We start from the raw sequence: 72,089 nt of genomic DNA on the forward strand, positions 1-72,089 counted from the left end.
CCATTACTTAAAATGAACCCCCAATACTGGAAGAACACGAAAACAATTTCCAATAGTAACAAATGCGCCTTATTGTGAGGGGATTTAAAAAAAAGGAGAGACCAGGCTTTGACCTGGTCCTTAGAGCATCTTTCCGTTTAACAATTCCTATTCAAGAGTCAAGCACCAAAACTGGACAGCCGCCCGCACCAGACTGCCCAGCACTGGTGCCCCAGACATAAGTGCCACGCCCCCTCAGAGGCTGTACTTCAGTATTACTTTCAGCTCACTCTGTGCTTTGAGGCCCACGGGCACATGGCACCAAGTGGACAGTCTGAGGAGGGCCGAGAGGACTGTGCTGGTTAGCCACCCACACCGTCTAGCGAGATAGAAAATTGCATTATAAGCCTTTCCTGCTTTTCTTCTATGATGATCCCTCTTATCTTGCCAGAGGTGAGGGACAGAGAGTGCTGCAACAGTACATGGCAAGATTTTTTGGGGGGGATGGTCAAAAGTTGGTGCCTTTTAAATTCCCTCCACCCATCCCTCCCTGGAAAAAAGTTACTTCCTTAATTAGGGCTTGTATTTAGTTGCCAACACTGGCTGGATAGAAGAACTGATGTGGCTTGGATTCCAAATAAATGAGCTTCTTTTTAGGTTTTGTACTGTGCAGCTCTTGCTACAATTTTTAAGGAGTCGGGGCTATGTCTAATCAGGAGGCATCTGCAGGATTTTGATCTTCAAGGAGTTTTGGGTGAGTCACAAATAGTTCTTGTTTAGAACCAGAGTCAAAAGAGCAACTTTGAGTAATTGATTTCTTTATCCAGATGAGTTAAGCATGAAAGCATAGGCAGGACTTATACTATTTTAGGGCTTTGAAAAACAATAGAATATGGAAATTAAATTTTTAAATTTTTCTTTTTTTTTTTTAAGCCCTAGATGCCTCCTGATTGACCTAGTACACTGGGTTAAAAGGGAATTAAAAACATTTTTTTAAAAAAGTTCACTGGTTTTGATTCATCTCACTCCTTTTGCCTGGAGATCAGGCCAAACATCAAGCATGTTGGGAGGGGCACAATTTAATGCAACACTATTGACTGTAAAGCATTTGCCAGCAATTTACAATGCAAAAATGACACTTGTCACAAAGCTAAAGGATGGCAAGCAGCTTTCTGCAGCATGAAAGTTAACAGCTCTCAGGGGTTGCCCATTCCTGCAAGTTTGCGTATCAAGGTGGGCAGAGGGCAACACACTGACACAGTACGGGAGGTGATCACAGGAATGAAGCCCAGAACTGCTGACCTCACCTGAGCTGGTACTGGCTACTACTGTGAATGCAAATCCATGCTTTATACATCTACTGCTCAGACACTGCCACTCAACTGAGCTCCCGCTCTGCAAGGCAGATTCATCTTTGTCCCCTTTTGCAGAGCTTAAAAAGTTTCTCAAACTTTTAAAAAGCGGGAAGCAAAATCAGAGAGAGCGTCTCAAAAATAACACCATGAATTATACAGGCTTTTGACGTCTCTGGGCTCCCTCTGGCAGGCCTACTCTAGAGGTACCAGACAGTGTGGCAGCAAACTGCGAAGACTTCAGGGCCCCTTCCCCAACAGTGGGTCGCCACAGAAGTCTGCTCTCTACAGTAAAAGGTCAAAGTACTTTTTTAGAATTTAGTGTTGCGGAAAACTGAGCCCCTCTCATCTTTAGCTGCTCCCATAATCACTCTAATCCCCTTAATCCCAGCAACCTTCATCAAAAAAAAAAAAAAAAAAATACATATATATATACATACACACACACACACACACATATGTGTATGTATATATATGTATATATACATACACATATATATATATGAACCCAGAAAAAAACGTATTTACAAAGTTTATACAAGTATACACACCCAATTTTCTACGGGACAAGCGTCACCACAGAGGAAAGAGGGTCAGGCTGACACGTCTACACCAAGTGCCACAGCTGCTAATGAGGCGCATGTGACCAGTCTTTAGTGTCTGCTGCAGAGCACAAAGGCTTGTCATATGGCTCCTGCAATGACATAGACGGCTCTTTCCGTTGGGAGCGATGATGTTGCTTCTACTCAGCCCAGAAGAAATTTTTACTTGGGATTGTTTTTTTAAATACATGTATTTACAGTGTAGATGAACTGCAGTTGCATATCAACTCCTCCACTTAAAAGAAAAAAAAATGGTGTTGAACATTACTAATACGTTTCATCTTCCAGCCCTGGGCTTGAGTACTGAGTAGAAAAGGAAGAAAGAGACTTCAATGTGAAACCAAAATGAAAGAAAAAGTTTTAAAAAGAAAAATGAAAGAATTGCTGTTGTTGATTCCTTGGGCTGTGTCTAAAAGATGATGTTCTGAATGGTCTCATAGCATAAGGCACTTCGCACAAATAAGTAATAAGCTCTTCAGGCTTAAAAAACGGATGAGTAATCAGGGAGAAGTTGAAATGCACTTGAGAGTCAGCTGCTGAAGAATTCTGAAATCATAGACAAGCTTGTGTTTTCATCAAGATTCTTCTCTTTTTAGGGTTTCTCCCATTCTCTTCTTTCTCTTCCTTCCTTGTCCCCCACTTCACCAGAAAGCATTTTCTAAAACCAGCAGTTAGTGCAACTAATGTTCAGTCGGCACACAGTGCAAACAAGTGGAACAAAAAAGGTATATTCCTTCTTTTCAGCGTTTTCTCTTCACCAGTTAAAAAAAGAAAAAAATGTCTGCGTTAAGTCTTCATAGTTCCAAAAAAAAAAAAAAAAAAAATGAAAAACCCACAAAGAGAAGAGCACCCCCCCAAAATGATGTGTCACAGATCCAAACAAGCCTTCTTTAGTTTGTCAAAGCCTAAAGAAAGAAGAAACCTAAAATTAACATTTGTAAAAGCAACATACATAGGTTTTTACCATCTCCGCCCCAAATGCCCTGTAACAGCTCCCCCTGGGCTCCGCCTACTGCAGGGCCACGCAGCCGCAGGAGGGTCTGCCAGATGGTTCTGCAACAGGAAGCAGTCATTCACAACTTACCAATTTTTTTTAAACCTTACAAAAGCTTAATAAATAACCTGACAATATACTAGCAAACATTGGCTAGTTTTACATTTGTCTGAGGATTTTGTTTGACATTTAAGTTTTTAAAAAAGTGAAAAGAGCAATTTCAAAAACCTAAAAACAATAGGTAAGATTTTCATTGCAAATTTGAATATCATCTCTCAAATTAAATCAGATTTTCGTGAGAACAAAACTCCACAATAGTTTACTTCCCTTTATGTTGAGCCTTGTTTTGAGCATTTCTACCACACCCCACTAGTCCCCACGAGATTACATGAGAGGATGGCGCAGAAAACCAGAGTGGGCGTTTAAAGACTCATCCTCATAACTTGATCACACACTGGCGATAGGTATTATATGGGTAATTTAACCTGATTTATTAAGGTACCATTTGAAATTAAGAGCGAATTCCGGCCGTCATCAACAAATCATCACACAACAAGGGTCGGCGAGGGTGTGGAGAAAAGGGGACTCTAGCACACTGCTGGTAGGAATGCAGACTGGTGCAGCCACTGTGGAAAACACTACGGTGTTTTCGCAAGTAATTAAAAATAGAGCTGCCATTTGACCCAGTGATCCCACTTCTAGGAATATATCCTAAGAAGCCTGAAACACCAATCAGAAAGAATATATGCACCCTTATGTTCATAGTAGCACGATTTACAATTGCTAAGATCTGGAAACAGCCCAAGTTTCAATCAGTAGATGAGTGGATAAAAAAAAAAAAAAGAATGTGGTACATTGCCCTGGCTGGTTTGGCTCAGTAGTTAGAGCGCTGGCCTGTGGACCAAAGAGTTGTGGGTTCGATTCCAGTCAAGGGCACATGCCTCAGTTGCTGTTCCTCCCTAGCCCTGGTTGGAGTTGTGCGGGAGGTAGCCAGTTAAAAAGAAAAAAAAGGTGTGGTACATTTACACAATGGAATACTATGCAGCTGTAAAAAGAAAGACCTCTTATCCTTTGAGATGACATGGACAGACCTGGAGAGCATTATGCTAAGCGAAATAAGCCAATCAGAGAAAGACAAGTATCACATGATCTCCCTTATTTGTGAAATATAATGAACAAAATAGACCTAGAGACATAGTAGTAGGGTTCAGACTGACAAACTTCAGAGGAGGGGGCGAGGGGAAGGGACGAGATAAACCAAAGAACTTATGCATATAAGCATAACCAATGGACACAGACAACAATGCTGGGGGGAGGGGTTGGGAACAGGAAGAGGTGTCAATGGGGGAAAAAGGAGAAACATCTGTAACAAAAATTAATGAAATAAAAACTAAACAAAATTAAACAAAAGAGTGAATTCCAATAGAGATGACTGAATGATACAGAAAAATATTTTCACATTCAAAATTGCTGAAAAAGATTCTCTTTGCTTTTATTATTTTTGAAACCTGATTTTGTCTTAGCACTGTTCACATACCACATTACTTAGAAGACTGCATTCAAGAGTAACATTTACAGGATTTCTAATGAGAAAGATCACAACTTCACCAAGAGACACTTCCTGTCACTCATTCATGCAGCCAGGGCGCCCTATATGGCTACTGATTACATATGGCGGCACATCAGGTCTCCCCACGAAGGGGCTCTTTGCTTGTCTCTAAACATTATGCTCACTGAGCTGTTCTGTCGAGTACGCACATGCTTGTTATGGTTTGTCATCTTCTACAGGCTCACTGTGGTATTCTGCCACATAGAGGCTCTTGTCAATGTTGCTTGGGATAGGTTTAATTTCTGTTCCCAGCTGCTCCTCAATACTTTTCAGGTTGAAGCGATCATCATATGTGATCAAGTTGATAGCTAAGCCAAGATGACCAAAGCGACCTAACAACAAAAAAAAAGATTTTTTAATTAACAAAAAAATGAGTTGAATATGAGTGTGCATGTTGAGTCTGTAAGCATCAGAACCACACAGGACCCATGTTTTTGTTCAACGCCAGTCTGGGATCTGGACCCTCAGACTCACATGCTTCAGGGTCCCCGGACCACAGCAGTGCTCCACTCTGCCGGTGTCAAGGGACAAATGGATGCTTACTTGTGTCAAAAGTTGCCCAAATACACATACTATACGGTAGTTCCATACTGCACTGCCTGATGAGAAAAGGTTCTCCTTCATGAAATCTATCTCGATTTAAGCATATGGTAGTTAACTTTTCTAATAAAGTGTCCTAGAAGAACTAGAAATTAGTCTTAAATATCCATCAACTAGATTAATTTTAATTCACTGTTCTCATTGCTACCACACTATTTCACATAAAAAAATAAACTTCAGTGATTCAACTTCTCAAAAATAACTTCCAAAGAACAACTCCTTCCTTTCCCTCACCTGATCTTCCAATACGATGGAGATAGGTCTCTGCCAGCTTCGGGAAGTCAAAGTTTATTACCACATTCACAGCTTGTATATCAATACCTCGGGTAAACAAATCTTAAAAAGAAAAAAACAAACAACCCTTCATTATAACTTTCAATACTTCAACATTTAAGCAATTTAAAACATTTAAGCATGTGTCTTGGCACCATAATACTATTTAACAATATTTCTAGAATAACCTAAATTTATTAATTTCATTTAGTAATTCAAATGCATTTTCAAATTTGTGGCATTACCTTTCATGCAAATTATCATAACATCTGCTCACAAGTTACCTAAGCCCAGTTCTCTAAGGAAACTTTAGAAAATGGTCTGAGGTGAGTGCAGATACAGGAACAGAACAGGATAACTGGTCAAATCATAAATGAGCCTCAGAAATAACCAGTCATTTTATTTTCTTTAGTCTGTTTTCTAGTATTTAGATTAAATAGTAAATTACTTATTAAAATAGTTTGTTGTGTCTTAGAATACTTCAAAAAGTGGTAATTCACTAGCAGTAATTATTTATGTTTTGTTTAGAATTCATGCATCCCATTCTGCTAAATTATTTATAGTAGGTCCGAGGTTAAGCTAATATGCAAGGCCATCATCCCTTCTCTACTTCTAGTCCCACAATTACTATGCTAATTTAGGCTCTGAAAACTATAAACAGAAACAACCATAGGCTAATAACTAGGTTTACCTGCTTCTATCAGCTCCACACCCCAACAGAACAATCGATGATGGTCAGAATATATTTCTAAACTACTACTATGAATTTGTAACTCATTGCTTCCAATTGCCTCTGGATAAAATTTAAGATCTTCCTCTTCATATTTTGGTCTTGACATACTTTTCTAACACATCTCCTGAAACTGTCCTCTCTACCAAACTCATCCCCATCTTTCCTTGAGCATAACTTTAACCCTGCACGGATCACTTCTGACACCAGTCCCCTGCCTTAGAATGATCCAGCTTGTAAAGCCAGTTAAAATTCCATCTATTCTCAGATAACTTCAGGCTAGTTATTTCTCTCTCCTATGAAAATTTAGGGTTACTTGCTATAGTTTACCCTTAAACAATGTGAGGGATCAGGGGTGCCTACCACTGCAGTAAAAAATCTGTATATAACTTGACACCCCCAAAACTTAACTATTAATATAGCCTACTACTGATCAGAAGCCTTACCAACATCAATTAACACATATTTCATGTTATGTTTTTATTTTATTTATTTATTTAATCCTCACCCAAGGACATTTTTCCATTTTTGGTTCAGATAGAGTGGGAGGGAGGGAGAGAGAAACATCGATGTGAAAGGGACACAAAGAGTGGTTGCCGCCCTGGCCGGTTTGGCTCAGCGGTTAGAGCGTCGGCCTGCGGTCCAAAGAGACCCGGGTTCGGTTCCCGCTAAGGGCACGTACTTCGGTTGCAGTTTGTCCCTGGCCCTGGTTGGTCGTGCGGTGGCAGCCACTCGATGTGTCCCTTTCACATCGATGTTTCTCTCTCTCTGTCTCTTCCTCTCTCTCCCTCCCACTCTATCTGTACAAAAAATGGAAAAATGTCCTCGGGTGAGGATTAAAAAAAAAAAAAAAAAAAGAGTGGTTGCCACCCACATGACCCAACCAGAGCCAGGGACAAAGTGCAACCAAGGTACGTGCCCTTAGCGGAAACCGAACCCAGGCCTCTCTGGACAGCAGGCCGATGCTCTAACTGCTGAGCCAAAACAGCCAAGGCCATGTTATGTGTTTTATATACTATGTTCATACAATAAAGAATTTTCCTTATTATCTTAAAAACATTTTCTTAAGTTTTGAAAAAAATTTCCATATACATTTACTGTTATTGAAAAATAACCCATGTGTAAGTGGACCCATGAAGTTCAAATCTGTGTTGTTTGAGGGTCAACGGTGTACATACCTCACATTTGCAAATCACCTTTACCCCTTATAGACCAGTCCAAAGCCTGTCTTTGTAAATAAAGTTTCGCTGCCACGTGGCCATGCCCCTGCCCATGTGCTTATTTGCTGTCTAAGGTGCTTTTCTTAGAACGGCAGAGCTGAGTACCTCGTAACAAGACCACATGGTGTGCCATCTAAAATATTTGCTATCTACCATTTTACAGTGAAAGCGTGCAGGCGCTGCCCTTGGACGCTTGATGTTTATGTTTTTACCACTGATTAAACCACTGCTCCTTGAAGAATGGGGTGGTACTTTGCATGTTTTTATACATGTTACTCAGTACTTAACTTAATGACATATTATTGTTCTGAAAAATAAGAAGCACTGGCACTTCAAAAAACTCAGGGCAACACAGCAAGTAATGATGAAAAATAAAACCCATTAGCCACAATAATTGATATCAGTGTATAACTACTCTTAGTATAAAGAACTCCCACCCCACCCCCAACCGGATAGCTCAGTTGGCTCAAGTGTCGTCCTGATACACCAAGTTTTTGGGTTGGATCCCCAGTCAGGGCACATACAAGAAGCAACCAATGACATAAATAAGTGAAACAACAAATCAATGCCCCCACCAATCCATTAATAAAACTATGAAAAAAAATTTCAAACAGGGAAATGCTTAATAGCAAATGACACCTTCCATTTGTCTATACATTCTGAATTTGCTTAACAATTCTAAACGTCTCACTGATAGATTATTGCCTCATCTAGATTACAGGCCCCCAAACACAGGAAGCGTGTGCAGATACACTTAACCTTTAACTGTGGCAAAACACACATCACATAACACTGGGGAGCACGCTATTCTGCAGCACCTAGCCAAGCATCTGGCAAAGAGTAAAGAAATATTTGCTGAATATCAATAAATATTTTTTGAATAAACTACAACAGATATTTGTCCAGAACGCAGTTTAAAGCATCCCTATTTGAGAGATTAAAAAATGGCATAAAAGAAAAAGACAAACTGCCAAAGGCCGTACGACCAGAGGTGAGGCAGAGGCAGGGCTTCAGCTCCAGCCTCACATCCTAGGGCTCTGGTGCTCTTTCCACTCGATCAACATTCTTATTTTGAGTACTTTCACTATATTTAAAGGTCAAAGTGTTGATAAAATATAAACATAAATGTATTCACAGCTATACGAGCTGTCCGAAAAACAAGATAAATGCAGGATATCTGATAGTCCCTTTTTTGATTCTTGTAAATTAACAAATTTAATATTCATCTAGAAAAAGTAGAAGTTTATTTCTACAGCAGCATTTTAAAAAACAGATCTTGAAGTATTCTAAATCTTGATCTGGGTGAACATGTAAATGCAAATAATATATTTACGATTTATTTATCTGTGTGTATACCTCAATATTTTTTTTAAATTCTGGGTTCTTCTCTCTATCCAAAAGATAATCTCACACCAAAACTAAGATTATATTTCTAGTTTAAAGACGGAAGGATACCGAATACATCTGCTTTGCCTAGTCTGTCTACCTGCCACCTGCCTCCCCAGGGTTTTTCTTCATGTATTGAAAACACAACAAAATTCAGACTAATTTCTGGCAAAAAAATTTAAAAGGCCACAATAAACAATTTCTAGACCATGGATGGTTTCATAATATCCATTTTCATATGCTATGTGTAATTCACTCCTGTATGCTAAACTATTCAGAAAACACACAACCCCAAACCGGCCGAGAAGCCGGACAAGGCCGAGTGCCAGAGCCCGTCCTCCGCAGGCTCGGACAGGAGCCTGATTTCAGGGCTCCCTCCCGACTTCAGAACTTCTAGAAGTGGTCGCAGGGTGACCTAGGCTACGTGACCGGCTCCTGTGGCATAGTATGAGACGAAAAAGCAGAGCAGCACTAGTGGAGAAGGCAAGGGGTAAAGGAAATAGAAAACACTTACCAGTGCAAACAAGATTGCGGCATAAGCCATTTCGGAAGTCATGAAAGACACGATTCCGATGTTCCTAGGAACAAAGCAATGCACTTAATTTGATTAAAGCTCCTCCACGTAGCCCCAAACTTCCCACTATTTCTCCTATACAAAATTTGTTTATACAAATGAGGCAAATCAATATACATATATTAAAAAGTTAATAAAACATTATACATTAGTTTCCCATGGGAATTAATAAGGAACTAATACATATCTATATGTAGTATTTATTTTAACTCAAAGGATTTATATTTTTTGCTGGAATGGATTTCAAGTGACAATTTTCACCATGTTTCTGTAATACACTTTAAGAATGTTTCAAACAGAAGATGCCAAAAGTTTGGCTTGACCAAAACATCTACTATTTACCGTTTCAGTAATTATATACAAAAGCTAAAAATAGCTACTTTCCAATTAAAAAACAAAAATAAAAACATACACAATGACTGTAGGAAAAGTGATAAATCTAGCATCTGGCAAACTGGCTTATATTTTCAGCACAACATTCTTCTATTTAAAAATACTGTCATCGCCCTGGCCGGTTTGGCTCAGCGGTTAGAGCGTCGGCCTGTGGTCCGGAGAGACCCGGGTTCGGTTCCCGCTAAGGGCACGTACCTTGGTTGCAGTTTGTCCCCGGCCCTGGTTGGGTCGTGTGGGTGGCAACCACTCGATGTGTCGCTTGCACGTCGATGTTTCTCTCTCTCTCTCTCCCACTCACTCTATCTGAACAAAATATCGAAAAAATGTCCTCGGGTGAGGACAAAAAAAAAAAAAATAAATAAAAATACTGTCATCAACTTAATACCATTCATTTCCTGTGATAATTTCTAATCGCTAGGTGCCTACATGGTGGTATCTGATCCATGACATTAAGCTTTTTTGAAAACCAAATGTGAGTTGACTAATTTAAGTTCTTAACTTGACAAGTCTACAGAAATGTTTTCTTTTCATGAAAGTTCAATTATAGTTAGTACACATACAAAAAATGTCATTAGAGTTTTAAATTCATTTTCTGTTAAATCAAGTTCAGAAATTGAGAGATTCCATCCTTTTCTTTATTCCTCAACCGAGGATATTTTTCTATTTATCATTAGATAAGAGTGGGAGGGAGGGAGGGAGGGAGAGACAGAGAAAACCAGCGACGTGATAGAGACACATTGACTGGTTGCCTCCCGCATGACCCAACCAGGGCCGGGTACTAATCACAACCCAAGTAGGTGCCCTTGACCGGAATCGAACCCGAGACTCATTGGTCCGTGGGCCAACACGCTAACTACTGAGCCAAACCGGCCAGGGCTCCATCCTTTTCTTAAGGCAAATAGTAAAGGAAAAATATCTGGGTTGAGGAGGTACACAGACACATAAGAAACATGGAGTAGTGCTGTCCAGCAGAACCTTCCACAAGAACAGAAACGTTCTGTATCTGTATAGTCCAGTCTAAAGCTGCAGCTGCTGGTGACACATGACGCAGCACTGAAATACGGGCAGTATGACTGAGCAACTATATTTTAAATTTTATTTTATTTTAACTCATATAAACTGCCACATATAGCTTGAGATTATTGTATTACATGGTGCAAATCTAGAGATTACCCGGGGAAGGAAAACAATCAAGTTTCACTTTTGTATCACACTTGACAGCTGACCAACGCTTGTACGTTATCTCCATCTTCTTTGTGAGATAAGAGCATGTATTATTACTCCCTACTACTTCACAGTTAGAGAACTAAACCTCCGAGAGGTTAAAATGAATAATAAGAGGAGCATTAAAACAAAATCCAAGAAATACTTGGAAAGATTTTTTAAAAATTGGTACAAATTCTAGTTTCACACTTACCTGCCTCATTTTAGCATGGATATAGAAGCAAGAATAACCCAGTTGAGAAATCTTCTTGGCTAGCAATTCAACTCGCTGAGAGGAGTTACAGAAAATGATTGACTGGTTTATCTGAAGCTGAGAACAGGAGGAAAAGAAAGACACAGGGGAAAAAAAAAATTTACTTTGCATGTCTTGAAAATATTGACTGGCCAACAAATGTTAAAACCATGGTCTCTGATTTCATCTTACAGCACAAAGATGCAAAACTGTAACAATTGTAAATACTATCCGTTTACTTAATATATGCAGATAATTTGTAAGTTCTATTGTAGAACAGTGTATTTCATAAGGGCACACGACTGGCAGCAGAGTGAATCACAGCCAGTTCTCATCATTCGCGATAGTTACAGTCTATTGAGTTGCTGCAAACGCTGCATTAAGAGAATACAGAACCACTGCTCCTGGTAGAAATGCAGGATGGTTCCTGGGCGCCTCTGGCTTTATATATATATATATATATATATTTTTAATTGACTTTAGAGAGGAAAGGGAAGAGAGAGAAACGATGATCTGAGAGAGAAACATTGATCAGCTGCCTCCTGCGCATGTGCCCTGACTGGGAATCAAACCCGCCACCTTCTGGTGCATGGGCTGGTCTTAAGTTTTTCATCAATGAAATCAACAGACAACTGTGTTTTGTGTGTGTTACCCTCTAAGGACACCTTATTTACTCATGGCCAACAACATCGTAACTCATGCCTGTATAAAGTTTATCTAATATCCATTTTCTCTACAAGGTACCTCAGTTTCTTGTACTTGGGTACACTAGCCAGCACTTAGCACTATGCTCAGGGGACCTTTTAAACAATGAGATAAACAAAAAAAAGCACAAAAATGCAAAAAAAAAATTAAACAGGTCATAAAAAGAACATGGTATATGGTATGAAAGCTGAAACAAGAAGGAAGTATTGCTTTGTTCGACCTCAGCTGGGAATACGCGCAGCAGCTCAAGATGTTTGTGTTGTGCATGTCCAACGACCTCAAAAGCGCACCAGTACTGATTTTGTGGTTACAAATAAATTTTGGCAAGTAGGTGCATTTGCAAATGCAGAATCTGCAGATAATGAGGGCTGACTACAATTACTGCAAATAACGAGGAGCAACTGTAATTGAGGTCAAACTCTTTTAGAATTAAATTGAAAGTGCCTAAGACTTGTCGATTATATCCTATCAACTTCAGATAAACTGAAACTGCCTTTTAGGAAAAGCTAAGGAGTTTTCTTTCAGCATGTGAAGTGGAGGGGAAACCGCTCCGACGGTGTCTCGTTGGGGCTCAGGAATGGCGGTGCTCAGCAGCTGACAGCGTGAACTCACCCTGGAGAACAGCGTGTTGAGGCAGTGTACTTTTTGGCGCTCAGTTACATATGCGTAGTACTGAGTTACTCCCTTCAAAGTCAGTTCCTCCATCAGGTTAATCTCATAAGGTTTCTGCAAATGGGAATTCTAAAAAAAAAAAAAAAGAAGAGTCTTACTCTTAAGTGAAAGCAGAATGTATCTCAAATTCAAAACATATCCTAGACACCTGTCTGATAAACTCTTTAAGTATGGAGCTCTCTTCAAAACAAGTATACATGACCTGTCATGGAAGAAACAAATCACAATAAAACGGGAGATCTAACACTCAGGTATGCAGCTAAGTCACTATCTTGTATTTTGTATGTAGGGTTATGCTGTGATCAGTTTATCTAGCATCAATGGCTATGTCGGCCTGACAACAAAAATTAAGTGAACAACGAAGAATGTAATCAAATTACTATAACAGCTTGTTTTAAAAATCAGTTAATTTACGCACAACAAATGTTAACTGATCATCTGACCAAAAAAAACAAGCCAAAAACTTTAACTAACCAGCCCTAAGTATAGACTGATAATAAGATATAATTATGGATAAAGATACACTCATGGGCAACAGAATGGCACTGCTTCCAAGTGCATCGTTCTATACTCACCATGAACTTCTGTACACTGAGAGGGAAAGTAGCGGAATATAATAAAATCTGTCTGTTTTTAGGTAGCGTGAGAATAATATCTTCCATTATCTGCACAAAATCCTGTGACAGCAACTTATCTGCCTGCAGTACAAAAAGAAGACAACTTTCAAAACAATCAAATAATGTCAAGGTCTCTGGTTAATAAGGCATCAACCAAAAAGAGCATCCATGAATGTCCCACACAATCTGACAGCGCCAGGACTCGTGCCCGTGACACAGAAGGAAAAGGTCTATAGTGCCCGCCTTTGGGGAGCAGGGGAGGAGTCTAGACAAACAGAACCCTTGTTCCCATAACAGAATTTTAATGTGACTTCCGTTAAAGAGGCAGTATGGTTTACTGGTTAAAAATATAGGTCTAGAGTCAAGTTACCTGGATCGAAATCTTGTTTCCTTCACTTATTAACTATTTTGGGCGGCTGCTTAACTAATCAATACTTTAGATCCCACAATGTTAAAATTAGGATGTGCACTCACTGTAGTAACTACTTTATAGGATGCCTATCTTACAGGGTTGTTATAAAAATCAGATTTAAAAACATGTAAAGCACTCAGGGTTCGCACAGAGTGAAATAATAAATGTTCTCTCATTCCTCAAAGGAAAAACCTGATCTGAACCAGACCATGATTGCCCTGATCTAGCTGTCTAAAATGTAGAATAACTAAAATAACTTTATTTCAAAATATTAACAGTAATATAATGTCTGTCTGTCTGTATGTATAAAACACTACTAGAGCCCAAGGATAGAGTTAATGGAAGTTCTTAAAAAGCACTTAATACCTAGTGAGATAATGCATGTAACAGAGACCCCAAAACCCCAAACAATACCAAGTATTATATGCTAAATGAGGAGTTGGAGACATTACATGCCTTTTAAGATGTTATCAGTGAATGGAAAAAGAGTTAGAATGAACTTGGTTTGAGGTTATTCAACAACTTCTCATCCTGAAAATAAAAATAAAACCCAAACTATCTGGCATCCCTAAGAAGGGCTTAAGGCTGAACTATTCTTATCATCTATTGCCTTTAAAGGGCAAAACATGTTTTATAAGCAAATTAGTTTGAACTGACAAAAGTCGTATTATTAGAAGGTCATAAAACACAAAGAACCTTTGCTTTAATCACCGACAGTTATAAACAAAGTTCAGAATAATACGGAATAGCATCTTTCCAAATGAAGAGACATTACCTCATCCAATACTATCATCTGGACATGATCAACCTTTGCTACTCCTTTCTTGATAAGATCCAGGATTCTCCCAGGAGTAGCTATTACCACGTGCACTGCACAAGATTAGAAAACACAGTCTCATTAATTTTAGCTTTGGCAAAAAGGATGCAGTAAAGGTTTGTATACATATATAAACCTTCTAAAAGATACATTTTTTTTTTTTATCAGAAATGTTGAAGAGGAGGAATTCAGTAGTCCCTCCTTATCCAGTTTCACTTTCCATGGTCAAATGAAATCTGAAAATATTAAATGGAAAATTCCAGAAATAAACAGTTCATAAGCTTTAAATGTCGAGCCATTTGTCCATTTGTGCTCAGTCCTGCCAAGAATGTAAATAGCTGCTAACTACCTATTAAGTCACTTAGTAGCTGTCTAGGTCGTCAGATTGTTGTACCCCAGTGCCTGTGTTCAAGTGCATTTATTTACTTAATTAAACGGCCCAGAGTACAAGAGCGGTGATGCTAGCAACTTGCGTGTGCCAAAGAGAAGCTGGAACATACTTCCTTTTAGCAAAAAGGTGAAAGTTCTCGATATAAGAAAAACAAATTGTACGCAAAGTTTGCTAAGATCTACGATGAGAATCGACCTTTTATCTCTGAAATTGAAGAAAAAGAAATGTGTGCTAGTGCTGCTGTCGCATCACAAACTGTGAAGGTTACGGCCACAGTTCATGCAAGTGCTTAGTTAGGACGAAAGGGCATTAAATATATGGGTGGTAGATGTGGGGAGAGGCCAAATTCACATAACTTTAATAGTGTATTGCTGTAATTCTTCCATTTTATTATTACTTACTGTTGTTAATCTCTTACCATGCCCAATTTATAAATTAACCTTTATCCTAGGTACACATACCCACATACACAGGAAAAAACGTAGTATATATAGGGTTTGGTACTATCCTAAGTTTCAGGCATCCAGGGTGGGTGGTGCCTGAAAACAAATCCCTCGAAGGCTAAGGGGGAAACTACAGTGATACAAGACGCAAAGATATATTTTAGGATATGGATTTCCATTTCATCTTGGTTTGGCTAAGAGAATACCTGTTTGCTTCATCTCTACATGGGGTGGGCTACAGGTTCCCAAATCACCTGCTCCAAGTAAGGGACATATTTCCTTGTCTTAAAATAATCCTTAATGAGTAACAAAAGGCACACCAAGCTTCTAATATAGTAGACTGCCTTCTCAACAGAAGATTGTTATAAAGAGCAAATGAGATAATCATTTTAAATAACTGTGCAGTATAAGAATATAGTAATTATCGACTACAATTCTATGTATAATTTTATATATAAGTGGCTCTTACTTTTTTTTTTTTGGTATGTGCCCCTAGCGGGAACCAAACCCAGGACTCTCTGGTCCGCAGGCTGACGTTCCAACCGCTGAGCCAAACCAGCCAGGGTTAAGTGGGTCTTATTCTTGTGGTTTTATCTTTTTTCACATAATAATTTATCACGGAGAACTCTTCATAAAATGAATACAGATCGGCGTCATTCTTCAATGGCTGTGTGGAATTATATTTAGGCTATCTTCCAATGTTTAAGTTGTTTCAATTTTTTCAATACTACGAAACCACACTGTAGTTAACAACCTTGCATTTGCTGAATTATTTCCTCAGGGAAGATTCTTGAAAATATACCAACTTGCCCACCATAGAGACGGCATCAATTTATACTCCTATGTTGCAAAATCGCTTATTTCACCACAAACTCACATAATTGGTTACCAATGCTGTTTGGCCTTGCCAATCAGAAATGTACAATACCAATTTGCGGTTCTATTTACATTTAAAAAACTAAGGTTGAATATCATTTCAATTACTGTCAATTTGTCTTTTTTCCTGGATGAGTGTCATTTCCTTTATTCATTTTTCTTCTGCAATGTTTCTGTTCCTTATTAATTATTTTTTTAAATTGATTTTTAGAGACAGGAAGGAAGGGAGAAACTTACTGGTTTCCTGTACACATCCCCAGTGGGGATCAAACCCACAACCCTTTGGTGCACAGAACAACACTTCAATCAACGGAACACCCCACCCCCACCCCGGCCCTTATTAATTCTTAAAAACAATTTGTACAAAGTTACGGAAAGGAAACATATGTGTGTGAAGTCAGTCAGAGCTAGGTCACCTGTATCAGCTACTTCCTACCTGTATCGTCGAGCCTCATTATGTCATCCCGTAAATTGGTTCCTCCTGTGGTTGCCATCACTTTGGCCCCTCCCATGTGTTTGCTGACCTGGATGCAAATTTGACTGACCTGCAGAGCAAGTTCTCTTGTGGGAACAATCACCATTGCTGGAAAATATCAAGCAACAGAGAAAATACCAAAAAAGTTACATAATGTTTTAAGAATTTGAAGAGCTAAGAAATACTGCCTCTTGCAATCTGGAGACTCAGACATATTAAAAAGTTAAATCCTAATAGGCCTAACCAATTCTGAAAAGTAAAATGAGTAAATTGCCTTTACAAAACAAAAGTACTGTAATTTTGCAGATATAAACATTTCCTCATCAATGTTACTATATAAGTCTTATTCTGTTCTTGGTTACAAACCTTTAAGCAGTGGTTCTCAACCTTCCTAATGCTGCGACCCTTTAATACAGTTCCTCATGTTGTATGTGGGCGTGTCTGCACGTGGGCAAACCCGCCTGGAGACAGTGTCTCAGTTCCTAAGACCATCGGAAATACATGTTTTAGATCATCTTAGGCGACCCCCAAAGGGGTTGCAGCCCACAGGTTGAGAGTGGCTGCTTTAAAGGGCTCTAAGAGCCGGCAACCTGCTCAAACCTTCTTCCTTCATCACTGCAGTGAGAGACTCACGAGTCTGAGACACCCCAACAGGACACCCCCGCTGCCCACTTTCCTCTTATCACATGAAAGTAGGTAAAGGGAAGATGGGAGAAAACGATCATTATAGATCACGAAAGCAGAACGTTTTTTCTTGTTAATCCTCACCAGAGTATAATTTTCCCCCCATTGGATTGGGGGGCGGGGGATAATATCAATGAGAGAGAGAGAGAGAGAGAGACATCAATTGGTTGCCTCCCGCATGACCCAACCAGGCTGGGAACGAATCTGCAACCCAGGTACATGCCCTTCACTGAGAATTGAACTCATGACCCTTCAATACTTCAATACACAGGCCGACTCTCTAACTGAGCTACAACCAGCCAGCCAGGGCCCAAAGCTGAAAATTTACAAAAATGCTTTAAAAGTGAAAACTTAACTATATTTAGCTTACTCTGGGGACAAGTATAAGAATTTGTTTCTTCCCTACTGCCTAAGCTCTTAAGTTCAAAACAACACAGCTTTAAAGAAAAAAGGTTCTCTGAGAAGCTTGCAGACACACAGCCACATAAACAGTTCAGTTCCACGGTTTTGTTTTTCTATTTTTGTCATTAGATTCCACATACAAGTGAAATCACAGTTCTACTTTTTAAGTAGTAATACCAGACAATTTAACTTTTCATGACCTTAGTTTTCCTATCTGTAAGGCAACACCCTTACTTTGCCTATCTCACTAGAACGTTGTCAAAACTGTGTATATATAAAAACATTTTGAAAACTACAAATCTCTTTAAAGACCCGTGAAAACAGTAAATAATTCCAAATTATGTAAATTCTAATTTAAAAAGTATCTTCTACATAGAAGATAATTTTAGATATTTTAAATTCTCATTGATTTTCAGAGAGGAAGGGAAGGAGAAACAGCATCGGTTGGCCGCCTCCTGCACGCTCCCACGGGTGACTGAACTCAGCCCCAACCTGGGCATGCGCCCTGACTGAGAACCAGCCTGAGCCCTTTGACTGCACAAGATGACGCCCAACCAACCGAGCCACAGTAGCCAGGGCTGTAAACCGCCGCTCTCAGTCTAAACAAACTGACCCTGTATGTTGTCCTTCTTCAGGTCGAGCCGTTCAAGTAGGGGGATGAGGTAGGCGCCACTCTTGCCCGTTCCGTTCTTCGCTCTGGCCAGTATGTCCCTGCCAGACAGAGCGATGGGAATGCTCTCCTCCTGAAAGAGACGGGCCATGCAAGTTACTTGTGAATGGAGACAGCGCAGAAGCAAATTCTTTAAAATACGCTGAAGATATACGTGTACCTCTTTGGTACTGCTTTAAAGTGTCTTATGTATTTGCATTTTACAAGAGTAAGTAGAGACCGAGTATATTAGCGAGACCGGTCAACATCATCACCAACCAATATTTACCCAAACTGCTCACAGAATGAATACACATTAAATTGTATCCCAATGTAATAAAAACTGTACATGTAAGTACTGACCAAGGAAGCAGAACATCGACAACAAAGAGAATGACGAAGAAAGGAGGAGATTGGGATGACACATAAATAGAGAAAGCAGAGGGCAGTTCACCAAAACTGGAGGAAAACATGATGCAAGAAAATACAAGGCAAAGGCTATATATGATATTTTAAGACTAATGAGCCAATTTTACAATGAAAAATTGTAGCTTGGACAACTTATCCCTGCACAAAGCAGGAATAGGATGGAAAGGTTTAAACTCAGGTTGTATTTGGTATTTATATATCAAATTATATCCATAACCTATAACATCTGTCTCACAGCCAACTTCTCTGTCCTGAAATGTGCTTAAACTGAGTCAATTCTATTCGAGTTACTGTAACTCATGGTCACATCACCAAGGATTACTCTTTCATATTGAAATTATTGTCATGTGTGTTTTTTGGAAGACAACAATATTTCCTATTAACTTAAAACAAATTTCCCAAATAGCAAACAATTACTGAAAAATTAAATATACAAATATAGAAACTAAAAAGGCAGAACAAGTATATAAACAGAGAGGAAGAACATTCCTGTTCCTCAAATAAAAATTTTAATTTTAATTTCTGAAACTAAAGTTAGAAAAATAAATTAGGAAAGATATTCATAATCATTGTAATAATTAGTTCTTTCTGTACCTAAGCTAACAACCAAAAGAAATCTCTCTAGCACTTTAAAATTTTTATTGTACAGCCCGACCGGTGTGGGTCAGTGGTTGAGAGTCGATCCTGCACCAAGTGGTCACCGGTTCGATTCCCAGCCAGGGCACATGCCCAGGTTGTGGGCCAAATCCTCAGTGGGGGGGGGGCGTGCAGGAGGCGGCCAATCGATGTTCTCTCTCATCAATGTTTCCATGTCTCTCCCCCCACTTTCTCTCTCTATAAATAAAAATAATTTTTTTATTGTAGGAGTATCTTGTCATAAGCATAATGACTTCTATTTCCCACCACAACATTCATTCTACCGAGAACCCCAATCACAGGGGTCAGTTGGGTTCCACATGGTCAGAACAAAACAGCTGCCAGAATTGTAAAAATGGTCCAGTGAAAAGGCTGCTATCTTGTCCTTACAACCAGCATTAAACAGTCTGCTTATGATGGTGAAGCAGGTCAAAGAAGAAAACCTTGGCTTGACCATTACAATCTCCTCCCTCCTACTGTGATTCAGTTCCATCCACCTTCAGGTAGGTGCTCTGGAGACCCACTGCCATCTTGCCCCATTGGATCCTTCTCTTCTATGTCTTCTTTTTATTGACTGATTATTTTAGAGAGAGAAGGGGAGATAGAGAAACACTGATTTGTTGTTCCACTTATTTATGCATTCACTGGTTAATTCTTTTTTTTTTTTAATCCTCATCTGAGGACATTTTTCCATTTTTTGTACAGACAGAGTGGGAGGGAGAGAGGGGAAGAGAGAGAGAGGGAAACATCGATGTGAAAGGGACACATCGAGTGGCTGCCACCCGCACGACCAACCAGGGCTGGGGACAAACTGCAACCGAGGTATATGCCCTTAGCGGGAACCGAACCCGGGTCTCTCCGGACCGCAGGCTGATGCTCTAACCGCTGAGCCAAACCGGCCAGGGCTCACTGGTTAATTCTTGTATGTGCCCCAACCTTGGCGTATTGGGACAATACTCTAACCAATTCAACTGCCCAGCCAGGGCCTCTTTCTATGGTTTTTTTAAATAGGCTACCTGCATGCTACTCAGTTCTATAGAAAAGCAAGAGAGAAAAAAAGGGGGTGGGGGCTAGGTCTCCTAGGATCTTCCAATAATTTTCTGAGCCAGATCCTTTAAAACTATAAAAATTTTCTATGAAGTCAGGTGGGGTAGAATTAAATTGGGGGTATCCTAATTCACATTTTGGGACTGTCTTCTGATTTAGATTGAGGCCACTGACTTCTGAATTCCTCTGCTCTGACAGGGCTGTGCCCTATACAAACTGTTTGAGGATAGGGCTCTAACAAAGTAAGCTAGTCTGTAAGTGAAGATGCACCCATCCTTCACCCTGTGTGACGGCCATGACGACCGGCACCCCCACACTGTCCTGCACCCCTGTCCCTGGGAAGATGAGGTAACACGAAGCAAGAAAAGTCAAGTCAGGCTCAGACAGCGTTGGAATCCGAGAGGAAACAATGGGAAGCTGCCAAGGAGATGAGAAGGAGAAAAGGAAGCTAAATATTCTTGAAACACTGTGTGCTAGGCGGGCACTCTGCTAGGTAGATATGTTATTTATATCGTTTCAAGTTAGGTACTTTTTGTTTTACAACTGACAAAAATGGATCCTCAGAGATTAACTGTTTTGCCCAAGATCACAAAGCAAGAAATGCTAGAACCAGGACTTTAATTTAGGTCTGCAAATAACATGTAAGTGAGGATGTGGAGAAATCAAAACCCTCATACACAGCTGGTGGGAATGTACAGCCACTTTGGAAAACAGTCTGGCAGCTCCTCCAAAGGTTCAACAGCGTTAGCATATGAACTCGCAACTCCACTCCAGATATATCTGCCCCAAAGAGAAAACATCTCCACAAAACACTTCCACATTGATGATGTTCATAGCAACATATTCATAATAGCTCGGCCATACAATTGGGATATTATTCAACAACAGAAAGGAATGAAGTATTGATACTCATACAACATGGATGACCCCTAAAAATATATGCTAAATCAAAAGAGTTAGATGACTTAAGAAACCATACATTGTATAATTCCTTTTATATGAAATGTCCAGAATAGGTAAATCCATAGAAACAGAAAGCAGAATCGTGAATGATTAGGGCGAGGGGAAAATGAGAAGTGACTGAAAGTTTCTCTTTAGGGTGATGAAAATGTTCTCAAATGTATTGTAGTATTGGCTGTACAACTGTGCATATACTACAACAAACCACTGAACGGTATACTGTAAATGTGTGAATTGCATATACACAAGTTGTATCTTCATTTAGCCCACAGCCCCACACCCTCAGGTCCGAGCTGGCAGAAGCACATGCCACCTCAGCTCTCCCAGCCCATGTGCCACTGTAAGGTCCGAGGGACCGATCCCATATGTGTTTGATATATTTTGGTTACTGGAGTATCCATTTCCCTTTCTTAGTAGCACCCCAACTTCCTTCTGAGGAATTAAATCTCCCTCACTCCAATGTATAGCCAACCTCCTTAGCCAAATTGCTATTAGACACTGGTATTATTGTGTTTTCCACAAATTCTCAGGCAAAATAATAGTAAAGAAAAAGGCAATGTGAATGGTAGTCTCAATTTTAAAGTTTAACACAAAGGTAAGAAACAGAAGCCAGCAAGGGTCTGCTAAATTCATCAATAAATAAAACCATTATATGGAATAATAACCCCTAACATTTCTTAAGCATTTATAATGTACTAGGCACTGTATTAAACATACCAACATTAATCACTTCACTTAATCTTCATAACAGCCCTATGGTATATGCTATATCAATTGTATATGCCAGCAAACCAAGGCTTAGAAAGGTATTTCAAATACTCAACTGAGAAAGCAGCGGAGGTGGGACTTAACCTGAGCAGTCTGCATGCAAACCCAGCGTTCTTCAACAGTTCTCTAGACCAAGCTCGCTTGCTGACATCTGCTAACCGTAATTCCATCACAACTTTCTAAATGCAACCGAGTATTTGAGGGCCTGTTTCCTACCATGAACCTTGCTAAGTACCAGAGATACAAGGTTGAATGACAGATTCTACAGGAGATCTCTCATAACACTTTCCATTCCTACGAATAAAATAAATTAACATGAACTACATTACAGAAAAATACTTTCTGAGTATTTTTAATACCTACATTCACATTGCCTACCTGCTCATGTATAACTTCATCTTTTCTTTTTTGTTTCTTTATTGATTTTTTTAGAGACAGAGGGAGGAAGAGGGAGAAATAGAAACATCAATGAGAGAGAACATCGACTGGCTGCCTCCTGCAGGCCCCCCATGGGGGATCAGGCCCACAACCTGGGCATGTGCCCTGACCGGGAATCGAACTGGTGACCTCTTGGTGCAGGGTCGATGCTCACCCACTGAGCCACACCGGCCGGGCTATAACTTCATCTTGATGCTTTCTCCAACTGCAATAAGCTTCTTTCAGTTTGCCCACAAGGCACACCTTCACCCCTAGGCAATCACTATCCTAGTGTTCTGTGCTTACAACATGGATCAATTCTTTTTCCAGGCTGTTCCATCTTTCTTTCTCTGTACCACAGGCCGACGCTCTAACCGCTGAGCCAAACCGGCCAGGGCTGTTCCATCTTTCTTTAATGCTACATATATATGTGCAATGTCAAGTATGAAGTAATATTACGCTGAAATTATCTGTACAAGTAGCTGTCCTTCCTACCAGTCTTCCACCGTCTCTGCCTTGTTCATCACAACATCCCGTGTCCAACACTTTCTAGGTCCCTCAATGCTTGCTCAACGAAAAAGTGCTTTTTCCTTAATTAAGCCTGGATGCAACAGTTTTAACTCACATGACGACAACAGACACCTTTACCAAATCGGTCTATGCGCACTGCGTGTTCATGTGTACATGTATGAACGCATGTGTGTACATACATACTGCACATCCCCTTGCTCTTTCCTCCAAAGGGCCAAGGAGCGAAGAGTGCACCTAGTGCTCAGGGCCTGGCCTCTAACCCACTCCCCACTGATTGGAAGCAGGGGTGCTTAAAGAAATGGCTGATTCCAGGGTTGGGGCAGGGTAGGTACAGGTAAGTGTGGTCTCATGACATGCCAAAAAGGCCAAAAAGGAAGTGCTTAAGAAAAATAAGGGTCCTAGCACGTTTGGCTCAGCGGTTTGAGCGTCGGCTGCGGACCGAAGGGTGGAGGGTTTGATTCCCAGGCAAGGGCCCATACCCAGGTTGCAGGTTCAATCCTGGCCCCAGTGGGGTCATGCAGGAGGCAGCCAATCAATATGTCTCTGTCAGATTGATGTTCCTCTTTTTCTCCCCCCCTTCCCTCTATATTAATAAAAAAAAAAAAGGAAAAATATCCCTGGATGAGGATTAACCAAAAATAAATAAAACCATTAATTGAAAAAAAAAAATCTATCTGAAAGAAAGAGGGACACATTACAAACTATCTTAAAGGACTCACACTGCCCAAGTCTAAGAGTTTGACCACAAACACGTCATTGGAAAAAAGGGATCCATGACTCCACACTGATAACAGACACACAAGGAAATAAGGGAAGGCTCTTCTTTAAAGGCCAAAGGTGGGAGGAGTCCTCAGGTTGGAAATAAATCACAACCCAACAGAAACAGGATCATCAATGGATACTAAGACAAGAAGAAACTTTGATGAAGAGTAGGATCTCTGCATGATCTCAAAGTGATCCCTACAGTCTGCTTATTAGTTTCAAGGGAGGAAGGGGAAAAACTACAATTATACAGTAGAAAAATCAGACACCACCTTGACAGGGCAATCAAAATTAAAATCGCCATGAGAAATAAACAGACACTGTGTATACCTCCAAATGTGATGCCCCGAGAAAGCCATAACATGACTTCTACAGTATTTTGGCTAAGAACATATTAACTTGAATCATGTAGAAACATGAGACAAACCCAAATGAGGACTGTTCTACTTTAAAAAGGAAGGGGGATTTTTTAAAATATGTCAATGACGCCCTGGCCAGTTTAGCTCAGCGGTTGGAGCATCGGCTTGCGGATCAGAGTCCCGGGTTCTGTTCCCGCTAGGAGCACGTATCAAAAAAATAAAATATGTCAATGTCAAAAGACCAAAACAGACCAGGAAATGCTCATTATTAAAGGAGGTTAAAGATGCCCTGGCCAGTTTGGCTCAGCGGTTAGAGCGTCGGCCTGCGGTCCGGAGAGACCCGGGTTCAGTTCCCGCTAAGGGCACGTACTTCGGTTGCAGTTTGTCCCCGGCCCTGGTTGGTCGTGCGGGTGGCAGCCACTCGATGTGTCCCTTCACGTCGATGTTTCTCTCTCTCTCCCTTCCTCTCTCTCTCCCTCCCACTCTATCTGTACAAAAAAGAAAAAATATCCTCGGGTGAGGATAAAAAAAAAAAAAAAAAAAAAAAAAAAAAAAAAAAAAATAAAGGAGGTTAAAGAAACGTAACTACATGCAATACCCGATTCTGTACAAAAGAGGGAAAAAATGCTAAAAAGGGTATTTTAGGGTCAATTAAAAATTGAAATAGTTATTAGTGTTAATTTGACTACAGATAACTATATTATGGTTATATAACAGAAGATCTCTATTCTTAGGAAATACACTGAAATATTTAGAGGCCATGATTTTGTAACACGCTGAAAAGGTTCAGAAAGAGTGTATATATGTGACACATATATGTGAGCGTGTGTACACAAGAGAAACATTGATTCAGTTTATCATCCCACTGATAAAAAAGAAAAGTACATAACACTTCATTCATAATATTATACATGTGATAAAAAGGGGAAATATACCTGAATAGGAGATGGCTTTTCCCAGCCCATTTCAAAAATTCCCATCAGTAACTCCCGCTTTAAACAGTAATCTTCAAACTCATTTCCTTTTGTGGAGGTTACATCCTAGTCAACCAAACAGAACAAACAACAAAAGAATAAAGTACAACTGTGTTCCTTTGTTAGTTAACATGCTCTTTATCTACCCCATTTAAAATATAAACACCCACAGATGAGCTCTATCTTCATCTGCATTTCAGCTCTTCCTGAGAACGACCACTCTCACACATGCCATTACAAATGTGTTTGGAAGAAAGGCCACCCTGTGGCCATCTTCTTCCAAGGAACAGGTGGAATACTGTGAGAATCATGCTGTGATACGAAAATCACGAGATATGAAGTCAAACTCTAGTTCCACCACTTATTGTGTACAAATGTCCTAGTCAAAATCAGGGTTACTCAAGCTCAGCAATATTAACATTTGGGCCAGAAAATTCCCTGTGGTAAGGGGCTGTCTTATAGCATTTCCCCAGCTGTGATAACCAAAAACGTTTCCAGCTATTGCTGAATAACCCTTGGGGACAAAAATCACGTGGCTGAAAACACTGTGCAAGAGAACTAACCCATCAACTTCCATGTTCTCATCCACAAAATGAAGATAACACCTGCCTTCAATCTTACTAAACAAAAGAGAATATACCTGAAAACTATTATTCCATAAATTAGAAACGATATACATGCATATGAACAAAATATCAGAGCGTAGATACATATACTATTAATTCCTTCTAACAGTGAAAAATTTTGGCAATTCATACCATCTACACAATTTCAGCCATTTCAACTTACTTAAAAGTGAACACAGTGCCTATTATTAAGTAACTACTATACTTTTAGCGTTTCCACACCAATTTAAGTTAAATGTTTACCATCAACTTACCGAAGTTTTGATTCTTAGGTCCTTTGGAGGGAGTTTCAAAGCCTTTTTCCAGTCATCACCAGGTCTAGAGAAAACGTAGTAAATTCAAGTATCAGAATTCACAGTATCTCTATTCTAGGTACACAGTAATTCATTTCAACAATTACAGTTATAAAAATCATAGTAAGCTTAACATATTGCCATTTACTTAAGAATATAGTTAACAGCCCTGGCCAGTGTGGCTCAGTTGGTTGGAGAGTCGTCCTATCCATCAAAAGGTGGCAGGTTCAATACCTGATCAGGTGCATATGGGAGGCAACAGATTGATGTTTCTCTCTCCCTCTCTCCCTCCCTCCCTCTCTCTCTCTCTCTCTCTCTCTCTCTCTCTAGGATAAAAAAAAAATCAATTTTTATATACATATAAAGAATATAGCTAACAGAGATAAACAACTTTAGAAAAACTCCCTTCGTTCTGGCTGGTTTGATTCAGTGGTTAGAGCATCAGCCCCACGAGTCGGGCTCAATTCCAGTCAAAGGCACATACCTCGGCTTCAGTTCATCCCCGGCCCTAGTCCGGGAGGCAACCAGTTGATGCGTCTTTCTCACATCAATGTCCCTCCCACTCTATCTGATGATAAATGGAAAAATTTCCTTGTGTGAGGATTAAAAAAAAAGAAAAACTGCCCTTCTTATAAAGAACAACAATCTAAGGAGGATTAAAAAAAAAAAATCAAGAATAGAAGAGAATAAGGGAGTCATCTTAAGAAAAGCAGCATATTGTGACAATAGAGTAACTGTTGTCACAACTGGGAACCCATATGTTTTGTATGACCTACATATCATGTGTGTTTTAATTTAAATTAGTTACCAACATTTAAAAATGAGAAGATTTTGTATAAAAGTTCAGATTCTGGCTTTCCTGAAAAAACTGGAAGCTTTGGCGACACTGGTTCCAAAATTCTGCATAATAGTTTGATAGAGCTTAGGAATTGGAGTTTAAAATCAAGCAGCTGATCCCTTTAAAAATAAGGCAAACACCCCGGCCGATTGGGCTCAGCGGTTAGTGTCAGCCTGCGGTCCAGAGAGACCCGGGTTTGGTTCCTGCTAAGGGCATGTAACACAGTTGCAGTTTGCCCCTGGCCCTGGTTGGGTTGTGTGGGTAGCAGCCACTCCATGTGTCCTTTTCACGTCGATGTTTTTTTCTCTCTCTCCCCCCTACTCTTCTGAACAAAAAATGGAAAAATGTCCTCGGGTGAGGATAAAAATTAAATAAATGACTGAATAAATAAGGCAAGCAGCTCTCGGCTGGCACAGGCATCTGAGTCAGTAACTTCTGGTGACCAGTTAAAACGAAGGGCTCCAAAGTTTCTGACCTGATTTCAAGCCCTGACTATACACCACTTACTAATTTTGTGACCTTGCGGCAATTACTTTTCCAAGTTTCCATTCTCTCACATATAAAATGGGTTAAGAATTACATCAGACAATTTACATAAAGCATAGCACAGTGTCAGGCAAAGTAAGAATTCAATATTAGCTGTTAACGAACATCTCTCTTAACCTTTTTTTCTTTAATTGATTTTAGAGAGAGAGGAAGGGAGAAGGAGAGACAGAAACATCGATGAGAGAGAACATCAACTGGCCGCTTCCTGCATACCCCCCACTGGGGATTGGGCCTACAACCTGGGCATGTGCCCTGACCAGAAAATCGAACCAGGGATGCTTTAAACCATGAAAGAACTGAAAACAAAATGTAATTTTTAAAGTCCTTTTAGATCAGGCAAAAACCTCTACTATAATATCTAAAGCAACTAAGAGCAAAAAAAAAAAAGGACAACAGGGCAAATAATGCTTTTCAATTGTGTTGTCTTTAAAATAAGTACCTTTTGCCCTGGCCGGTTTGGCTCAGCAGTTAGAGCATCAGCCCATGGACCAGAGTCCCAGGTTCAGTTCCCGCTAAGGGAATGTACCTCGGTTGCAGTTTGTCTGTCCCCAGCTCCGGTTGGGGTCATGTGGGTGGCAACTACTTGATGTGTCTCTCTCACATCGATGTTTCTCTCCACCCCCACCCCCCTTCCTGCTCTATCTGAAGATAAATGCAAAAATGTCCTCGGGTGAGGATAAAAAAAAAGTGCTCAAGTGAGGATAAAAAAATAAGTTTTCATTGATTTCATTATAGCCATTCATAATCAGAGCCCCCAAAACAGTTCAAGTCTTGGTTTAGAAAGATGAACACTTATTTTACTTAAAGCTAAATCCCACATAATCCACAACATTAACACAGGTAACTAGTTGCTACCAATTCTAAGGGTATTAAAGCCTTCTACCTCAGCCTATATACCACAGCAAAGGTTCCGAGCAAAAAATGTCAGCTGAATATCCTAGTAGGCCAGTCTACATTGTCAAATTCAACAGTGAATAAAAATAGAGGCTACAATGAGAAAATCTGCCCACAAGGAATTTATAAACTAAACTACGTAAATGAGAAAATAAGAGATAGAGCTAAGTATTAGAAGATTTCTGAACAGTTGATGGGATCTAGAAACCTTCATGGAAGAGATGACACTTGAACTAAGACTGAAAGAAGCCAAAGAATTGAAAAGAGCCCTGGCCGGTTTGGCTCAGCGGTTAGAGCATCCACCTGCGGTCCGGAGAGACCCGGGTTCGGTTCCCGCTAGGGCATGTGTCTCGGTTGCAGTTTGTCCCCGACCCTGATTGGTCGTGCGGGTGCGGGTGGCCACTCGATGTGTCCCTTTCACATCGATGTTTCTCTCTCTCTCTCTCTCTCTCCTTCCCTCCCTCCCACTCTATCTGTGCAAAAAATGGAAAAATGTCCTCGGTTGAGGATAAAAAAAAAAAAAAAAGATTAAAAAAAAAAAAAGAATTGAAAAGAAATCATTAATCCTAAGAAAAGCAAAAAAGTAAAATCCACTGTTGTCTCAAATTAGAATTTAAGTCAAAAACACGCTTATAATGAAATAACACAGCTATTTGTTTCTATTTTTAAGGATTAAAAATAGCCTAAAGTTTGCTAGCCTATTCAGTTTGTCAAGGCAAACTACAATTTAGAAAACATTCTAATTAAAGCATTCACCTTAAAAATAAGAGTATGCATTAATGACAATTATCCCAGCGGTCAAACCAATTCTATTGGAAATTCTCATAGATCACCAGTGAACCACATAGCAGTAACCATCTATATGTCAGCTGGTAGCTTATAAAGGCTATTTTTCTTTACAAAGTGCTTGTTAAACATGGAAAGGATCTAGGTTGTAATACAAAATACTTCAGTTCATTACTTTAGAAAATTTCTAGAGGTTAAATCAGTTACATGGCTAGATTCTTAAAGCCAAACCTCAAATGGCTTGAGTCTTAAATGTTAATTTTCTATTAACTGAATCTTTGGAGTGATATTTACTATTCAAATAATTTATAATCAACACTTAAAAGATGGCAGCCTATAATCTTCCAGATTTAAAAGAAAACATATTCTGTAGTTAGATAAGGCTCTTAAGCTTTTAGTCAACAAGGGGGATTGCAACTATTCAGAGATGTGTTTCCAAGAGTTCAAAATCCTGAAACTCTATGATATTTAACTGCTTGTCATTTTGTGTGTGTGTGTAAGGAGAAAGCTTATTTTTTAAAGTTTATGCAAAGTTGCATACACTAAAACAAAAAAGTTATGGAGTAAAAGTTTATGCGAAGTTGCATAAACAAAAAGAAGTTCAGAAGTCTGGGCAAGTCCTTAAATTTAAAACCTGAAATTGACTTTGTCATTCAAACTAGGATTAGGGGCAGTCGTGGTACGAGGGACAAGCCACACTGACAAAAACAAGATGAACCAGCTAATTATGAAAGCCAGCAATGTTTCAAAAAAAAATCTACACAAATACATATCATCTGTAACCATATTCATTACTTAATAAACATGAATCAACTACGACAGCAATATGTTATTCTATTGCAAATACCTACTGGCCGTAAAACCAAGTCAACTGTCCTCTATTTACAATCAAAATGGTTCAAATATACAGAGTAGTCAGTAACAAAGTAATAAAAAGAAATATCCTCGCCTCCCCCCACTGCCCAGTATGTTATTTATTCTAACACTTACTTAATAGTGGTGGTCATACTCTGTGCTTGCTGCTGAGTGCCATTGTTGATTGTGTTGGTGTTTTTCAGCTGGTTCATCTGTTGCTGTGTCTGTGTGCCCCCTCCTCCGGGGCCACCACTGGGCTTTACAGGGCCCCTCAGCTGACCATTTTGACTGGACAGACCCATTATAACAGGGTTCTCTGTTCTGGCCGTGCTCATGCTGTATTAAATGTACAGATGTCTCTTCCAAACTTTAAAACTTTTGAAAGTCAGTAGAGAAACTGTAATACAGTTTATTAGGCTCTCCAAAACGAAGAGATAAATATGTCTTGCTCAATATTGAGTCCCTTATTGCAATGCAGGCAAGCAAGCGCCTGTAAGTCTCTGACCGGTGAGCAGCAGTAACTTGCTCTCATGCACCGAAGCAACTTTTTATTTTTAAAAGCTCTCTAAGGAGGTTGAGTTATATATATGGATTCTCTCACTTCAATCTGAAACAAAAAAAAAGTTAAGTTAGCAAACAAAGGAAGGTTAGGAAAAAAAACTTTGTTTCCCGTTTTTAAATTAAAGAAGGTGATTTCCTCTTTTAAATTAAAGAATTAAGAATACAGCTGCAGTTAGATTAAATCATGAGCCAGGCTAGGACACACAAAAAGACGAACTGCCCCCAAAACCAAACCCACAAGGAGACCAATTTCAAATGTTTTAAATTGTCAGTTCAAAGCAACCCAGAGATTAGGTAGAAAGATGTGATTAAATTAGCAATAGTTGTCAAATGACAATCTCCCCCTCAGTTTCCTCCCTGCTGAATTCTCTAAAAGTCAATGACTCATTATGCTTAATTGCATTACAACTCAAACAAGCATCTCACTACTACTTAACTAGAGTAAATCTACATATGCACAAGGAAAACCATTTTTTCCTAGTTCTGACAGCAACTGAGAATCTGAGAGTTACATAAGCTTGGCTTAATTTGATGCTTTTAGAAATACAAAGCCCATGTGTACCCTTGTGAATTTCAACGACAGAAGTTAAACTTTACGAAGAAAAACTCATTTTCTTTTTCCCCTGACATGTTCGTCCTTTACAACAACCACTGAGGCTACAGACAGGCCGGCTGTCAACTCTCTGGCCTGGAGACAGCCACGAGCCTCTTCAGCTACCTTCGCAGAATTTGGAAAAGAAAAAACTGTTCGCTGCGTTTCAATGTAACTTTTCGGAAAGGCTAACCTACCTTAAAAGAGTATTTCAAGAAATAATAAAAACAGAAAAGAAACGGCCTTGTCTAACAGAAACAAACCAAACAGCTGTTCAAGGCGGGCTGGACACACCGGTCACCTCATCCAACTCCCCAAGAAGCTCGGCACCGCTGACAGTTGTCTAAGCAGGACGGGCTCCCCCGGCTCTGATCACGCCCCCAGCCGAACCCCCGCGCGATCGCGCAGGAACAGGGCAGTTTGGGGCCGGGAGCACCCCGCGGCCTGCCCGCCCCGCTGCGGGCGGCGCCCCCGCCCAGGCCGGAGCAGCAGCGTCCGGGGCCCGGGTCTGGACGGCCGCGCACAAGAGGCGTTATTCGAAGGCCCCGAATCCGGGGAGCCCGCCGGCAGGGGGGCCCGCGCCCCCCAGGCCGGCCCGCGGGCCCCGGCAGCGACGGGTCGCACTGTGCCCCCAGCAGCAGTTCGCACCAGGAAACGCGCCCCACGTCCCGGGGCGACGCCGGGGCGACCCGAAGGCCGGCGCTGTCCCCGCGCCCCCCGCGCCCCAGGCCGCCCCCCGGGAGGCCGGAAGCTGCAGTGCGGCACCGTCTCGGCCCAGGCGCCTCCCCCGCTCCCGGGCCCGCGGCGGCCGAGCTGGGCCCCTGCACCCCGAGCGGCGGCCGCCCCGCCGCAGCGCCTGCCGGTGGGCCCGGGCCGAGCCCGTCGCTGTCAGGCGGAACCGGCACCTCCCGCCGGCCCCGGCCCCGGCCCCGCGCGCCCGGCCGCACACAAAGGCGGCGGCCTGCGATCCTATCTGCGCCACGCGAGCGCCGCCGGCGGCAGGCCCGGCAGGCCCGGCAGGCCCGGCGCGGAGGGCCCTCCCCGAGACGCCGCCTCCGGCCCGCCTCGCGCCCGGCGCCCCTCGCCGCCCACCGGCCGGCCTGGCCCCCGCCCGCCGCGCCCCGCTCAACCGGCCCCCGCGCCGCCCCGCACGGCGGCCTCGCAGCCGCCGCCCCGCAGCCCTCACGCCCGCCCGCCCAGCCCCGAACCCGGGCCCGCGGCCTCCGGGCCCGCCGCGCACGACACCCCACGGGCGTCCTCGGCCCTCAGGGCCGCGCCGCGGGGCCGCCGCCGGCCTCAGGCTCCTCCTCGGGGCGCCCGCCCGCCCGCCGGCCCCCGGCCCGCGACCCCGGCCGCCGCCGCGCCGCCCCCGCCGCCGAGCCTACCACCGAGGCGGCGCCGCTCGGCTCCTCGCTCCTTTATTGTCGATCCGAGGCGCCCAAGATGGCGGCTCCCTCCTCCGCCCGCCCCGCCCCGCCCGCGCCCCGCCCGCCGGCCCGCGGCCCCGCGGCCCCGCCGCCGGCCGCCCTACCTCCGCCGCCGCCCGCGCTCGTGGCGCCCCGAAGTCGCCGCCGGGCTCCCTCGGCTCCTCGGCCCCGCCCCGCCCGCGCCCCCGCCCCGCTCCCGGCCTCCCGCATGGCGGCGGCCGCGCTCCTCCCCCGCAAGATGGCGGCGCCCCGTCGTGGCCGGGCCGGGCCGGGCGGCGCCGCGGACTCGCCGGAGGCCGCGCTGGGAGCGGCGGGCGCGCGGCCCCCTCGGGCGCAGGACGCCCCTCGCCGCCGCCGGGGAAGGGGCCACGGGGCGCCGCCTTCGCCCCCGAGGAGGGGAGCCCGGGAGGGGCCGCCCCGTCCTGCCCGGGCCGCCCCGGGACGGCCTCGCCGCCAGGGCTCGGGGACGGCTGACCTGGCGGTGCCGCGGCCGGGACCGTGCGGACGCGGAGCTGCGGCGGAGACGCGGCGGGCGGGGGGAGGGGGCCGGAAGGGGGCCGGCGGGCGGGGCGGGGCCGCGACCCTCGGCCGGCGTCCTGGCGGCGGCCGCGGGGGCTGCGCGCGGCGTGGGGCGCCCCGGCCTGGCCCTCGCGGGGACGCCGTGCGCCCCGGCCGCTCGCCCTGCGCGGGCCCGACCGCTGTGGGGTTCGAGGCTCAACGGAAAGCCGAGGCCGGGGAGCCGCCGGGGGAGCGAAGAGGGGACCCCGGCCGCCTGGACCCCGGCCCGGCCCCGGCCCCGGAGGAAGGCAGAGGTGCGCCCCGAGGGGCCACGACGGCGCCCAGGGGCTCTGTCCGCGCCCCGCGGCGGCGGGGCCGGAGGAGGGTGCGGGGCCTCCCGGGACCGGCAGGGTCCGGCGCCCTGGCCGCTTCGCTGGGCGGTCAGGCGGCCCCGGGAGAAGGGTCTGGGGTTGCGCCCCGTCCAGGGCCGCTACCTGCTGGCAGGTCCGGGCGCCGGAGCAGCCAGCAGGGTCCCCGCCGCCTCCCTCCCACCGCGCCGGCCGGGCGGCCAGTGGCCGAGCGTGGCCCCTGCGCCGAGAGGTCACCGGTTCGAGGCCCCGTCCGGGCCCAGGCCGTGGGCCTGATCCGGGGGGATGGGGTGCAGGGGGGGCCGTGCTGTTCTCCCAGCCTTGTTTCTGCCCCTCTCTCTGTAAGCAATTTTTTTTTTTTTTTTTTTAATCATTGGAAAACATCCTGGGGTGAGGATTAACAACAACGGGAAAGGCCGATGATTCTCTTACAGTTTTTTAACTTCTTAGTTGGTAGCGTGTCCTCTCCCGCCCGTGTGCCAAGCGCTGGTGTCAGGGAAGAGCCCTGCGCGGGTGCCCAGCGGTCACTGGGTAAAGTGGGAGCCCGCGTCCGCCTCTGCCTTTCCGTGGAGCACGAACGTTCAGGGAGGGGGGCCCCGTCTGGTGGGGTCTCCCTCTAGACCACTGAAGGAAAGGGGTTTGCATTCACAGATGAACTCACCTTCTGGGGAAAAAAGGAGGCAAGCAGAGTAAAATGTGATGCAGCTGCCCAGCCTCACCTCGGAATCCTGCCAGGGCTAAAACTTGAGTCTGTAGTTTTTATAAGATAGGTATCCTCATGTCTTGTTTGATGTCAGCCTCTCAGTTTTCTGATGAGCATAGACGGGGTAGAATTAAGCTATGAACCCCTTGGGTCATGGGGGTTCAATTCAAGTCATTGATAGAGTAGATAGTAGTAAATACAGTAGATACTACTGTATCTTGATACTTTTTTTTATCTCCCTCGTTCAAACAGATTAAAAAGAATCTTAGAAAATAGGACACTTTGGGAATACAGATGAATGATTTTATAACGCACTCGGTATCCTTGGTACTGTAAAATGTATATTTAAAAAGTACATGAATCCGATGCTTTGGCCTTTTAGTTACTATTGACTGTAATTGGGTGGTCTGTGGTCAACACGGTTTCTGGGTGGTGTGCTGTGCCCAGCGAAGTTACGCGCTTATTGTAATAAAGTGCTTTCCAACAGGCATTGGCCCTTCTCGTTTGGTTTTGAGTCCCTCGCTTCCCTCCTGCCCTAAATCTGGAGCTTTCTCGAAGCTGTTAGCTCAAGCGTTAGGCCTGGATTGTTGGCTGGCTTCTAGACAATCTATCTGTAGAAAAGACGTTTAAAAAAAGAAAGGAATCTAATGAACAAAACAAACCAGTGAATAAAAGAGAACCAGAGGCAGGGAAACGTGGAACAGATTGATGAGTCTCAGAGGGAAGGGGGGGTGGAAGAGATTAACTAAAGAATTTATATGCATCTATGCATTGTCCATGGACACAGACAATAAGGTGGCGAAGGCCTGGGGCAGGGCAGGAACTGGGTGGAGGGGGGAAAATGGGAGGAAAAAAAGGGGGAAACATCTATAATACTCTCAACAATAAAGATTTTTTTAAAAAGAAGGCTGGCCCGTAGCTCTGGGGTTGAGCATCAACCCATACACCGAGAGCTTGCCAGTTCGATTCCCAGTCAGGGCACATGGCCAGGTTGTGGGCCCAATCCCTAGTGGGGGGCATGCAGGAGGCAGCCAATCCATGTTCTCTCTCATGGATGTTTCTATCTCCCTCTCCCTCTAAAATCAATAGAGAAAAAATATTATTTAAAAAAAAATTTTAAGAAAATTTCAACCTTAAAACTGCATCAAAAGCTAGAAAAAAAAAATAGAATTGAGATTTTTCAGTATCTCTAGAACTCAATAGGATTCCCTGTTTTGAAAGAATGAGCTACAACTAAAAAAATGCCAATTGGAATTCAATCACAATGATGGGTCTGCCTAGCAAAGTTGGTTTCACATCCTATTTACCTAAAAATAACCAGAAGGAAAAAAAAAAAATTACAGGTTAATTTACACTTGGTTTCATTTTAACTTCAATTTAGAATGTAGAGTTCCAAGTAATTTGAAGTTGGATACATTTACATCTATGATACTATCGTAAAATCCAAACGTTTTAATGTGCTAAAATGGATTTCACACTTTGAGCTTTCTGTAAGTTTTATTTTTAAGGAAACATAGCTTTTTTTCAAACTCGCTAAATGTGTTCATTGAGATAAAAGGTTTGCCCATACCATAGCCTCAAGAAAATGATTCTATCACACCTGGCTAAGCTTTCTAGTTCAACATTTTCCCTCTTTCATGACGTGCAGTACCATATTCTGACGAAGTTCTTCCCCAAATACGCTTTAGCAACGTGCTTCAGTCACTACCTAAGATTAAGGCTAATGGGCCCAAGGAGCCAAGTGCCATTTTCCTTTGGCCTTCATAGCAGGTAAGAAAAAGGCCTTTTTAATATACACACCTGAAGACAGTGAAGCAGCGTCAGCCTACCGGAGGCGGAGTAAAGCCATCCTCAGAGAGGCACAAATACCACATTTGCGTGCTAAGCAGCTGTTTTTAATCACTGAGAGACCACGTCAGGCACATTTTGTTGGAATAAATGTTCCACTTCCATAGTAAACTGAAGTTGAAGGAAAGCCATGTTACAAACGGAGAGTTAAAACGGGCTCAACACATTTCCCCCAACGACCAGGTTTGCTTCGCAGAATATATTTCTTTTGACAGGTAACATTTCTCTGTCCCCAAGGCGCCCCAGCGAGTTGGCTCAGCTCACCAGGTGTCTTTCGGCCTCATCGGGTCCCGGCATTGTTTAGGCTCTGGTCATCGTCCAGAGAATCCTAGCTATTCATTGTGCCTCTTCAGTTTTGCTAACATTACTGTTCATCAGTGATTTTAACTTGTTTATTGAAGAATATCGTGTGGCCCTGGCCGGTTTGGCTCTGCGGTTAGAGGACCAATGAGTAGCGGGTTGGATTCCGGTCAAGGGCACGGACCTCGGTTGCAGTTCGTCCCGGGCCCTGGTCGGGTCATGCGAGAGGCAACCAGTCGATGTGGCTCTATCGCATCGAAGTTTCTCTCTGTCTCTCTCTCCCTCCTTCTTGCCCACTCTGATTATAGGTGGAAAAAATATCCTCGGATGAGGAATAAAAAAAATGAAATAAAAAGAATAACGTGTGGCTCAGAAGACACTGAAATCTGGGAACTAGTTCTTTAGGTATAGACTTAGTCTATTTAGATCGAAAAAGAACTGCTGGTGTCCCCATCTATGAGGCCTTGGTCCCCTTGCGCACTTTCGGAGCTAGCTCAGGGGCGGTTTCTCACAGGTGACACTGAGGAGACTCCGTGGCACTCCTGTGACGTTGTCATGGTTTGGTCCTTGTACCCAGGACTTGGTACAAAGATTATATTTCTGAGCAACCTTTGCAGGGGTCGCGAGAACTGTGAAGGTGCCCAGCTCCAGTTTCCCGCCACCAGTCAGTTTGCAGAACCTTTTCTTTGTCCTTGAACATAGAACTGCGATTTTAGGCGTGAGCCCTGGGAAGGCAGTTTCTAGCTAAAAAGCAGGCAGTCTCTTCAGTCCTGGTGCCTTGGTCGGATTAAGTGGCATCTGTGGCTCCCGGGACCAGACAGTGAGCAAAGGGGAAAATGTATTGCAGTGCAGAGGTCTCCTGAGTGACCCTCCTAACGCTTCATCTGCTTGATGAGTTTTAAAGATTTCTCTTTATCGCCCTAGCCAGTGCGGCTCAGTGGTTAGAGCGTCAGCCCACATACCAAAGGGTCTCGGGTTCGATTCCTGGTCAAGGGCATGTACCTGGGTTGCAGGTTCGATCCCGGGCCTTGGGGCTCGTGTGAGAGGCAACCGGTCAATGTGTGTGTCTCTCTCGCTCTTCCTCTTACCCTCCCTCCCACTCTCTCTAAAAATCAGTGGGAAAAAATATATCCCCTGGTGAGGATTAACAACAACAAAAAGATTACTCTTTATGTCAACCACCCCTAAACAAACCTTCTGTGTCTTTTCCCCACACGACATTTGCACTTCACGGACAGATTGGGACTGTCAGTGTGCCTACCCATTTGACTTCCCACCTTTCATCCAATGTATTTGTCGCTCTGGTCACTCGCCTCCCAGTGTCTCCCACGGGAACCCTCTCATCTCCTTTCCTCTGAGCCTATCTGAAGTCCATTGGAAACCCAGCAAATTCCCACCAGCTCCTATCCTACCGCTTCCTACTGCTTGCTCTTGCCCAGCTGCCCCGGCGCAAAGCCCTGTGCCTGTCACTTCAAAAGGCCAACATTCAGCCCATCAGAGTCTGAGGTACGGAAAGGTTTATTGACTGAAGATGTGCTTGATTGTGATGAGGGGCTTAGAGCTCAAGCTGTCTTCCTAGAGCCCAGAATTCAGGCTTCTTTTATGTCAAAGTCAGCGGGAACCGGAGGGTCAAACGGTGATTGACAACGGCAGACATCTGGGCACCGACAAGGATCAAAGGAAGCGGGTGAAATCTCTAAATCTCCTTGTTCCTGGTCCGTTGACCCCTGCTGATCTGAGTCCGGTCTTGAAGCTCCTGCAAATTTTTGGTAAACAGTAATTTATTTTGTACATATTTTGCCACCTCTTCTGGAGAGATACCTTCTGGCAAGGAGCTGTTCTTCCCAAAACTCACGCCTCAAGCAGAATTCCTCTAATAACTAGTGTATCTAGAGCAGGAGCTAGGAGCCTGAAGGCCATGGGAAAATGCAAGTTAGAATTAAAGAGTCAGAGAGCCCTGGCCGCCGAGGTGGTTTAGTTGGCTGAGTGCCCTCCCATGCACTGGTTGCTGATTGGATTCCCAGTCAGGGCACATGCCCAGGTTGTGGGCTCAATCCCTGGTCAGGGTGCGTGTGGGAGGTAGCCGATTGATGTTTCTCTATCTCCCTCTCCCTTCCTCTCTCTAAAAACAAACAAACAAACAAAAAATTCTATGAAAACATTAAAAAAAAAAAAAGGTAGAGTCAGGGAGTGAGCATTTCACTCTAGTTATATAACCAGAGCTCAGGACCTGAGTTCAAACCCCAGTTCTGCCGCTCATTAACTCCATACCCGTGGGAAGCTTTCTTAACGTCCGGGCGTCCATGCAGAGAGTGGGACTCACAGCACCTAGAGCTATGGTAAGAGGAAATGAAAATCTGTACGAGTCGCTTATTCTCATGATTGGTAGACAGCACTCAAAATAATTTCACTGGGTGCTGCTGTTATGTTCTTGACATTCTTCTTACTGGATCAGGTTAGGGCCTGTGGTTGGCCGGCTCGGTTCTCTTTCCCAGCCTCTGTCTCTTACTCCCTCAGCTCAGTGGCTCACCAGCCTCAGTAAACAAGGGGCAGGCTCTCCTGTCACAGCTTCTGCTCCAGGAACGTGGTGCTGGAGAGAGCTGGGAAACCCGGCTAATTGGCTGGCAGCAGAGCCCTGCCCCCACACCCCAGCTGAGCCAGGCTGGGCTCCGTGGTTCCCAATCAAGGCCGCTCATGGGCGCCCGTGCGGGCACTTTGGAAAACACTGGTGCCTGGGCACCATCCCAGAGGAATTCAATCACAACCCTTGGGGCTAAGGCTCCAGCATCATTTTTGCTTTGAGGCTCCCAAGACGGCCCTCACGGGGAGCCAGGGAGAGAACCCCTGTTCTTCAGGGACGCTGACTTCCCACAGCAGCCTTCCACATCTTCCTTCCATCCGCAAGGCCACGTTCAAATCAAAGCCAGGCCGCGGAGGTCGGGCTCACTCTCCACCCTCCGCAGACACACTGCTGTTTGCTCCTGCCTTTGAGAACCGCACACCACACTGCAGCTCACATCCCTCCCTTGTTCGGTAACGTATTCCATCAGCGACTCCCTGTCCCTTCCATCTTTCATGTCTTCCTCTCTGCTGTGTCTCCCCCTTCACCTGGGTTCGTGACCACGTTTCTCTCCCTTCCAAACGGCAAACAAAAACAATCTTCTCTTACTCCCCTCACCTGCTGGGGGAGGGCCTTGCGGGGAGAGCACAGTGCTGGGGCCGTCCACTGGGGAAGCCCTGTTTGGTCTTGCTCCAAGTATCACTTCCAGCTGTCCTCCCTGATTACCACCACTGTCGCACCCAGGAGCTCCTTCCCTGGCTCAGACTATTTCAACAGACTCCTGGCTTCTCCTCTCTCCTCTCCCACCCACGATATGCACGAGCACCAGCATAATCTTCCCATCGCTGTCCTGCTCAAGCGTCTGTAACAAGTCTCTGTTACCGACAGAATGCAGTTAAAACCCTCTCATCTCTCTTCAGAAAACGATAGGAGGGCCCTGGAACCTCCTCACTCCGTAACCCATGAGCAGGAGGCTGGGCCTGCGGACCTTCGGATCATTGCTGAGATAAGACTATTTATGTGATTTAAAACACTTTCTTTTACTATTTATTGATCCTAGAGAGAGAGGAAGGGAGGGAGGGAGAGAAACCTCAGTTTCTTGTTCCACTTATTTATGCGTTCATTTGTTGGTTTCTCGTATGTGCCCTGACTGGGAATCGAACCCGCAACTTGATTGTATCAGGAGGATGCTCTAACCAACTGAGCTACCTGGCCAGGGCATGATTTTCTTTTCGTCTTTGAATTCGATCCTTCTCATCATTCAGTGTCAGCTTCAACGTTACCTCCTCTGGGATGCCTTCCCCCAACCATGCTTTTTAAAGTAGGCCCCTTCCGCCCTGGCCGGGTTGGCTCAGCGGTTAGAGCTTCGGCCTGCAGTCCAGAGAGACCCAGGTTCAGTTCCCGCTAAGGGCATGTACCTCGGTGGCAGTTTGTCCCCGGCCCTGGTTAGGTAGTACGGGTGGCAGCCACTCGATGTGTCCCTTTCACGTCGATGTTTCTCTCTCTCTGTCTCTCTCTCTCTTCCTCCTCCTCTATCTGAACAAAAAAATGGAGCCCTGGCCAGTTTGGCTCAGCGGTTAGAGCGTTGGCCTGCGGTCCGGAGAGACCCGGGTTCGGTTCCCGCTAAGGGCACGTACTCCGGTTGCAGTTTGTCCCCGGCCCTGGTTGGTCGTGCGGGTGGCAGCCACTCGATGTGTCCCTTTCACATCGATGTTTCTCTCTCTCTCTCTCCCTCCCACTCTATCTGTACAAAAAATGGAAAAATATCCTCGGGTGAGGATAAAAAAAAAAAAAATGGAGAAGTGTTTTCAGGTGAGGATAAAAAAATAATAATAATAAAATAAAGTAGGCCCCTTCCCCCACTCACTCTTGACCCCATTAAGCCATCTGAAATGATTTTGTCCACATATTTATCACCTCTGTCCTCCCAAACAGCGAGCCCATCCCAAATCCCCTTCTGCCACTGGGTTTCGCTCGGTCACCCCAACTGGTCCTTGGTGCTCCCTACCAGTTCCAGCTCTTTCAGTGATAAAATGATTCAACCTGGTTTGTTCACAAGAGTCTGGGTTTATGCCTGGGGTGTTTGTTTTGTTTTTTTTAGTGTTTTTTTCTTTATTGATTTTAGAGAGAGAGGAAGGGAGAGGGAGAGAGAGAGAGAAACATCAACGAGAAAGAACATCGATCGGCCGCCTCCTGCGTGCCCCCAACTGGGGATCAGGCCCACAACCTGGGCATGTGCCCTGACCGGGAATTGAACTGGTGACTACTTGGTGCACAGGTCGACGCTCAACCACTGAGCCACACCAGCTGGGCGATGCCTGGGTTTTTCCACAGTAATTATCAATAGTGCTCCTATTTATTCTCCCAAGTATCCCACTTTAGACAATAAATTCTATAGTCACTGTATTTACAGCCCTGTATCATAGCCATTTATATACATGTCTTATTTCTAAGCTCATTGAGGACAGGAACAAAGTCATATTCATATTTCTTTCACCAATAACACCTAATAAGATATTTCGTATAAATACAGTAGAAGCATTTGGTGAGTGGGATTGCATGATGCATTAAAATGAAATCATGTGTCTAAAGAGTCTAGCACAATATCTAACACATAGGACTTGCTGAATTTTTTATTAAAAGTTCAGCTCTGGCCGGTTTGGCTCAGTGGTTAGAATGTCGGCCCGTGGACCAAAGAGTCACAGGTTCGATTCTGGCCAAGGGCACGTATCTTGGTTACGGTTTGGCCCCAGCCCTGGTCAGGGTCCTGCAGGAGGCAACCAATCGATGTGTCCCTCTCACATCGATGTTTCTCTCTCCCTCCCACTCTATCTGAATATAAATTTAAAAAAATCCTCGGATAAGGATTGAAGAAAAAGGAAAAGTTCAATAAATGTTATTTTCCTTGCTCCAGATGACTCCAAATGTCATGTCTCCCAGGTTCTTTTTTTTTTTTTTTTTTTAATAGACTGTGCCACACAATTTAGTACCCAAGTACACACTGGCTGGTTTGCTGTTACTGAGTTTTTGTCGTGGTCTTATATGTCTTCTACTAGATCGGAAGCTCTTTGAAGGCAAGTATCATGTCTTTTCTTTCTTTCTTTCTTCTTCTTCTTCTTCTTATTATTAGCCTCACCTGAGGACATTTTTCCATTTTTTGTTCAGATAGAATGGGAGGGAGAGAGAGAGAGAGAAACATCAACGTGAAAGGGACACATCGAATGGCTGCCACCCATACGACCCAACCAGGGCCGGGGACAAACTGCAACCGAGGTACATGCCCTTAGCGGGAACCAAACCTGGGTCTCTCTGGACCGCAGGCCGATGCTCTAACCGCTGAGCCAAACTGGCCAGGGCGCACGTATCACGTCTTATAGGTCTCCATTCCACATAACAGAATTGGTTCACATGTATAAATCGGGTGATATTGAGAGGCTCAGTACTTGTCGTGCGGTTGATTTGTAGGAAACAGTGAAACGATGACAAGGGAAGGGAATGTCAGGCTCGGTGCCCGCGGTCGGTGGCAGGAGGATCAAAGTTCACCTCCCAGCCAGCAAAAACAGGAGCTTCAGATACCTTCACTCCTAACGTTTCGAGTAGCTAAAAGCGTGCAGGTCCAAATGATCAAGTCATGGTTATCCAAATGCATAGTGTCTTTTGGGCTTTTTTGGTTTTTTTTTAATCCTCACCCGAGGACATTTTTCCATTTTTTGCACAGATAGAGTGGGAGGGAGAGAGAGGAAGAGAGAGAGAGAGAGAGAGAGAGAGAGAGAGAGAAACATCGATGTGAAAGGGACACATCGAGTGGCTGCCACACGCACGACCAACCAGGGCTGGGGACAAACTGCAACCAAGGTACATGCCCTTAGCGGGAACCGAACCTGGGTCTCTCCGGACCGCAGGCGGATGCTCTAACCGCTGAGCCAAACCGGCCAGGGCCATAGTGTCTTTTGGAAGTATGGGAAGAATGTGAACTATTCAAGGTTGAGATCTAACTTTTGAATAGTAAGACCTGGGCTTGAAGTCCTCAGCTATTTAACCTCTTTAAACCTGTTTTCTCATTTGTAAAATCAGGATGATACATCTGCCTTTGGGAGATTGTAAGAAGAATAAATGAAAAATATATGTAAAATCCTTGGCGAGGGCCGGAGTCACTGCAAGCCTTAATAAGCCATCGCTATTTGTACGATGGGCAATCTGGGCAGCTTAAGTCTGTTTCCATACCAAAGGTAGGGTAGCTTAACATACGTTATCAAATTTGTAGTTAAATCTTGTTTCTAGTGTCAATGACAAGCTATAATTCTTTCATCTATTCATTCATTCATATATTCTATGTCAAGCACATGATAAATGCTTATTAAATATTGTAAATACAGATATTAGAGTCATAATAAGTAACTTAGGCCCTGGCCAGGTAGCTCAGTTGGTTAGAGCATCATCCTGATATGCCAAGGCTGTGGATCCGATCCCTGGTCAGGGCACATACAAGAAGCAACCAATGCTCTGGCTGGTTTTGCTCAGTGGTTAGAGCGTTGGCCCGTGGATCAGGGAGTCCCGGGTTTGGTTCCTGCTAAGGGCATGTACTTTGGTTGCAGTTTGTCCCTGGCCCCGGTTGGGGTCGTGTGGGTGGCAACCACTCGATGTGTCTCTCTCACATCGATGTTTCTCTCTCTCTTCCCCCCTCTTGCTCTATCTGAAGATAAATGTAAAAATGTCCTTGAATGAGGATTTAAAAAAAAGAAGCCACCAATGACTGTATAAATAAGTGAAATAACAAATCAAATCTCTCTCTCTCTGAAAATCAATCAATTTTTTTAAAAAGTAGCTCAGCCAGTGTGGCTCACTGGTTGAGCATCGACCCATGCACCAAGAGGTTCGATTTCCGGTCAGGGCACATACCCAGGTTATGGGCCAAATCCCCAGTGGGGGGTATGCAAGGGGCGGCCAATTAATGCTCTCTCTCATCGATGTTTCTATCTCTCTCTCCCTTTCCCTTCCTCTCTCTAAAATCAATAAAGAAAAAGAAAAAAAATTTTTAAATCAATAAAGAAAAAATAAATAAAATAATTTTTAAAGTAACTTAGTGGAAACAAAGACTTTTTTCGGAAGCTATGCCCTCAGCCATATCTCTGGATGAGCATAAAATGCCCTGTGACTAGGACCATGACATTATGCTGGGTTCCGAAGGTGCAAATATACCCACCTCACCTATGGAGAATGCAGCCAAGAATATATAGCATTTCTTGAAGCCTTCTAGCCTGTTACCTACTTGCAGCAGGTGATTGCCTCATACTTCATGAAGAAAATCCAGTTCATAAAGCTCAGGGTCCCTCCCTTTCCCTGCTCGGCCTCTGGACTCATCTTCCACAGAGTCCAGCCTTACCTCCCTCCCTGACCTCTCTTCCTCCAGTGCCCCAGGCAGACTGGAGCCCTGCCCCCTCTGTGCCTCCACTGAGCACGTTCCTAGTGCCGGGCAAACCACTCAGTATCAGAGTTAATTTGGCTGTGGGTCTGCCTTCCACAACGACAGGATCTAGCTATGCCTTATTCTCCTCTGGGCGGGCACCACCTGACCCACGGCCTGACATTCGGTGGTGGTGGGGCAGAAATTCGGTCGGCGGGAAGAGACAGACTGCACGCGCTCGGAGGATTAGAAAACAACTGTTTAATGGGCCCCGGTGCTGGCCCAGCGGAGTCACCTCCAAAGGCTGAGCCCGGTGCTCCCTTTCCTACAGGACAAGCTTCTGGGTGCCTGGGGGCTTTCTAGTTCTGCTGTAGTTTAGGGGGTTGGCCGACTCAGGGAATTACAAAAGCCAGGGGCGGGGTCTCTGCACTGCCCAAGGGGGTTGTCTGCACCTGGCTTGGCTTCTCAGTAGGTGCTCAGTAAATGTTTATCAAATGGTCACTTGCACCCTTTGCTCTCCTTTTCAGAAATAACCCTTCCAAAAGACCCACCCACTATCTCCCACATCCAACCCCTCAGCAAGCCCTGTGGGTTCACCTCTGTGAAATATTTCCTGAATCTGTCTACTCGCGGACCCCATCACCTCCACCCTCACCCAGACAGGGTTATCTTTCACTGGCCTGTTTACGGTGCAGCGGGCTCCTTACTCGCCTTATCCTGCTCTGCCACACAGCCTTGGTGACATATACATATATATTCTTTTTAAAAAAATTTTTTAATCCTCACCTGAGGATATTTTTCCACTTATCTTCAGATAGAGTGGGGGAGAGAGGGAGAGGAAGAGAGAGAGAGAAACATCAATGTGAGAGAGACATATTGACTGGTTGCCTCCTGCATGACCCCAACCAGGCCAGAACCAAACCGCAACCGAGTTACATGCCCTTGACCAGAATCGAACTGGTGACTCCTTGGTCCACTGGCTGATGCTCTAACTGCTGAGCCAAACCAGCCAGGGCTATTTTTAATGGAATGTATGGGGGTGACATTGGTTAATAAAATGACACAAGTTTCAGGTGTACAATTCTACAAACATCATCTGTATATTGTACTGTGTGTTCACCACCCCAGGTCAAGTCTCCTCCCATCACCTTCATCCCTCCTTCTCCTTCTTCCATCTCCTCCCACCTCCTGGTGATATATATATATTTTTTTATCCTCACCCGAGGATATTTTTCCATTTTTTGTACAGATAGAGTGGGAGGGAGAGAGAGGAAGGGAGAGAGAGAAACATCGACGTGAAGGGGACACATCGAGTGGCTGCCACCCACACGACCAACCAGGGCCGGGGACAAACTGCAACCGAGGTACATGCCCTTAGCGGGAACCGAACCCGGGCCTCTCCAGACCGCAGGCCGACGCTCTAACCGCTGAGCCAAACTGGCCAGGGCGATATTTTTTAATATAAATGAGAGCATCAGCACCCTACATTTTCATGTAGTTTCCCAATGAGCTAAGAATGTGCTCCAAATTCCCTGTTGTGGTCTCCAAGGACCCGCATGGCCTGTGTCCTGCCTTGTCCTCCTGTTTTAGCTCGTGCCACTCTCCTCCGCGTACTCTGTTACGGCCACAGCGGCCCTCGGACTCCTGGGTCAGCTAAAACCTTCCCATCTCAGGACCGTGTCTCTTCTCTCTGAAGCCCTGAGCCCCTCGTTTCCCACAGCTTCTTGTTCTTCATTTCTCCAAGTGAATGTCGTTCTTCAGAGACCACCACACACACACACACACACACACACTCTCACACACACACACACACACTCACACACTCACACACTCACACTCACGCACACTCACACACACTCACTCACACACATACACACACTCACACACACTCACACACACACTCACACACTCACACACTCACACTCACGCACACTCACGCTCACCCACACACTCACCCACACACACTCACACACACTCACACACATACACACACTCACACACACACTAACACTCACACACACTAACACACACACACTCACACACTCACACACACTCACACACACACACTCTCACACATACACACACTCACACTCACACACACTCACACACACTCACACACTCACACACACATACACACACTCACACACACACTAACTCACACACGCGCACACACTCAAACACACTTACACACTCACACACACACACTAACTCACACACTTACACACACTCTCACACACACTCACACTCACACACCTCACACACACTCGCTCACATACACTCACACACACACACACACTCACACAGACTCACTTGCACACACTCTCACACACTCACTCACACACACATACACACACTGTCCTCTATCACAGGATCTGGTTTATTTTCCTCTTCATTATTTTATTTCTTCATTTGCTGACTTGTCTACTGTTGGTCTTCCCTGTTAGAATATAAGCTTCAGGAGAGTGGGGACCAAGTATATTTTGTTCCCCATTGTATCCCAAAGGCCCAGTACAGTCCCTAGAACAAAGCATATACCAAACAAACGTTGACAAGTGAATATTAAAAAATTTTTTTCCTTTATTGATTTTACAGAGAGAGGAAATGAGAGGGAGAAAGAGGGGGAGAGGGAGAGAGAGAGAGAGAGAAACATGGATGAGAGAGAACATCAATTGGGCACCTCCTGCATGCCCCCCACTGGGGATCGGGCCCATAACCTGGACATGTGTCCTGACCGGGAATTGAACCAGCGACCTTCTGGTGCCTGGGTCAATGCTCAGCCACTGAGCCACACCGGCAGGACTACAAGTGAATACTTTTTGAGGACCCTGTCTTTAACTGCAAACTGTCTAGCTTTCTGATTCCTTCCTTTTAACTTGCAAATAGGGAGAAGACTCCCCAGGTGAAGGACAGCCGTCCCAGACTCTGTCACTCCTGCAGCTGCCGCCCTGGCTCCTCTCCCCTCACACCACCACAGAGAAAGCTGTCTGTCTAGACTTCATCCTCCGCTCTGTGAACAGCTCACCTGGTACCCTCACTGGCCTCGTTGAACCCAAGGGCACGTGCTCCAGATTTCAGCCCGCCTGGCCTTCCCACAGCCACATCTCCTCAGTTTTGGTCTGCAGCACACCAGCCTGTGCTGCCTGGTGAGAAGCTGTGTTCATGTTTCTCTTGCGAGATACTTTCGTAGTGCCCTGTGCTTCAACTCTATAGCACTTAGCACAATTGCACGTAATTAATTGGTTTAAGTAGTTAATGACTGACTTTCCTGAGAAATGTAAACTCTTGAGGGCAGGAACCCTGTCTGTTTTGTGATGAGTAGCCCCATAATTGCAGCATATAAAAGACATTTAGGCCCTGGCTGGTTTTGCTCAGTGGTTAGAGCATTGGCCTGTAGACCAGAGACTCCCAGGTTCAGTTCCCACTAAGGGCATGTACCTCGGTTGCAGTTCGTCCCCGGCCCTGGTTGGGGTCGTGTGGGTGGCAACCAGTCGATGTGTCTCTCTCACATCAATGTTTTTCTCTCTCTCTTCCTCCCACTCTATTTGAAGATAAATGCAAAAAATGTCCTTGGGCCCTGGCCAGTTTGGCTCAGCGGTTAGAGCGTTGGCCTGAGGTCCAGAGAGACCCAAGTTCGGTTCCTGCTAAGGGCATGTACCTTGGTTGCAGTTTGTTCCCAGCCCTGGTTGGTCATGTGGGTGGCAGCCACTCAATGTGTCCCTTTCATGTCGATGTTTCTCTCTCTCTCTCTCTCTCTCTTCCTCTCTCCCTCCCACTCTATCTGAACAAAAAATGGAAAAATGTCCTCAGGTGAGGATAAAAATAACAGACATTTAGCCTGGCCAGTGTGGCTCAGTGGTTGAGCATCGACCCATGAACGAAGAGGTCACCAGTTTGATCCTGGTGAGGGTACGTGCCTAGGTTGTGGGTCAAATCCCCAATGGGGGGAGTGCAGGAGGTGGCCTGTTGATGTTCTCTCTCATCGATCTCTCTCCCTCTCTCTCTAAAAATCAATAAAGAAAAAATTTTTTTTAAAGATTTAATATTTGTTGAACTGAATGAAGAAATGTTTCCCTTTGGGAAATTCACAATGTGAATATATTACATGTACAATCCTACGTGAAAGAAATTCATTCAGATTTGTTTAGTACGGTATGTCTCAACCGATAGTGCTCTCTGCTCTCTCACATTCCCGGAAGTGAGAGGTGTTATGTGCTGAGGCAGCTGCAACGGATAAAAGCTACAGGAACTGTCAAGAAGATGGACTCCCTACTAGACTTAGAGCTTCAAACTTGCAGAGATCAGCTCCACCCAACATGGCAACTAATTTCACCTAAGGGTAACCCCTAACCTCATTGTACACTCATTGCACACATCTGCATGCCAAACGACACACCCCATGCCCCCATGATCGGAAACAGAAAACATATATTAGGAACAAGATGGCCAGTGGAACTCCTCTGAGAAATCGCTACCCCCTTTCCGGGAAGATCCTGACTATTCCTCCCCCTCATTGAACACCCTACCCCCCTGGTAAATGAACCTCAAGAAAGGGAGCTAGTTCTGTTAAAGGGGACTGTTCTGTCTGTGGAGTAGTCCGTTCTCTGTCTCGCTGCTTCTCTAATAAACTCGTTTTCACTTTAAACCCTGTGTTGGCTCGTTATTGAATTCTTTCCTGCATGAAGTCCCACAGTGGGACCCAGAACCCCAGGATGCGTGTCAGTCGAATACCACCAACCACCCCGAGGGATTTTATAAGACAAACATTAGAACATTTACTCTCTAGCACTTGATATTATTCAGTGCCCACTATTTCTCCACATTTTCCCTCCTTGGCTCCCAGGACTCCACCTCTCCTGGTTCTCTTTCTTCCTTTGAAGACTATCTCATAATGATGGGGCCACCAGCCATTCGTGTGTTGACAACCACCAAGTCACATAGCGCCCAGGCCTGTCATCTCTTCTGGGTGTCTCATTAGCTCTCCATTCTGACTGTCCTACACCCCCCGCCCCATCCTCCCTTCCCATACTGGACATGCTGGTCAGTGGTATCTCCAGGCATCTAAACCAAAACCAAAAGGTTTAGCCTTGAGTTCTCTCATTATCCTACCACTCTGAATTAAGTTGATCAACTATTTCAGAAATATCATTTACAACTTAGCTCTTTTGTCTACAACGACTGCCATTTTTCTTGACGTACACATTTTAAAAAATCTATTTTCGGCATTAGTTCAACAGCCCTCAGAATGTTCTTTAGATACCAGTCTTCTCCCCATTCCAATCTACCCTCCACATGTTATTAGAACTGGCTTCTTAAAACAAATTTATTCACATCACGCCCCAGTTTGAAGACCCTGTTGGTTCCAATTTTCCATAGGATAGAATTCAAGCTTTATGGATTGGTGTACAAGGTGCCTTCTCCCAACTTCTCCAACCTTAGCTATCGCCTCCCCTCCCCCCCCTCTTTTTTTTTAATCCTCACTCGAGGACATTTTTCCATTTTTTGTTCAGATAGAGTGGGAAGGAGAGAGAGAAACATCGACATGAAAGGGACACATCGAGTGGCTCCCTCCTGCACGACCCAACCAGGGCTAGGGACAAACTGCACCGAGGTACATGCCCTTAGCGGGAACCAAACCCGGGTCTCTCTGGACCACAGGCCGACGCTCTAACCGCTGAGCCAATCCGGCCAGGGCTCCCTTCTCTCTTAATACCCTTTCTCTCTCCCTCCTTTATGCCTCACCTGTACAGAATGTTAGTCTAGTTTAATAAACATTAACTGGGTACCAAACTCATAGAAAAAGAGATTAGATTTGTTAGTCAGGCTGGTGTGGCTCAGTGGCTGAGCGTCGACCCTGCACCAAGAGGTCGCCAGTTTGATTCCCAGTCAGAGCACATGCCTAGGTTGTGGGCCTGGTCCCCAGTGGGGGGCGTGCTGGAGGCGGCTGATTGATGTTCTCTCTCATTGATGTTTCTATCTCTCTCTTCCTTTCTCTCCAAAATCAATAAAGGAAAAATAAATAAAGAGATTAAATTTGTGGTTAGCAGAGTCGGGGGTGGGGAGGTGCCTATTGGGCATTGTTTCAATCACTTCAGGCTGCTATAACAAAATACCAGAGACAGAGGGCCCATCAGCAACAGAAATTTAGTGCTCATGTTTCAAGATACTAGAAGTTTGAGATCAGGGCGCCAGCATGGTCAGGTTTGGGCGGGGGCCTTTTATGGGGTTTCAGAGGATTGACTTCTCATTGTTTCTTCACTTGGCAGAAAAGAGAGCTATGTAGCTCCCTAAGATCTTCTTTTTAAAAATGTTTTTATAGATTTTTTAGAGAGAGGAAGGGAGAGAGAAATAGAAACATTGATGTGAGAGAGAAACATCAGTAGGCTGCCTCCTGCTCACCCCTACTGGGGATCAAGCCCACAACCCAGGCATGTGCCCTGACCAGGAATCGAACCGGGACCTCTCAGTCTATGGGACGATGTTCCATCCACTGAGCCACACTGGTCGAGCCCTGAGATCTTCTTTATAAGAAAATTAATACCATTTATGAAGACTCTACCCTCAAGATCTAATGACCTCCCAAAAGCCCTACCTCCAAACACCATTAGATTGGCAGTAACGTTTCAATACAAGAATTTGGGGGGAACACGGATATTCGGTCTGTTGTAACCACCCGCCTGGAGATAGGGGCTGGCGGTCAGGGGAGCGGTCAGAAGTGAAGGTGGCAACGACGTCTTCTTCATCGAGGTGACAGTGAAAACGGCAGCAGTAGACGTGATCTCCCAGGAAGGTGGCGGGCCTGAGGCGGGAGGGAAAGGGATGGACCCAAGCACAGCACCGGCGGGGGTCAGGAGGAGGAAGAGCGCACGGCAAGAGATGTCCGGAAGGAAGAGACAGGCCGAGGGTCAGAAGGAGAAAGTGGGGCTCCAGCTGCCACAGGGAGAGGAAACTGCAAGAAAACAATAGGTCAAGTGTCACCGCAGTCCAATAAGGTGGGACTGACTGTCCCGGGACATGTTCAGGCAGCGACAAAGTCCTTTATAACCTTGGCCAGAGCATTTCAGTAGAGTGTAGGCAGACTATCAATGTTAGTGGGATAATACTGACGTTTATTGAATGCTTATGAGGTGCCAGGCATGTTCTAAGGGCCTTATCTAACTTCATCTCACAGCAACCCTCTAAAGTGAGACAGTCACAGATATCTTTGTATTTTTTAATTGTCACTCGAGGATATTTTCACCGATTTTTTGGAGAGAGGGGAGGCGGGGGCTGGGGGAGGGAGAAACATGGATGGGTTGCCTCCAGTTTGCGCCCCGACTGGAACCCACAACCTTTTTGGTGTACAGGACGACATTCAACCAACTGAGCCACCCATCAGGCCCAATTTGTACTTCTTAATCCCTTCCCCTTTTCTCCCAGTCCCCCAACCCCACATCCATCTGGCAACCATCGGTTTGTTCCCGTATCTTTGAGTCTGTTTCTGTTTCGTTTGTTCATTTTGTTCTTTAGATTCTACATGTAAGTGAAATCATGTGGTATTTGTCTTTCTATGCCTGACGTATTTCACTTAACATAAACCCCTCAGGGTCAACTCATGATGTCGCAAATGGAAAGTTTTCATTCTTTTGTATCACTGAGTAATATTTCATTGCATAGATGTACCACATCTTTTTTTATCCACTTGTCTGTGGATGGACGCTGAGATGCTTCCACAGCTTGGCTATTGTAAAACATGCTGCAATGAATGTAGGGATGCATGTATCTTTTCAAACTAGTGTTTTGGGTTTCTTTGATTAAATACCCAGAAATGGAATTGCTGGTTGATAAAGTAGTTCTATTTTTAATTTTTTGAGGAACCGCTATACTGTTTTCCATAGTGGCTGCACCAATCAGCAATTCCCTCCAAGAGTGCGCAACAACTCCTGTTTGTTGTCGTATTGATGGGAGCCATTCTGACAGGTGTGATGACAACTCACTGTGGTTTTCATCTGCATTTCTCTCATGATCAGTGACACTGAGCATCTTTTCATATGTCTATTGGCCATCTGTATGTCCTCTTTGGAGAAGTGGCTATTCAGGTCCTCTGCTCATTTTTGGTTTTTTTATCCTCACTCGAGGACATTTTTTGTATTTGTCTTCAGGCAGAGCAGGAGAGAGAGAAGGAAGAAGAGAGAGAGAGAGAAACATTGAGTGGTTGCCACCCACACAACCCCAACCAGGGTCGGGGACAAACTACAAGCAAGGTACATGCCCTCAGCGGAACCGAACCTGGGACTCTCTGGTCCGCGGGCTGACGCTCTAACCGCTGAGCCAAACTGGCCAGGGTGAATCATTGTTGTTTTTTAATGTTAATTGCATGAGTTTTTTATACATTTTGGATATTAACCTCTCATTGAATGTATCATTGGCAAATATCTTCTCCTATTTAGTAGGTTGTCTTTTTGTTTTGTTAATGGTTTAATTTTTTTGTTCGATATAGTCCCATTTGCTAATTATTTTTCTTTTATTTCCCTTGCCTGAGGAGATATATTTAAAAATATATATTACTAAGAGCAAAGTCAAAGAGTTTGCTGCCTGTTTTTTTTTTTTCTAGTTTTATAGTTTCAGACTGTACATTTAAGTCATTAATCCATTTTGAGTTTACTTTTGTATATGGTGTAAGAAAGTGGTCTAGTTTCATTTTTTGCGTGTGTCTGTTCAGTTTTCCCAACACCATTTACTGAATAGACTGTCTTTACTCCATTGTATGTTCTTGCCTCCTTTGTCACAGATTAATCGACCATGTAGGTGTTGGTTTATTTCTGGGCTCTCTGTTCTGTTCCATTGAACTACGTGTCTGTTGTTATGCCAGTACCATGCTGTTTTGATTACTATAGCCTTGTAGTATAGATATCAGGTAATACAGTACCTCCAACTTCGTCCTCCTTTCTCAAGATTGCTTTGGAGTCTTTTGTGGTTCCATATAAGTTTTAGGGTTATTTGTTCTAGTCCTGTGAAAAATGTCATTGGTATTTTGATAGGGATTATATTGAATCTATAGATTATTTTAGGTAGTATGGACTTTTAATGGTATTAATTCTTTCTATCTATGAACATGGTATATACTTCCACTTATTTGTATCTTCTTCGATTTCTCTCTTCAGTGTCTTATCATTTTCCTAGTAAGGGTCTTTTACCTCCTTGGTTAAATTTATTTCTAGTTATTTTTTGGATGCAATTGTAAATTGGATTGTTTTCTTAATTTCTCTTTCTGATAGTCATTATTCGGTGTATAAAATGCAACTGATTTCTAAATATTAATTTCATATCCTGTTACTTTACTGAATTCTTCTATCAGTTTTAATAGCTTGTGTGTATAATCTTTAGGGTCCTCTCTATATAGTATCATGTCATCTGCAACTAATGACAGTTTTATTTCTTCCTTTCCAATTTGGATGCCTTTTGTTTCTTTTTCTTGTCTGATTCCTGAGGCTAGAATGGATCGGCAATTATTTTCAAGGAAGGCTAGAGCAGGTTTGTGCGCTGCAATAGTATGTATAAAATACAGTAACAAGAGGACTACATACTTACAAAGAAATGATATATCTGTGTACCCTGTAGGGAACGTGTTGTATCACAGCACATTGATTAGTACCTCGCTTTTCAGTACCATACGTGTTGGATGAGTAAACCAGTCAAACGGAATGGTTTGAAAATAGAGGGGCTTTCAGAGAAGGGGGGGTAATGGTGCAGGGTTGCCGACTAAACTACATAGTTAAAATAGAATTTCAGATTAACAAAGACAAAATTTTTGTTTTATTTTATTTCTTTATTGATTTGTTGAGAGAGAGAGAGGAAGGGAGAGGGAGAGAGAACATCGATTGGCTGCCTCCTGCATGCCTCCCACTGGGGATCAGGCCCACAACCTGGGCATGTGCCCTGACCAGGAATTGAACCGGCGACCTCTTGGTGCATGGGTCGATGTTCAACCACTGAGCCACACTGTCCGGGCAAGACAAAATTTTTAGTATAATATGTCTCAAATATTGCACTGGGACACACTTATACAAAAGTAATAATCATTTGTTGTTTACCTAAAATTCACATTTAACTGGGCGTCTTGTATTTTTATTTGCTAATCTGACCACGGTAAGTGGGAGAAGCTGTGGGGATGCTGCCCGGCTCCAGGCCTGGTGCACAGCTGGACGCGAGGGGACGCGTGGTCTTCCTGCGGGGGACTAGAGAGAGCAGGTGTCTAGAGCAGGTTAGTTCTCAGCCCAGGAAGGAAGGAAGGTTGTCTGCTGAGCTAGATTCAAGCAGTACTAACCTAAGTGGTTAGGAGCGACGCTTTCAGGGTCAGACAAACCTGAATTTGCATCCCGGGTCTGTGGCTTCAGCACTGTATCATTTGGGGCAAGTTGCTTTATATGTCTAAGACTTGATTTCATCACATAGAAATGCGTCTTATAAGAATAGCACCTATGTTCAGAATGACTGTGAGGACAAAAGAAAATAATGTCCGTATTATAAAGCTTATCCCAGAGCCTGACCCGTTTCTTTTTTCAATCCTCACCCAAGGATATTTTTCTCTTTAGCTTCAGATAGAGTGGGAGGGAGAGAGAGGGACAGAAAGGGAGAGAGAGAGAAACATCGACGTGAGAGGGACACATCAACTGGTTGCCCCCCGCACGACCCCAACCAGGGCCAGTGATGAACTGCAACCGAGGTACATGCCCTTGGCTGGAATTGAACCTGCGACTCATTCGTCTGTGGGTTGACGCTCTACCACTGAGCCAAACCGGCCAGGGTGAACCTGACCCCTTTTTAAGCTACTTAATAAATGTATTTATTAATTCAGAAATGTTTCTTGAGCACCTCCTCTGTGGCTAATAGTGATGTATGGCATACAACAATAAAGCAGGAAACAGGTCATTAAAATACTGTGTGGTACGTGGTGTTGCAGAGGAAGCAGACCGAGTCCCTAGGAGAGCCCGCAGGAAGGGCACCTAGCTGGCACAGCTTCCTTAGGAAACTGTCTACACTGAGACCTGAAGGATGAGTCCGATTAGCCTGCTGGACGAGAGCGGGGAATGAGGCTCACACAACAAGCCCCGAGGCAAGACAGAGGCTGGCGACTTTAAAGTCAAGGAGAATCGAGTTATGCGGAAAACTGAGGCGGAGGAGGATGAGCAGGACCAGATCGCTGAGCGTCTTGCCGGTCAGTTCACGAGTTTGTCGTTTACCCTGTGGCAACTGGAAACGCATTAAAGCAGGTGGGCAGAGGCTCAAGTGCCTTCAGAGGCGAGGCAGGTGGCCCTGGCCAGGTGGCTCGGCGGGTCGGAGCATCATCCCACACACCACAGGTTGTGGGTTCGACACATGTGGAGGGGGCAGCCGATGGATGTCTCTCTCTCACATCCATGTCTCCCTCTCTCTCTCATCAGTGAACATCATCCTTGAACATATAACAAGGCCGCAGCAGCTGCAAGGCAGGTGACCTGATTGAATGGAACACAAGAGGGAGTGGTAGGGCCTGCAAAGACACCCACCTGAAATCATTCACATTCAAATGTCAAAACCACAGCCCTGGGAAAGGGTTTTGAGCAGTGGAGTGTCGCCATCCTATTTATATTTTAGAAAAAGAAATAGAACGTGGGGAATGGAGCTCAGCCAGATCAGTAAAGCACCCCCGTGGTAAGTAAACCTCCCCCTCTACCCGCCCACAGACACGCAGATAAGCAAGAACCACTAATTAGTTGAGGAAATTCTCTGAGATGAAGGAAAGGCCAAAACAAACAGAGAAAAACGGCTTTAAAGAAAACAGCCTAGGTAAAAACCTACTTCCTGCCCTCCTTCCTCCCTTTCCTTCCTCTTGAGTAATTTAGCTGCAAAGCCAGTACGGGGTATGGGCAAGGTAGGCCTGTATGTGGGGGTGGGGGTGCGAGCAGGGTGAGGACCTCTGTGGGGTCCGGGTAAGGAGGGTCACTCCGGCAGCCAGGGGCGAAGTGTTGAAGCCGGAGCAGGGTGATGAGGAATCCACACAGGTGTGGGGTCAGAGGGTGGGCGGCAGCAGGCGCAGCCTAGCAGGGAATTTGTGCCCAGATGAGCCCACGGGGCCGCTGAGCACAGAGGGGTGGATGGCAATAGCCCAAAGCGTGGTGTCAGAGCCCCGAGCGGGGCGAGGAGGTGTCTGTCCGGAGGACGCAGGGAGGTCGGGGTCTGAGAGTGAGCAGCCCTTCCTGCGGCCAGTGTGGTGCTGGGCGCTCCAGGGGAGGGAAGATGCGTCTGGGTGGGGTGGGGGACCCTATGTGGCCCTGGCCCCAAGCAGGTTGTGGGTGCAAGGAACATGACTTGGCAGAAGAGGCCTGTGTCTGCAAGTGGGGTTCGGAGCCCAGTGAAGGGAGGTGTGGTGTGGGGTAAGTCAAGGCAGGGGGTGATCCAATAAGGATGTACATTGAGGGTCATAAGGGCCAGGTTTCCCACTGAATACGAAGGGATTTGTACGCCCTGGCCGGTTTGGCTCAGCGGTTAGAGCATCGGCCCGTGGTCCAGAGTCCCGGGTTCGGTTCCCGCGAAGGGCATGTACCTCGGTTGCAGTTTGTCCCCGGCCCTGGTTGGTCGTGTGGGTGGCAGCCACTCGATGTGTCCCTTTCACGTCGATCTTTCTCTCTCTCTCTCTTCCTCCCTCTCTCCCTCCTGCTCTATCATCTGAAGATAAATGCAAAAATGTCCTCAGGTGAGGATTAAAAAAAAAAAAGGGATTTGTAAACAGGAAAAAGAGGGGAGACTGGTGTTGGGTAGAGAGAGGTACACATGTGCACACAGCCCCTCGCTTCACCCACTGGGAGCTTGGAAACGGCGATGCTCCCACACAAGGCACACCCCACGCACACATCTTGGTCTCTCAGTGCCAGTGTCCGCGGGAAGAAACCGGGATCCTCGGAGAAGTCCCCACAAAGTTCTCAGTGATGACAGAGGACAAAGGAAAAGTTCACAGTGGAGAAACCCATCGGTACCACTTGAATCGGATGGTCGAAGCTGACGCTCTCAGTAATGGGACACGGTAAAGTCAGTGACCACCCGACAGGAGACCACAGCGAGAACACAGCACCCCTGTACTGTTCCTGTCCCAACACGCGTGACCTGAACTTGATCATGAGGACATTCAAACTGAGAGATGGGCTACAGCATAACTGGCCTGGCCCGGCCGGTGTGGCTCAGTGGTTGAGCGTCGGCCCACGTATCGAGAGGTCGCCAGGCCTATCAAATTAATAAAACAAGAATAGTGCACCATAAAAAGAAACATTCGCCCTGGCCGGTTTGGCTCAGCGGTTAGAGCATCGGCCTGCGGTCCAGAGAGACCCCGGGTTCGGTTCCCGCTAAGGGCACGTACCTCAGTTGCAGTTTGTCCCCAGCCCTGGTTGGTCATGCGGGTGGCAGCCACTCGATGTGTCCCTTCACGTCAATGTTTCTCTCTCTCTCTCTCCCTCCCACTCTATCTGAACAAAAAATGGAAAAATGTCCTCGGGTGAGGATAAAAAAAAGAGGTCGCCAGTTCGATTCCCGGTCAGGGCACATGCCCAGGTTGTGGGCCTGATCCCCAGTGGGGGGCGTGCAGGAAGCAGCCAATCGATGTCTCTCTCATGGCTGTTTCTATCTCTCTTTCCCTCTCCCTTCCTCTCTCTCTAAAAATCAATAAAAAATAATAATAATAATAACTGGCCTGGAAAATTTGTCAATGTCATATAAGTCAGAGAAGCATCAACAAAGAATTGTTCCAGGTTGAAAGAGACTCACGAGGCACAAGGATAAACGCAATGCATGGTTCTAGATCAATGCCTTCTGCTACAAAGGACCATATGGAGACAATTGGAGAAATTTTATTGAAGTCTGTGGATTAGAAATTTTATCAGAGTCTATGGATTAGTCATGTATCAATATGAACTTGTTGATTGTAATGATGGTGTTGCTAGGTAGAAGAATATTCCTGTTGGAGGAAATATGCACTAGCATTGGAGATGACAGGAATCATGTTGGCAATTTACTAACAAATGATTCAGGAAAGATTTTTAAAAAATTATTCCTGCAACTTTTTTTGGAAATTTAAACTTCTTTCATAAGAAAAAAAGTTAAATTAAAAATCTATCATTAGCCCTGGCCAATTTGGCTCAGTGGTTAGAGTGTCTGCCCATGGACCACAGAGTCCCAGGTTCGGTTCCGTCTAAGGGCATGTACCTCGCTTGCAGTTTGTCCCTGGCCTAGGATGGGGTCGTGTGGGTGGCAACCAGTCGATGTGTCTCTCTCACATTGATGTTTCTCTCTCTCTCTTCCCCCCTCTCTCCCTTCTGCTCTAACTGAAGATAAATGCAAAAATGTCCTCGGGTAAGGATAAAAAAAAAATCTATCACTAATATACTAAGAGAAATAAGAAGCTATCAAATTAATAAAACAAGAATAGTGCACCATAAAAAGAAACATTCGCCTTGGCCAGTTTGGCTCAGCGCTTAAAGCATCGGCCCGTGGTCCAGAGAGACCCAGGTTCAGTTCCCACTAAGGACGCGTACTTCGGTTGCAGTTTGTCCCCGGCACCAGTTGAGGTTGTGCAGGAGGCAGCCACTTAACGTGTCCCTTTCACGTCGATGTTTCTCTCTCTCTCTCTCTCTTCCTCTCTTTCCCTCCCACTCTATCTAAACAAAAATGGAAAAAATGTCCTCGGGTGAGGATTAAACAAAATGTAAAAAAAGAAACATTCATCGACAAGACAGAACTCTCGAAAATTAAAAATACGGTAGCAGGGAAAAAAGTAAATATTCAACAGAAAGTTCACAAGATAAAATTAAGGAAATCTTACGGAGAAAAAGCCAAAGTAGAAAATAGAGGAGAGATAATTAGATTAAACCAGGAAATCCAACATCTAAACCAGAGCTGCTCGAGAGACAGAAAACAGAGGAAGCAGTGGGGAGGTAACCACCCAGTGATTAGCCAACATCCCCTAGAACTGAGGGACATGAGTTTCCAGGTGGAAATGTCCCGTCCAGTAACAGCACAGGGAATCAGAACAGACTCGCAACAAGGCACGTCATCGAGGTATGTTCGACAACCAGGGATAAAGACAAGAAGGGTTCCCAGAAAGGAAAAAACAAAACCCATCAAAAATAGGCCACATAAGCCCTGGCCAGTTTGGCTCAGCGGTTAGAGTGTCGGCCTGCGGTCCGGAGAGACCCGGGTTCGGTTCCCGCTAAGGGCACGTACTTCGGTTGCAGTTTGTCCCCGGCCCTGGTTGGTTGTGCGGGTGGCAGCCACTCGATGTGTCCCTTCACATCGATGTTTCTCTCTCTCTCTCTCTCTTCCTCTCTCTCCCTCCCATTCTATCTGTACAAAAAATGGAAAAATATCTATCCTCGGGTGAGGATAAAAAAAAAAAAAAAAAATAGGCCACATAAAAAGGCTTATGAGTCCACATGACTTCAGACCTATTAGCAGCCACATCGGAAGCTAGAAAGCAATGAAGGAACATCTTTAATATTTTGAGGAAAAATTATTTACAACGTAGAATCCCAGATATAGCCAAACCATAGGTGAAATATGAGAGCAAAAAAATTTTTTTTCAAGCATGTGAGGTCTGCAAAAATGTAGTTCCCACCTATGCTTTATTCAGGAAGCTACTGCGGGATCTACTTCACCTAAATGAAGAATTAAACCAGGGAGAAAAATGGGATGAGAAGAAGCAACACAGAGGAAGGTAAAGGGAATCTCAGGATGATGATGAAAGTTGATCCTAAGAAGACAGCTGTGTACCGGGGTCATAGCGACCAGTATAGATTGGAGTGGGTCACATTCCTGGAGAGATGTTTCCAAATGAAAGCAATACAACACCCAAAGCGCTTAATGTACTAAGTGAGGATTTCATAGTTGGGAGGCAGTTTCTGGCTGAAATTAATAAGGACATAGAAAACTAAGCATTTAGACGAACAAAAAAAAAAAATTATTAATTTCCAGTGAGCAAAAGTTTTACAAGAAAGGAAAAGTAAAAATAGTACACTATATGACTCACTTGTGAATGGCAATTACATAGTCTTAATGACTTAATGAGACTAAGTAACCACATTATGATATAATTATATTAGGGAATAGGGGATGGGACAATAAACAAGTGATGGTGGTGTGAAGATGGTAATGGTGATGGGGGGGATGGGAGGTGATGGTAGGTGTGATGGTGGTGGTAGTGATGATGATGGCGATGATGGTAGTGGTCATGGTGGTGGTAGTGATGGTGGTGGTGGTGGTAGTGATGATGATGGTGGTGATGGTAGTGGTTGTGGTTGTGATGGTGATGGTGGTAGTGAGGGTGATGGTAGTGGTGGTGGTGGTGATGATAGGTGTAATGGTGGTGGTGGTGATGATGGTAGTGGTGGTGGTGGTGGTAGTGATGATGATGGTAATGGTCGTGGTGGTGGTGGTGGTAGTGATGATGATGGTAGTGGTTGTGGTTGTGATGGTGGTGGTGGTAGTGAGGGTGATGGTAGTGGTGGTGGTGGTGATGATAGGTGTAATGGTGGTGGTGGTGATGATGGTAGTGGTGGTGGTGGTGGTAGTGATGATGATGGTAATGGTCGTGGTGGTGGTGGTGGTAGTGATGATGATGGTAGTGGTTGTGGTTGTGATGGTGGTGGTGGTAGTAAGGGTGATGGTAGTGGTGGTGGTGGTGATGATAGGTGTGATGGTGGTGGTAGTGATGATGGTGGTAGTGGTCGTGGTGGTGGTAGTGATGATGATGGTAATGGTCGTGGTGGTAGGTGTGATGGTGGTGGTGGTGGTGGTGGTGGTAGTGATGATGATGGTAATGGTCGTGGTGGTGGTGGTAGGTGTGATAATGGTGGTGGTGAGGATGACGGTAGTGGTGGTGGTGGTAGGTGTGATGGTGGTGGTAAGGATGATGGTGGTGGTGGTGGTGGTGGTGGTAGGTGTGATAATGGTGGTGGTAAGGATGATGGTGGTGGTGGTGGGTTTGAAAGAGGGATAATTCTTCATCTTCTATACTGTGAAAGCTAGTAGATACTATCTAAAACAGAAAAATCAGAAAGTAGCAGTATAACTATGTTATTCGAATATGCTGGAAAATACAAAAAAATCAGTTAAAATAATAGAAATTGAGTAAGAAAAGTGGGGTGAAGGGAACAAGAGACTACTATTTTTTGTCTAGAGTCTTTCAACATTAGAAAAAAGAAAGGAAGGAGGGGAGGTAGGAAGGTGGGGAGGAAGGAAGGAGGAGAAGGAAGGAAGGAGGAGAAGGAAGGGAGAAGGGGAGGAAGGACGGAAGACCTTTACTTATTGTGAAAATATTCTATTTGAAACTGTTGAAAGCTCATTTCGATGTCTTGGTTTTAGACGACATCAGGCGGTTCTGGGCCCCAAGTGGCTGGAATCTGTGGTTGACTGTTGGAAGTTCCTGGCTTGCTGTATGGGGTGCAGAGGACGGAGTCTGGCCAGCAGATCTGTTCCCTCAGTGCTCACAAAGCCTTGACTGTTTAGGTCCCATGATATCTTACCTGTGAGTCCTTAGAGCACACTTTCTCTTGCTGTATATGCAACGTAAACACGTTTGGTTCTTTGAAAAGCAATGCCATCTAGGTTGGAAGGCCTTTCTCTATTATAATAAAGTGTATTTATTTATGGAGTAGGTCATGAGTTACTAATATTATCATTAGTAAAACCAATGATAATATTCCTGTTATCTCAAAGTATTGATGTAAAGTTTGCATTTGTCAACACTCTTTTGGTTACAAAGGACAGAAACCCAACTCAAGCTAGTTTAGACACAACAGAATATAAACACACACTTGATGTTGTGGTGCAGACGCTCCAGCAAGCGGAAAAGTCCAGGATTCAGATATTTAAATGATGGTGTCAGGTCTCTCTCCATCTCTCAACTGTTTTCCTGTGTGTTAGACACTTTTTATGTGGCAGTAAGATGGATTTGGGCAACTCCAGGTTTGCCTGGTTTTTTTATAGCATCAGAATACGCTTCAGCATTAGAGTCTCATCTAATCACACCGGCAGATTCTGATGGGACCAGCTGGGGTCATGTGCCCTGCACTGGTGAGAGACACGAAACACTCCGGCCAGACCAGGCCCTAGGGCCATGGCTGGCGGACAGTGATGTTGACCGGAAAGGTCAGGTGAGCACTTTATAATTGAAGAGTGATGCAAATGTAAATACAATTGTTTTCTGCCCAAAGCACATTAGAAAGTGTGTTCAAGAGGAAGAGGATCTCGCCCTGGCCGGTTTGGCTCAGCGGTTGGAGCGTCGCCCTGCAGTACAAGGAGACCCGGGTTCGGTTCCCGCTAAGGGCACGTACCTCGGTTGCAGTTTGTCCTCGGCCCTGGTTGGTCATGTGGGTGGCAGCCACTCGATGTGTCCCTTTCACGTCGATGTTTCTCTCTCTCTCTCTCTTCCTCTCTCTCCCTCCCGCTCTATCTGAACAAAAAATGGAAAAATGTCCTCGGGTGAGGATAAAAAAAAAAAAAGAAGAAGAGGATCTCTAAGTAAGCTCTACCCTAAGAGCAAGGAGAACTGGGAGCCAATAACAGGGAAAGTGACAGAAGAAAACTATGAAAGTCCTACGTAAAAACTTTGGAAGTACAGCGTTCTGAGACAGCTGGTATATGTACAAATAGTGTTTTAAACCGGATATACTCCACTGTTATCCATGTAGAAAAACATTTATATACATTAAAAAATTAGTGCTCGCCTGGCCAAGTGTGGCCCTGCATCAAGAGGTCAGTGGTTCGATTCCCAGTCAAGGCACATGCCCCGGCTGTGGGCTCGATCCCCAGAGGGGGGCACGCAGGAGGCGGCCAATCAATGTTTCTAACTCTCTCTTCTTCTCCCTCTAAAAATCAATAAAGAAAAAAATTTATTAAAAAAAAACATTAGCCCTGGCCGGTTTGGCTCAGCGGTTAGAGCGTCCGCCTGCGGTCCTGAGAGGCCCGGGTTCGGTTCCTGCTAAGGGCATGTACCTTGGTTGCAGTTTGTCCCCGGCCCTGGTTGGTCGTGCGGGTGGCAGCCACTCGATGTGTCCCTTTCACATCGATGTTTCCCTCTCTCTCTCTTCCTCTCTCTCCCTCCCACTCTGTCTGTACAAAAAAATGGAAAAAAATGTCCTCGGATGAGGATTAAAACACAAAACAAACAAACAAAAAATTGGTGCTTGCCTATGTGTTTACCTTGTTAACCAGAATGACTTTTCTCAAGGCCCCCGGACTGATTTAACAGGCGCTGTGTCCTAGTAGAAAGTGGACCTAATGGGGAGGATGGCATTGATGTATTACAATTCACCGTGTAACGGGAACTACAGTAGTCACTTATACGATACACTTTACATAGTAATTAGGTTTCAGACCCCCTCCCAAAGAGCAGTGAATTGGGCGGGTCTGCAGAGGCAGGACAACACTCATGTTTTCATGCTCAGCTTGCTTGGCCAGAACCTGCTGCCCTAAAAATATACGCACTCAGCCCACGCACAGGGTGTAAACACACCTCTGCTGTGGGTCTGCGCTGCCTCCTGAGTCCTCTCTTGCCGTTTCCTCGTCCGTAGGGCGTGAGTCGGTGGAACTCTCTCCCCGCAGCCAAAGCACAAGGAGGTGCCTCGCGATTGGGGGTTCACGCTGACCGCACTTATCACAGAAGTGAAGTGTGTCACCCGTCTTCCCGTCTCGCACACTGCTCTGACAGAGGCTCCACCTGCTGTGTCAGGACATTCCAGCAGCCTCTGCTCAGCGTGTCAGATCTCCTCCCAGCCCATGTGTACCACACCCTAGAGGAATGTCACTGTACTTCAGGGGGGGTGCGTGATCAGATCTCCTTCCAAGTTGAGTGTGCCCTAGGAAGAAGGAGAGAATGAAAAGGAGAAGGAAAGAGAAAGAATAGTTGATACATAGTTCATTCATACACGTTCCCGCCTTCATTTTCTCCCCCAATTCATTTACTTGGTATTTCGGCTGCAAGGTAAATTAATTCTTCGTTGTACCTAGGTCATTTTTTGTTTTGGATCACTATGTCGTACCAACCTGTACACACCTCCTGACGTCCTTGATGCTCCGTGCTGTTTATATTCCTACTTGTAAAAATTCGTGCCCTGGCCAGTTTGGCTCAGCGGTTAGAGCGTCGGCCTGCGGTCCTGAGAGACCCGGGTTCGGTTCCCGCTAGGGGCACGTACCTCGGTTGCAGTTTGTCCCCGGACCTGGTCGGTTGTGCGGGTGGCAGCCACTCGATATGTCCCTTTCACATCGATGTCTCTCTCTCTCTCTCTGTTCCTCTCTCTGCCTCCCACTCTACCTGAACAAAAAAATGGAAAAATGTCCTCGGGTGAGGATTAAAAAAAAAAAAAAATTCGTGACTATTTCCTTATACAGCTACTTAATAGGACACAGTATGTCATACCCAACATGAAAATTCCAATTTTCGATCACTATAGCTCCATAAAAAAAGGGAGTCTCTTCCACTGGGGGGAGGATAGTTTGCACACAGAACGTATAAGTTTGGGGGGCAGATACCCACAGCCACCCACACATTCACATGTGCAACCACAGCAGGCGAGGGAGATTGAGAGTTGTTGGAGGAGTGGGTCGGTCAGAGAAAGAGACGACGGCTACCTGAATGGCTCTGAGAAACCAGAGGCAGGGCTGAGGGTGGATTCAACAGTCCGACCAGAGGAAGCGGGTGGTGTGTGTTTATGTTGCCACGGTGACCAAAGAACCTTAGAAACAGGAAGTAGACCGGGTGAAGAAATCAGGTGCACATCCCCAAATTACAACATACTTCAGTGAGCCAGTTGCAGCTTTTTTTAAATGAGCTTTATAGAAATCACTTGTCTTTAGATTTAATACTTTTTATTCCACCACCCCCCCCCCCCCCGAAAGCTATGTATTTCTCTGGAGAAGTTAAGAACTTTCTCCGAAGGAAAGGGCCTACACAGTGACTTCATCTGCCCCAGTCTTGAAATTCTAGAAAATAGATAGAATTCAAAACACAGAAGCCTGTGTGAAAAGATGCTCGACATCACTAACTATTAGGAAAATGCAAATCAAAACCACAATGAGCTAGCACCTCACACCTGTCAGAACGGGTATTATCAACCAGCAAACAAGTGTTGGTGAGGACGTGGAGAAAAGGGCACGCTCGTGGGAATGCAGACCGGTGCAGCCACCGTGGAAAGCAGTATGGAGTGAGCTCAAAAATTAAAAGTAGAACTGCCTTATGACCCAGCGATTCCACTCCTGGGAATATGCCCAAAGAAACCCAAAATACTAATTCAAAAGGATACATGCACCCTTATGTTCATTGCAGTGTTAATTATAATAGCCAAGATATGAAAACAACCTAAGTGTCCATTGGTAGATGAATGTCTAAAGAAGGTGTGGTACATGCCCTGGCCGGTTTGGCTCAGCGGTTAGAGCGTCGGCCTGCGGTCCAGAGAGACCCGGGTTCGGTTCCCGCTAAGGGCACGTACCTCAGTTGCAATTTGTCCCCGGCCACGATTGGGGTCGTGTGGGTGGCAACCACTCCATGTGTCTCTCTCATGTCTATGTTTCTCTCCCTCTCTTCCTCCCTCTCTCCCTCCAGCTCTATCTGAAGATAAATGCAAAAATGTCCTCAGGTGAGGATAAAAAAAAAATGAAGAAGACGTGCTACATACACACACACACACACACACACACACACACACACACACACATGGTGGAATACGACTCGGCCATACAAAGGGAAAACTGTCTTTTTTTTTTACCCTCACCTGAGGACATTTTTTCCATTTTTTTGTTCAGATAGAGTAGGAGGGAGAGCGAGGAAGAGAGAGAGAGAGAAACATCAATGTGAGAGAGACACATCGAGTGGTTGCCACCTGCACAACCCAACCAGGGCCGGGGACACACTGCAACCGGGAAGTCTGTCATTTGTAACAACAACATGGATGGATCTTGAGGATATTACGCTAAGTGAAATAAGTCAGACAGAAAAGGACAAAAACCATACGATTTCACTCATATGTGGAATATAAAACAAAAAGTAACAAATTAACTAACAAAACAAAGCAAAAACAGACTCATAGATACAAACCTCAGAATGGGGTTCCAGGGGGAAGAGAGGAGGGGATGGCAAAATGGGTCAAATATGTGGTATGAGAAGGACACTAGACTTTGGGTGGCAAGCTTGTATTAGAGTATGCAGATACCAAATTATAATGTTATATACCAGAAATTCATATGATGTTATTAATCAATGTTACCTAAATTTTTTTAAGCCTAAATAAATAAATAAAATTTTTATTTTATTTTATTTTTTTAATCCTCACCTGAGGACATATTTTGTATTTATCTTTAGATAGAGCGGGAGGGAGAAAAGGAAGAAGAGAGAGAGAGACACATCGAGTGGCCACCATCCACCCAACCCCAACTGGGACCAGGGACAAACTGCAACTGAGGTATGTGCCCTTAGCGGGGCCCAAACCCTGGACTATCTGGTCTGTGGGCCGGCGGTCCAACCGCTGAGACAAACTGGCCAGGGTAATAAATAAAAATTTTAAATGAAGATGCCTGGAATACCCTTCTTTATCTTTTTTATTTCCCTTTTATATTAGGTCAGAATTCATCTCCTCTAAAAAGTCTATCCAGATCAGAGAAAAGTTGGTCATAGCCGTGTTACTGCTGACATGTTCCTATAAACACACCCTTATCAACTCAGAATTAAACTGTAGTCTTCTCACAGGGCACCATATACCTTCTTTCTTTTTTTTTTAGAGAGAGTGATAGAAACATCAATGAGAGAGAACATCGATTGGCCGCCTCCTGCAGGCCCCCCACCGGGGATCGGACCCACAACCTGGGCATGTGTCCTGATCAGGAATCGAACCAGCGACCTCTTGGTGCGTGTGTTGATGCTGAACCACTGAGCCACACTGGCCGGGCGTGGACCATATATTTTCACTTGGCCTACACCGTTCCTGGGGTGAGGCACGCTTCGCACTGCCCTGCGGTTATCCTACACAAACTCTTTAACAGCACTCCGCTGCCGTAGAATAAGGGACCAAACTCTCTACATGCTTTCGGGACCCTCCTCAACATCCCTTTATCGTCTCATCTCCCCTATGTTCTCCCTTTCTCTTCTCCAGAGTCTCAGCTCAAAGCCGCCAGTCCCATGAGGCCTTGTGTTTGGTGTTTCATGTTTGTCTCCTCCGTCAGAATGGAAGCTCCATGACGGCTGCTTTCTATGTGATCTGATTTTCAAACCCATCACCCTTCCGTCTTGTCCCCATACCTGTAATTCACTCATTCATTCGTCCGCAGATATTTATTTATTTATTTATTTATTTATTTATTTATTTATTTATTTTTTTATCCTCACCCGAGGATATTTTTCCATTTTTTGTACAGATAGAGTGGGAGGGAGAGAGAGGAAGGAGAGAGAGAAACATCGACATGAAGGGACACATCGAGTGGCTGCCACCCGCACGACCAACCAGGGCCGGGGACAAACTGCAACCGAGGTACGTGCCCTTAGCGGGAACCGAACCCGGGTCTCTCCGGACCGCAGGCCGACGCTCTAACCGCTGAGCCAAACTGGCCAGGGCCACAGATATTTATTGATTGCTTATTCTATGCCAGGCAAAGAGTGTGGATGAGTAATTTTCCTTTTGAAATAATCACGATGACAATAATTAAAAAGGGAATAATGGTTCATGTTTACTAAGCACTTACTTTGTATCACATGCTGTAAGAAATGCTTTACATTTTAAAAACTTTAAATTTCGGAAATATTGAAAATAATTATGTTGTATAATTTATTCACGGAAAGCTGAAACAAGAGGACGTAGAATCCTGTTTATCCTTCACCCAGCTTCCCCTATATGGTAACAACAAATTTACACTGAAATAGTGTGTTTTTAACCAGACTACAGATCTTATTCTGTTTTTGCCCCTCTTTTTAAAAAAATTTTTTTTATTTATTTTTGTTACAGATGGTTCTCCTTTTTCCCCCATTGACACCCTCCTCCCGATCACCCCACCACCACCCCACCACCCAGCATTGTTGTCTACATCCCTGGTTACACAAACATGCATATAAGTTCTGTGGTTTATCTCTCCCCTCCCCCTCCCCCTCCCCACTCCCTCTTCTGAGGTTTGTCAGTCTGTACCCTACTTCTACAGTCTCTTGGTCTGTTTTGTTCAACAAAATAGTCTCTTGGTCTATTTTGTTCAACAGTTTGTTTTGTTCATTATGTTCCACAAATGAGTGAGATCACGTGATATTTGTCTTTCTCTGACTGGCTTGTTTCGCTTAGCATAATACTCTCCAGGTCCCTCCACATTGTCTCAAAAGATGAGAAATCTTTCTTTCTTACGCCTGCATAGTGTTTCATTGTGTATATATACCACAGCTTTTTTATCCATTCATCTACTGATGGACACTTGGGTTGTTTCCGATCATAGCTATTGTAAATAGTGCTGCTATGAACATGGGGGTGGTGCATATATTCTTCCTGATGGGTGTTTCAGGCTTCTGAGGGTATATTCCTAGAAGTGGGATCACTGGGTCAAATAGCAGTTTAATGTTTAACTTTGTGAGCTAACACCATAGTGTTTTCCACAGCGGCTACAGCAGTCTGCATTCCCACCAGCAGTGCACTAGAGTCCCCTTTTCTCCACACCCTCGCCAACACTTGTTTGATGATTTGCTGATGGCGGCCATTCTGGCAGGTGTGAGGTGATACCTCATTGTTGTTTTAATTTGCAATTCTCTGATGATTAGTGATGTTGAGCATTTTTTCATGTCTCTTGGTCATTTGTATGTCCTGTTTGGAGAGGTGTCTCTTTAGGTCCTCTGCCCATTTTTTTATTCGGTTCGTCTTCCTTTTGTTGTGTTGTATGGGTACTCTATATATTTTGAAAATTAACCCCTTATCTGATGTGTCGTTGGCAATTATGCTCTCCCATATAGTGGGTTCCCTTTCCATTTTGATGGTTGTTTCTTTTGTTGTTGTTGTTGTTCAGATAGAGTGGGAGGGAGAGAGAGAGAGAGAAAAAAACATCGACATGAAAGGGACACATCGAGTGGTTGCCACCTGCATGACCCAACCAGGGCCGGGGACAAATTGCAACCGAGGTATATGCCCTTAGCAGGAACCGAACCCAGGTCTCTCTGGACTGCAGGCTGACGCTCTAACCGCTGAGCAAAACTGGCCAGGGCTGATGGTTGTTTCTTTTGCTGTGCAGAAGCTTTTTAGTTTGATGTAGTCCCATGTGTTCACTTTTTCCTTTGTTTCTCTTACCTTAGGTGATATATCAGTGAAAATTCTGCTGCGTGTGATGTCTGAAATTTCTTGCCTACATTTTCTTCTAGGATTTTAATGGATTCACAAGTCACATTTAAGCATTTTATCCATTTTTAGTCTATTCTTGTGTATGGTGTAAGTTGGTTGTCGAGCTTCATTTATTTGCATATAGCTGTCCAATTTTTCCAACATCATCTATTGAAGATGCTGTCTTCACTCCACTGTATGCTCTTGCCACCTATGTCAAATATTAATTGAACATATTGTCTTGGGTCAATTCTGGGTTCTCTATTCTGTTCCATTGATCTACATGCCTGTTCTCATGTCAGTACCAGGCTGTTTTGATTACAGTGGCTTTGTAGTATAACCTGATATCTGGTATTGTGATCCCTCCCACTTTGTTATTCTTTTTTAAGATTGCTGTGGCTATTTGGGGTCTTTTTTGGTTCCATATAAACTTTTGGAACTTTTAGTTCTGTGAAATATGTTGTTGGTATTTTGATGGGGATTGCATTGAATCTCTATAGATTGCTTTGAGTAGTATGGACATTTTAATGATGTTAATTCCTCCAATCCATGAACAAGGTATATGCTTTCACTTTTTTATATCTTCCTCTGTTTCTTTTTTCAATGTCCTGTAGTTTTCTGTGAAGAGGTCCTTTACTTCTTTGGTTAAGTTTATTCCTAGGTATCTTAATTTTTTTACTGTGATGGTAAATGGGATTTTTTTTTTTAGTTTCTCTTCCTGTGAGTTCATTATAGGTGTATAATAATGCCATTGATTTCTTGACATTAATTTTGCATTCTGCTATTTTGTCAAATTCATTTATTAAATCTAGTAGATTTTTGATGGAGTCCTTAGGGTTTTCTATGCACAATAACATGTCATCTGCAAATAATGATAGTTTCACTTCCTCCTTTCCAATTTAGGTCCCTTTTATTTTTTCTTCATGTCTTATTGCTGTGGCTAAGATTTCCAGTACTATGTTAAATAAGAGAGGTGAAAGTGGGCATCCCTGTCTTGTTCCCATTTTTTTGCTTCCCTTTTTAGGTGTTAATTCATATGTGTGCAGTTCTGTGCAATTTTAAGCCAGGTGTGGATTTGTAGAATATGACAAGAAAGAGAACTGATCTACCACACAGAACCCCCTTGTGCCAACCCTTTACACTTGTGAGAACACACAGACACAGACTTACACGCCTAAAAACCACTAATCACTTCTGCATCTCTACAGTTTGTCATTTTGAGAATGTCACATAAATGGAGTCATTCAGTGATTGACTTCACATTTTACATGTAAATAATTGATTTTGAATTAAGTTTTATGTAAGATGAGAGATTTAGGTCAAGTTTCCTTTTTTTTCCTTTTGTTTGCTTACAAGTGTCCAACTTCTCTCGCCCCATTTATTGAAAATACTATGCTTCCTCTATGGAATTGCTTTTGTCCCTTTGTCAAAAATTAGTCGGGCTGCCCAGACAGTGTGGCTCAGTGGTTGAGCGTTGACCCATGCACCAAGAGGCGCGGGTTCGATTCCCGGTCAAGGCACATGCCCAGGTTGTGGGTCTGATCCCCAGTAAGGAGCATGCAGAAGGCAGCCAATAGATGTTCTCTCTCATCAATGTTCCTATCTCTCTCTCCCTCTCCCTTCCTCTCTCTCTAAAAATCAATAAAGAGCCCTGACCGGTTTGGCTCAGCAGTTGGAGCGTCGGCCCACAGACCAGAGAGACATGGGTTTGGTTCCTGCTAAGAGCATGTACCTTGGTCGCAGTTTGTCCCCAGCCCCGGTTGGGGTTATGTGGGTGGCGGCCAGTTGATGAGTCTCTCTCACATCGTTGTTTCTCTCTCTCTTTTCCTCTCTCTCTCAAAATAAAAGAAAATAAATAAAAAAATTTTTTTATCCTCACCTGAAGACATTTTTACATTTTTTGTTCAGATAGAGTGGGAGGGAGAGAGAGGAAGAGAGAGAGAGAGAAACATCGACGTGAAAGGGACACATTGAGTGGTAGCCACCTGCACGACCCATCCAGGGTTGAGGACAAACTGCAACCGAGGTACATGCCCTTAGTGGGAACCGAACCCAGTTCTCTCTGGACTGCAGGCTGACGCTCTAACCGCTGAACAAAACCGTCCAGGACAAGAAAAATATATTTTTTTAAATTGGTCAGGCCTATCCGTAAGAGTTAATTCCTGGGTTCTGAGCTGTTCCATTGAACAGTGTGTCTATCACTCATGCCGCCTTGATTACTCCAGACTCATTGCGAGTCTGTAGCTATATTGTAAGCTGTAACATGAGATAGAGTGATCCTTCTCACTTATTCTTCTTTTTCAAAATTGTTTTAGCTATTCTAAATCCTTTGCCATTTCACTCTAGGTGGTTTTGCTCAGCGGTTAGAGCGTCCGCCCGTGGATCAGAGAGACCCAGCTTGGGTTCCTACTAAGGGCACGTACCTCAGTTGTGGTTTGTCCCTGGCCCTGGGTGGGGTCGTGTGG

General features: G+C 44.5%; 1 protein-coding gene across 2 annotated transcripts; it reads right to left on the reverse strand.

The window, feature by feature from the left end:
• Window positions 1-1,798: 1,798 nt before the first annotated feature.
• Window positions 1,799-32,776, reverse strand: DDX6 (DEAD-box helicase 6). Of its 2 annotated transcripts, none has more exons than XM_036257768.1 (14): window positions 32,717-32,776; window positions 30,168-30,639; window positions 26,075-26,138; window positions 25,156-25,260; window positions 18,276-18,405; window positions 16,538-16,684; window positions 14,350-14,444; window positions 13,121-13,243; window positions 12,486-12,614; window positions 11,130-11,246; window positions 9,260-9,323; window positions 5,371-5,472; window positions 4,686-4,868; window positions 1,799-2,838 (listed from the first exon to the last, which is right to left on the reverse strand). In XM_036257768.1, the coding sequence occupies exons 2-13, from the start codon at window positions 30,365-30,367 to the stop codon at window positions 4,693-4,695; spliced, it is 1,452 nt and encodes a 483-aa protein (XP_036113661.1). In that variant the 5' UTR covers window positions 30,368-30,639; window positions 32,717-32,776; the 3' UTR covers window positions 1,799-2,838; window positions 4,686-4,692. The 2 variants fall into 2 exon arrangements, with proteins under 2 accessions (XP_036113661.1, XP_036113660.1); XM_036257767.1 differs by lacking the exon at window positions 32,717-32,776 and adding an exon at window positions 32,571-32,635 and having other exon boundaries at window positions 1,800-2,838.
• Window positions 32,777-72,089: the final 39,313 nt, after the last annotated feature.

Source organism: Molossus molossus, unplaced genomic scaffold (assembly GCF_014108415.1).
Source record: "Molossus molossus isolate mMolMol1 unplaced genomic scaffold, mMolMol1.p scaffold_m16_p_13, whole genome shotgun sequence".
Classification (NCBI taxonomy): domain Eukaryota; kingdom Metazoa; phylum Chordata; class Mammalia; order Chiroptera; family Molossidae; genus Molossus; species Molossus molossus.

Excerpts from the sequence above, each read along its gene's own strand:
- DDX6 (XM_036257768.1), bottom strand. The coding sequence starts at position 30,367 with ATGAGCACGGCCAGAACAGAGAACCCTGTTATAATGGGTCTGTCCAGT. Across the intron at positions 13,244-14,349 it reads AGATGATAGTATTGGATGAG|GCAGATAAGTTGCTGTCACA; the intron begins GTAATGTCTCTT and ends TTTGTACTGCAG. Across the intron at positions 5,473-9,259 it reads CCGCAATCTTGTTTGCACTG|ATTTGTTTACCCGAGGTATT; the intron begins GTAAGTGTTTTC and ends TTTCTTTTTAAG.